This window comes from Diceros bicornis, chromosome 1 (genome assembly GCF_020826845.1).
Source record: "Diceros bicornis minor isolate mBicDic1 chromosome 1, mDicBic1.mat.cur, whole genome shotgun sequence".
In the NCBI taxonomy this organism is placed as follows: domain Eukaryota; kingdom Metazoa; phylum Chordata; class Mammalia; order Perissodactyla; family Rhinocerotidae; genus Diceros; species Diceros bicornis.
In genome coordinates, this window is record NC_080740.1 from 75,276,417 (window position 1) to 75,348,505 (window position 72,089).

Consider the following 72,089-nt stretch of genomic DNA (forward strand, 5'->3'; position numbering starts at 1 on the left):
TAAATTCTGGCATGTCGTATTTTCATTTTCATTTGTCTCCAGGTATTTTTTGATTTCTTCTTTGATTTCTTCATTAACCCAGTCGTTGTTCAGTAGCATTTTGTTTAATCTCCACGTATTTGTGGCTTTTCTGATTTTCTTCCTATAGTTGATTTCTAGTTTCATACCGTTGTGGTCAGAAAAGATGCTTGGTATTATTTCAATCTTCTTAAATTTATGGAGACTTGTTTTGTGGCCTAATATGTGATCAATCCTGGAGAATGTTCCATGTGCATTTGAAAAGAACGTGTATTCTTCGGTTTTTGGATGGAATGCTCTGTATATATCTACTAGGTCCATCTGTTCTAGTGTGTCGTTTAAGGCCAATGTTTCCTTATTGATCTTCTGTTTGGATGATCTATCCATTGGTGTAAGTGGAGTGTTAAAGTCCCCTACTATTATTGTGTTACTGTCTATTTCTGTTTTTATGTCTGTTAATAATTGCTTTATATATTTGGGTGCACCTACGTTGGGTGCGTAGATATTTACAAGTGTTACATCCTCTTGTTGGATTGTTCCCTTGATCATTATGTAATGCCCTTCTTTGTCTCTTTTTACAGTTTTTGTTTTAAAGTCTATTTTGTCTGATATGAGTACTGCTACCCCAGCTTTCTTTTCATTGCCATTTGCGTGGAGTATCTTTTTCCATCCCTTCACTTTCAGTTTGTGAGTGTCTTTAGGTCTGAAGTGTGTCTCTTGTATGCAGCATATATATGGGTCTTGTTTTTTTATCCAGTCAGCCACCCTATGCCTTTTAATTGGAGCATTTAGTCCATTGACGTTTAAAGTAGCTATTGATAGGTATGTACTTACTGCCATTTTTTAACTTTTTTTTTTTCCCCTCAGTGTTGTAGTAGTCCTTCTCTGTTCCTTACTTCTTCTATACAGAATTGATGGTTGCTTTAGTTTGACCTCTGTCTGAAAGCTGTACTCTTTAACTCCCCTCCTCCCTCCTTTTATGTTTTTGATATCATATCTAACCTCTTTTTTGTGCATTTGTATCCATTACATTCTAATCATGGAAATAGATAATTTTTCCTATTTGTGGTCTTCTCTTTTCCCCTTAAATCAGTCCCTTTAACATTTCTTGTAGCACTGGTTTCTTGGTGACAAACTCCTTTAATTTTTGCTTATCTGGGAAAATTTTGATCTCTCCTTCCATTTTTGAATGATAACCTTGCTGGGTAGAGTATTCTTGGCTGTAAGTTTTTTTCTTTTAGCACTTTAAATATATCGTGCCATTCTCTTCTAGCCTGTAAAGTTTCTGCTGAGAAGTCAGCTGATAGCCTTATGGGGTTTCCTTTGTATGTAACTTGATATTCTCTTGCGGCTTTTAGGATTCTCTCTTTATCTTTAATTCTGGACATTTTGGTTATGATGTGTCTTGGTGTGGGCCTCTTTGGGTTTATCTTGTTTGGGGCTCTCTGTGCTTCCCGTACCTGGATGTCTGTTTCCTTCCTTAGGTTAGGGAAGTTTTCATCTATTATTTCTTGAAATAGATTCTCTGCCCCCTTGTCTCGCTCTTCTCCTTCCGGGACACCTATAACACGGATGTTAGCGTGCTTGATGTTGTCCCAGAGGTCCCTTAGACTGTCCTCACTCTTTTTAATTCTTTTCTCTTTTACCTGTTCACCTTGGGTAATTTCTTCTAGTCTTTCTTCCAGCTCACAGATCCGTTCTTCTGTATCCTCTACTCTGCTTTTGAGTCCCTCTAATGAATTTTTCATTTCCAGTATTGTATTCTTCATTTCTGATTGGTTCTTTTTTATATCTTCCATTTCTCTGTTGACATTCTCACTGAGTTCATCTATTCTTCTCCCCAGATCAGTGAGCATCCTTAACACTCTTAGTTTGAACTCTCTGTCGGGTAGGTTGCTCATTTCTGTTTCACTTAGTTCCTTTTCTGGGGTTTTGTCCTGTTCCCTTACTTGGAATGTATTCTTTTGCCTGCTCATTTTGCCTCTTTCCCTGTGCTTGTGTCTACGTATTAGGTAGGTCAGCTACGTCTCCTGCTCTTGGATAGGTGACCTTATGTAAGTGATGCCTTAGGAGGTTTCCAGTGTGCTTCCCTCAGTTCTCAATGTTCCAGGGGTGACCCCTATGTGGGCTACGTGTGTCCTTCTATTGTGACCTGTTAGCTCTCCCTATAGGCGCCCAGGGAGGCTGAGTTATGCTCCTGGCCAGCTGTTGTAATGCTCAGCTGTTTGTAGTTGTTGTGGGCCCTTCAGTCTCTTTATCAGGTGTGGGGAGCCCCAGCACAGTTGGCTGTAAGTTCTAATACCACATTTGTGTTGCAGTATTTCTTTTAACTGAGTAGGCCCCCAGTGTGGCAGGTTGTTAGGCTCAGGGCCTTACAATTGCTGTAAGCCTCTAGCCTATTAGGTCTCTTGTCAGCTCTCTGAGGATTGCAGATGGGTGGGGCTGGCCTCAGGCACGGGAGCACCCAATTGTTTCAGGCTTTGGAAGGTGGGGCAAACCTCCTATGTGGGTCTTTGAGAAGCACAAGTCTTCTGCAGCTGACAAGCCCTGTTGCCCACAGGTCCACACACACAGTCAACACAGTCCTGCCCCGTGTGCATGCCCCGACCTCCCCAAGCGGACCCAGTTTCTCCACGGCGGGAGCCCCACACACTCCGCCACCACCCCACACTCTCCACCCGCTCCTTGCGCACACCCTGCCGCACTCAAGTCGGCTCATTTGCCAGGCTGCAGAGAATCCAGTCACCAATCTATGCAGGCCCACACGTTGCCTGAGGGCTTGTTGTTGGGTGGGGCCAGTCTCTAGGGTGGGCTGCCTGCCCTGGCTGAGCTGGATTAAATCGGTGCTCTAGCGAGTGGAGCAGACCCTGGGCTAGCAGGCCTCAGGGAGAACTCCAATGGCGTCTGTGTCAGCACGCCCACACCAGGCCACAGCAATGGCCGCCGCCAATGTCCCAGTCCCTGGAGAGGTCTCACCCCTCACCCAGATGCACTCAGGGCCTATTAGGTGAGTCTCTTTTCACCACAGCACTGTGCACCTTTCTTTCTGGTGATTTTAGGATGCTTTCTGGAACGGGTGAGTTTGTGCGCGGGCCCTTTAACAGCCAGTTTTAGTTTCTTTGTGAACCGGGTTTTCTGGGGGTGCTCCCCAGTGTTTTAGTAGCAGGCACAGTCAGTTATTATGCCGCTGGTCTCGATTGTGCTGGGTCCACAAAATGCCCACAGCGGGGGCGCTCCCCGGCTCAGGGCCCCGCGCCTCCAGGGAGGCTGTGTACCAGTGAGCTGCTCCTGGCGGCCGTGAAGCTGGCGGCTTGTGAAGGCGGCGTTTTTCCTCTCCGGAAGGGAGTCTCTGCCTCTTCTACCCCAGTTAGGATTGTCCGTTGTTGCAGGAGTTCCTCTCATCCAGTTTTCAGTTCTGTCTCAGGGGTAATTTTTCCACGAGTAGGTGTAAATTGGCTGTGTCCACGGGAGGAGGTGAGTTCCGAGTCTGCCTACGCCGCCATCTTGACTCCGCCTCTCCTAAGTGCAGACTTTAAATTCAGCACATAGAAATTGCAAGCTACTGGAGGCCACAATCCCTTGATTTTGCAAACGAGAAAACTGAGGTTCAGAGAGGTGAAGTGACTTACCCAAGGTCACAGGATTCATGATTTATGGAGGCAGGACCAAAATTTAAATCTCCTGCTCTTGGGTCAGAGCATAAAAAGAATTGATGCTCATAATAGTGCCCCCAAAGCCTGAAAACAACCCAAATCATCCCCAAATGACTGTCCCAGAATGACGTTTAGCCATTCTCCAGGCTTGCTAGGCAAGAAAGAGAACTTGGATGTTCTGGAAAGATGTTGAACAATCCAGGATTGGAACAAAAGGATTTTCTGCCTGACCCTTAATTACTCACAAAACTTCTGAAACAACTCAGTTGTCATAAGCATTTCTAGCTGTTTTACCTTATTTGGACGGCCCTTACATTCTATGTATCCCCCTTTTCCCTATCAAAAAAAGTCTTTGCGAAGTTGGGTTTAAGCCACAAGATTTTCTAAGCTACCCTAGGAGGGTCCTGCATACCTGTAGCTTGTTTTTCATTAGGGTCCTGGGGTCTTGACTTTTGAGACACTGCTATTTGTTAAGTATCATGGGCAGATTAATCAATATTTTGCCATCTCTCTTTCCAGCTCCATGAGGAGGACGTGGTTGTTCAGCTTCCATTCTTCCTTTCTGACAACAACAGCAGACCCTGACTCTTGGTTGACAAAGAAGAAAAATTTGTAAACATCCTGGGATTAATTACTGTTGGGATCTGTCTGCCCATCTATGCTAATAAAGTATGAGACTTCCCTCTATTCATCATCTTTATTTCCTCAGAGACACCAGAAAACAGCCCCCCCGAACACAGTGGAATGAATCTGATTAAGGCAGGGGCCCAGCAGCCTGAATCCTTCATCACAGCATCAGAAATTTTAAAAAGCACGTGGTGAGGGGGCACACAATAGAGAGTGCCTATGTGACCTTTTGTCTCCTGCAGTGTTCGGTCGCCAGCCAGATTAGCATCCGAGGCAGGGAGTGCAAAGGCCTGACATTCAGCCCTGTGTTTTTGCTGAAACTAATTTCCTTTCCAGCATTCAAGGCCCCAGCCGCGAGGCCTTCCTGGCAGGTCTGGCTCTTTTGCCAAGGAAGGAATGTCAGGGTCCTTCTCGTCTCGGAAAGGAATGTGCTGTCTCACTGGCCTGCAACAGGCTCCCAGGGCCGCAAATGCCAGGTTGGAGCCCCATTTGTACTGGCCGTTGACTAGTTGCCACCAAGATTGTCCAGAAGCAATGCCAAGGCCCTTGGCAAGGGCTGCGGACCTTAGGCACATCTCCCCGTTCCTTTGAAAGAAAAGAGGATAGCAGGGTTAGGGGACAGAAGGAGAAAGGCAGGAGTCAACACAAAGAAGTCATAAAATCTGGAAAATGTTAGAACCCCTTGGACCCTCACACGGCCTTCAAGGCCCTGCACGGTTGCCTCTAATTTTCCAGCTTCCTTTCCCTTCACACCGCCCCCCCCACACACACATACACACACCCTGTGCCCTAGACTCACTGGGCTTATTTCAGGGCTAAGTTCCCTCCCTCCACAGAGTCTTTGCACAGGCTGTCCTTGCTCCCGGAATATCCCCCATTGCACCGCTGACACCCCTGTCCCCTTTATCTGGCTAATTCCACTCAACACTCAGCTCTTAGTCCCAAAGTCTCTGACTCAGGCTGCCTTCCATGGACTTTCGGGTTAGGCCAGGCTCAGAACACCTGCTTCCAGTGTAATTTTACACTCACTTGTGGGATCATTTGAATAGTATCTGTTTCTTTCACACAGTGGTAATCTCCATGAAGCTAGCTCCTGCACCTCGTTTCCCTGGCGTCTGCAGGCCCCAGCGCACTTCATGGCATGTAGGCAACATTTGTGGAATGGCTGCGTTCTGGTTAGACTGAGCAGGAGGGATCATGAGCAGCACTTCTACCAATGAGAAAACTAAGCCCCAGAGAGGTTAACATCTCATCCAATGTCACAAGTGAGTTAATGGTAGAACAGAAACTAGAAACTAGGCCACTTAACTTCTAATACAGCAGACTTACCATACTTATAAGTAGGTGGTTCAAAGGACCTGGGTTTTAACCTCGACTTCTCCATTTCCTTGACATGTAACCTTGACCAAGTTATATAACTTCTCTAAGCCTCATTTTCCTCATTTGCAAAATGGTGTTAATAATGTACCCACACCATAAATTGATATAACTAATGTAATAACTATCAACTGTTATTCTAGGAATGCCTCAAAAATCCAGACCTTATTAATTTAGAATTTGTGATAATTCAGGCAAGAACTTGACCTTTTCAAAATCTATGAAAAACTCCAAGCTCTTTGTATAATGTATTTGAGGGGAAGAGGGAAAGAAGAGACGAAAGATTTAGAATGCAAGTAGAAGGTCTTAACAACATTTGGGAGACAGTGTGTTTAAACTGCTTAAGAGGACAAATTGTTTTAAAAATGTCAAATTAGGCGTTTCTAGAAGCATTTATTTACAGATAATCCTGTTATGATAATTACAAATACTTCTTCTCTATTTATCAAAGTAGGTTCCCTAAGGGTTTCTACAGTACAGTTATTTATTAGCCTGCTTCCAATTAGGATTGATGCTTAAAAGTAACAAAACTGCATGTCCCTTAAGATATTTCATAATTGATCTCCTCACTGGTTCCAGCAAGCCCCTGTCTCCTAGCTCCGATGCTGCCGTTCCTTCCATGTCTTGCACACAGCAAGTTCCTCCCTTCCTCCAACCTTCGCACTTGCTGTTCCTTCTGCCAGGAGCACCTTCCCCAGATCTTCTCAGAGAAGTTTCCTCTCATCACTCAGGAGCCAGGACAGGTTACCTCCTCAGGGAGCACTTCTCCAAAAGAGCCCTCTTCCCCTCATTCTGCCTTACTCGGCTTGGTTTAAATTACTTCATTTCCACTCTCCATTGGGAATTACCCTGAGTCCGTGTGGGTTTATTTAATGCCTGTCTGCACCCTCTAGGCTGGAGGCTTCACAAAAGGAGAGGCCTCTCTTGTTTTGTCCCAGCACCTGGAACTGAGGCTGGTACATAGTAGGTGCTCAGGAATTATTCATCGAATGAATGAAATGTGCAGTTTCTAGACCAATTTGGTGACTGGGTTAGGAAAAGCTGATCAGAGAGCTGATCCTGATAGACCCAAACAAATAAACAGAGAGTCCTTAAACCTCTTTCTTTCAGAAATAACGCACAATTTCAGCGTTTTTACAGCAAATCAGCTGCAATATTGCAAACGTGGGGTAGTCAGGGAGATGAGAACTGTTTAAAGAGTGGTTAAGATTGACTGATATTTTAATGAAACAATCGACAGTAAACCTCACCTCTCTCTCTCTCCTCACCCCTCCCACACAGCTCCACCACCCTTTATGAAAGGTTTAACCTAGAAATGCTTGTCACCAAATGCCTTTTTTTGTGAAATTAATACAAGATGGAAGAAGGCAGAAATGGTGTCATTTATAAGGTAGCACAGGCTCTAGGCTCGATAAATATTAACTCCGTCATCCAAGGAAGCTAATATAAACAGTGCATTGTCATTGATTAATTTATTTAAGAATTTACATCTGATTTATTCTCAGAGGAACCCCATGGAAAGTTCATTATTTGATGATGAGCATGTTGATGCAACCTTGTACTAATGAGGAACGTTACTGACCCACAAAGATTACATGCCTTAAACTATGGTTTAAGGAAATCCCGGGTCCAGTTGGGACAGAATGGAAAGGAGAATTTTGACTCCTCCCTCTCCCTCCATCTGTCTACCCTCTCTCTCCCTGGCCCTGGATTATTCCTTTCCCACTTTCAAGTTTTCTCTGCCCTTTCATCCCTACTCCCTTTCTCCACCCTTCTCTACTACTCCTTTCAAAACCATCTCTCACTTATTGCCTTTGCACTCAGGTCTGTATTTTGGGGTAGCCTGATAAGAAGAAGGTGGTTTCACCAACTAGGGCTAAAAATGATAAATACAAACTAAAGCTCCAAAACTCAAGTATCTAAAGAGACTAAGTAGATAATTTAAGTAAATGAACCAGGCTGAATGCCATGCAATAGAGAGTGGTGGGGACTGTGGCAAACTGGAGATGGCATGTGTCCCCAGCTAGAGGGGGTAGCTGCTACCCAGCTGAAGTCCATTTTCACCATGAATAAATGTGAACTTAGCATGACCATATTTTTCAAGCTGGATATCTGGGTTTTTATAGGAAAGTTCCCAAATTTTAAAACCCTGCATGGTCCCCAAATTAGTATTTGGCTGATTCAGCCCATAGGCTGGCTGCTTACAACCTCTGATGTTAAATATCCCTGGCTCAGAGTCCCTATCAATGGCTGAACCCCCTCCACCTCCTGGGTACTCATCTTCCTGTCTTACTCTCACCTCCTCCCATGCCCAGCATCGACTCCTTTTTTTTTTAAGTTCATTTCCTCTCTCTCTCTCTTTTGCACTGTCTGTGCTCTGAGTCTCTTCTCCTTGCCTTTGATTCCAATTTTTGCTGAGTTGTCTTCTGCTATAAGGCAGAGTCAGTGGAGAGAAGAAGAAAGGTGAGGCCAGGAAGATTGGGAACTCATTCACCAGGCTCAGGCTGGAGGTCGTGGGCAAAAGGGGACTGACAGAGCGGGGTGAGGGAACTCAGCTTGGCCATAGCCCCTGGGCACTTGCAAAGGTCCAACTTAGAAGTGTGCGGAGAACAAATACCCAGCAGCCCCCACGCTCTTCTCACACTTTCTTCCCAGCTTTGCCTCACCGGTTCTCTAGTCCAATGATAACAGTGTCTGAAGTTTCTAGAGAGCTTTCCACATGATCTGAGAACAACAAGTATACAATCTAGGAAAAAGAATCTCTAATACTTTCCAAACCATAATTCTGGGCTAAAGTTGTGAGGCCAGAGCGGACACCAGCCCACACTCTGTCTTAGTGGGAGATGGTCTGTCAGCTGGGTTGGGGTCCAAGGTGATGACCATGAGAACTTGACATCAGCCATGGCTCTGTCCCCACATCCCAAGGCACCATTTCACAGCCTGTCTTCCAGGAATGGAGAAACAGGCCACAATAGTACAGGTCACAGTTCCTATGGAAAGACTCTAATGCTTTACATGTATTACCCCATTAATTCTAACAACAACTCTATGAGGTAGGTACTATTAGTTCCATTTTATAGATGGGGAAACCAAGGCGTAGAAAGGTTAAATAATTTATCTAAGGTCACAAACACATCCTTCCCAAGAATATTTTGAAGACCAAATGGCATTCTGCATATGCTACATTAATAAGATGCAAAGTACTGAAGAAGTGCTCGTTTTAATTTTAAACTAATTTGCACAAAGCTATTAGCAGCAGATAATATGTTAATATATTCCCCTTCCCAGGGGACTCATTCACTCAATAAATATTAATTGAGCATCCACTATGGCACCCTAGATATAGGGATGCATATAGGAGGTTCTAGAACCTCCAAGACTTAGTCCAAAGTGGGATCATGACAGACAGATGAGCAAGGCCCCCTCCTCTTACCACGTGGCCCTAGACTAGGTGTACCACTTGGCCTCGTTCTTAAGCTGGGTCATCCTTTCTACAGAAAGCACAGTTCAGTGAGAAAAGCCTGCCCTGTGGGCCCCCACACTTCACAGGACTGCTGAGGCCCTCTGCTGAACTCGCCTTCTGCCCTGCAAGTGGACCATAAATCCTCAAGCCCTTGTCCCACTCAGCACCACATTTGCTGCCTTTGCCTGCTCTGCATCAAGACCCCTTCCCAGCCTCTCCTTCCTCCTCACATTCCTATCCCTGGGTTCCAGAGCCAAGTCCCTGACAAGTCACCTTGACATGACTATAAATGGCAAGTTCTGGGAGAGGCCCTGGATGAACCTGCTTTCCTTCCCTTCTCACAGGACAAACCCTTTTCTCCCACTTTGGGACATTTCAAGGACATTCAGAAAGACCAGTGGTGTGATGGCCCAACAGAGTGTATGGGAGGGTACTGGCATTCAGGCCAGCTCATGCTTGTCAGCTTGGAAAGTGACTTCCCTCGAGGGAGCCCCATTTTCTCCATTAGTGAACTGGGAAGGCTGGTCAAGACGTTCTCTGGGTTTCCTTATTGTTCTCACTATCATATTCAAAGGCTCTTCATAAACACTCAGACAGACTGAAGGGGATGTAGTGTCACACTAGCCAAAGCCGAGCTTTCTCACAAGCAGGATGGACACTCACCTTTATGGTACAGTTCCAGGGGTGGAAAGCCCACCCCCTTGAAGCCACTCCCTTCTCTGATGCCAGGAACTCTCACATATTATCATCACTTTGGAAAACTGAGTCCCTGTTAAAACGCATTGTCATTACACAATCTCAGCTTTGAGTATCCTTAGTTCTGGAGGCGAATGTATCTTGAAATTGCATAAGAAAACTTTCACTATGGTGTGAAGCCAACAGTTGCCCCGGGAAATAAATAAGATAGGACTTTTGGCAACTAGCAGGGAGAAAAGATAGATGAAGTCTCCCAGGAGGAGAAACAGGATTTGTCTTTTCACTGCTATATCCCTGGTGGACCCAAGGTCCTCTTCTTCCTTTAAGCCTGTCTCTATTTGACAGACAAGTGAATGAACAAACCTCAGCTTTGGATGAAGGAAGGAGGAGAGAAGTCCTGGGAAGAAGCTTATGCTTTCTGGAAGAGGGTGAACAGAACCAACCCAAGACAAGCTAGTGAGCACAGACAATCTGGAGTTGTGAAGAGAAGGAGGTCCCATCCACGTGCCTGGAGGACAGAGCCTGCAAGAGGCCAGGAGGGCAGGGCAGTGGAGCCTATCAACAGATGTCAGCTTCTATTCTTTTGGTGTTGTTCATACTGGTGGGGCTCCTGCTAAGAGAAGCTGTCTACTTAGTGGCTATGAGCAAAAGAGATATGAAGGACGTACAGGGGAGAGGCAGAGATTAATTTTGACGGCAATGAGGTGAGAGAGTATATTGAGAAACCTCGAGGAATAGGCAGATTTTAAAGGGTGGATTAACAGGTGGAGGTGGTGAGGGCTGGCATTCCAGGTAGAGGACCCAGTATAAAAAAAGCACGGTGGCGGGGTGGGGTGGGGCAGCAGAGTAGCCGGGGACTGCGTGTTATCCGGTCCAGTGATCAGATGTGACATGAGGTCGTGTGAGAAGTCAAGACTAGAGAACTAAACCAAGTCTTGATGCCAGGCTGAAGCTGTGGGGTTTGATCCTGAAGGCCACGGCTGATGCATGAGAGCAACGTGTGTAAGAGCCCCGGTCTGTCTGGCATCATGCTGCTGCCCTAGCTTTGGGCATCACGCGGGTTACTTAACTTCTCAGATCCACAGTCTCCTTGTCTCTAAAACGTAGGTGGTGCCAGTCCTATTTCACAGCCTCCTCGTGAAGGTTCAATAAAGCAATGCATGCAATTGCTTAGGATGGTGTCGGGCACACACTGAGCAGTTAATAAATGCTTGTTGTTAACCTTACAGGTTTGGGCAAGGGAAGTGATAAGATGGAGGGTTTGTCTGTGTTTTCGGGATGCCAGCTTGTGGCTCAGCAGACAAGCTGCCTGGCTGAGTGAAGGACACTGAGCGAGTGGAGCACAGGCAGCTACATGTTGGCTTAGGAGGGGCTGGTCTAGAAGGCGGGGCTGGTGAGGGGAAGCATGGGGAGAAGTCTGCAGCCGGGGTTGGACCCGGGGCAGCCCTGTGGTGAGAAGTCCTGGGAACTGGCAGCCTGAAAGGAAGCTGAAGTTTGTCGGCAGCCAAAGGAGGAATAGTTGGCTTTAGTTGTCCCCAGGGAAGCAGCTTCTCTTCTCAAGAGAGAGCAGAAAGGACGTCAGAGTGTCCGGAGTATTTCTCGGGAGCTACTTAACGGAAGAGGGCAAGGATAGAGGGAACAGCATGGACGAAGGCCCGGAGGTGGGTCAGAATGCGTGGAATAGCCAAGCAGGGCAGTTGCGCTTGACTTAAATGTGCTGGTACCAGCTCTAAAGGGGCCCGGAAGGTGAGATTGGCACCCGAGGTACTGCATTTGTCTCGTTTATACCAGAGCCTGCGTGCCCTCTCTTCTTCCCAGTGTGTGCAGATTCTCCTTATCCTTCATGGCCCTGTTGAAGGCTCAGGCCCTCTCTGAAACCTTTTCCAACAACTTCAGCCCATGCTGATCTCTCCCGTCTCTGAACCCATTTGTGCTGAGACAGACTCACACTGTTTAGCACTGAGTTGTTCTTTAATCTGCCAAGCAGGAGGGATAACTACTCAGAGGTTTCTCATGTAGATTAAATGCAACAATCCTTATAATGTGCTCAGCACAGTTCCTGGTGCCTAATCAGTGCACGATAAATGTTGGCAGTGCTGCTGCTCCTCGTCCTCCTCCTCCTTCACGTTGATATCATTATCATTGCTTGGGACATCTGGTGGATAGCATCTTTGGGAACAACACACTCCTGGAGACATGGGTGCGTGGGCAATAGCTGGTATGTGAACCCCTTCCCTCCCACTCAGGAAAACATTCTGGAGAACCAAGTGAATGAATATGACATTCTTATTGCGATAACCTTGAATCCACTCTAATTCATGTTTATTTTTTAAATCATCTGCCAACATTGGTACTTTAGCTTCATGAGTCACAAATTCCTTGTGGCATACTTCATAGTACATGGTGACTCACCAGTGCACTGTGGCCTGAAGGTTAGAACTTCAAGTATTAACTCCAAGTATTAACTTAAAATAGTTCTGCCTTCCTGGCTAGACTGTAAACTCCATGAGGACAGGGACCCTGGGTGGCTTCTTCCCTCCTCAGCATGGTACCCAGCATGGTGTTTGGCATGTAGCTGTTGTTAACTAGTTGTGTGCTGATGAACTGATATCTAGCAGTGCTTATCGAAAGATACAGGTTGCTCAAATGCTGGAACTTTCAGAGGTATATCTCCAGTTCTGCCCAATTCCTATGAAAACCTCTATGAAGGGACAAAATCTGTATATTCATCAGGACTTTTTGGCGTGCAAGTGATAGAAACCTAACTCAAACTTCCTTAAATAAAGAAAAAGGGCAAAAATTGGCTCATATAACTGAAAAGTCCAAAGGTGTAGTTAAGTTCAGGTAAGGTTGGATCCAGGTGCTCAAATTTTATCAGCAGGAATGTGTCTTAGTCCCTCAACTCTATTTTTCCTCTAAATTGTCTTTATTTTTAAGCATCTTCTACACAGCTGCTGGCAAAGACAGCTACCAGCAGCTTTAGGCTTATATTCCATCAGCTTAAGAACAGTAGGCAAACCCCTGTCATTTTCTCAATTGTTCTGGCAGAATCTGGACCTGACATTCATGGACTCAGAATGAGTCACATGTCGATACCTACACTGACTCCCGTGACTCAGTTTGACCAGGTATTGATCACATGCTGAACTTGGACAGATTCTATCCAAAATAACTGGTTTGGGTGGGCACAAAGAATGATTTCCCAAAAGATAATCTTCATGCAATTCCCACAGGTAGAAGAAATGGGTGCTGGGCAGGCAAAGATTTTCGACATTTGGCAAGCCTGAGTGAGGGACAATGATTATGTATACAAGCAGCAACAACTGTTTCCATGTCAACTGTTGTCACCATGGTGAGAAAGACACCGATCCATTGCATCATCTGTGGACAGAGGGGGGCCTTTTACAGCAAACTCCACACTCTGACTTCGGTGCCAGTTTTGCAAAGTTGCAGTTACGAGGACCTCACAGACAGAGCCTATTCACACCAGATGAAGAGCTGTTGATGGCATCTGCTGAACTACATAGCGAGGGGCTTTGCATGTAAGTGAGCACAGCTTACATAACCAGCATGGGAGACATACGGGAACAGCTGGTAGTCAGTTAGCAAGAAGGTGAATGCCCTTTGTCCCTGTCTGATTGCTCTGTCTCAGGAATTGCCTTCTCATGTGGCCTCAAAGAAGACAGTAATTCACATCCCCACTTCACCCTTATGCTTGATCTTCTCTTGTCGATTATTTTCCATTCCCCATAAACAAGGATTGCAGCTGCCTACCACCATGAAGAAACATGTTGGTTTGGCAAGGAGCATCTTCATCAAGATAAAGGTCTTCTTGGTCAGTGTGCTCTTGAAGAGAAAGAAAACACAACAACTGAAAGATAGTCTTACTTGCTGTGATAAACACCTTTCTTCTTGGTGGGTTTTCCTGCTGGAGAACTGTACTGAGTGGTCTTAATGGACATTTGTGGCTATTTTATAATAATCCATTAATAGTGAGAGTGCTGGGCAGAACAAAGACCTTGAAATTTTAGAATAACAAAATAAGAAGTGACCTTAGTAGTCATTCCCACTCTCTAAGCTTTGTGAGTTTATCAGCTGAATCTGTCTTGTTCACTGCTATATTCCCAGGGCCTGGCATAGTGCCTAGCCCTTGGGTGTGCCTCTATACCATATTACTGTGTTCATCACTAATCAATCACCTTACTCTTTCCCATCTATCAAGAGTATGGCCTCAGAATCATTCTCAACACAGAATCCCAAGAATCTAATGCCAGCCAATCAATATTGACACATAAACCAAAGTTGATTTGCCATTTCTGACTAGTGTCCTCTCAAAAGTTTGCAGAATCTTAAGGAAATATTTCTTTCAGCTATGCAGTTTTCATTTAGGAGAAACAGAGACCTAAGCAGTTATCTATCAACTAGAATAGTGGCTTCTTTAGGCTTTGAAGTTGCTGCAGAACTCCTCCATTCTACATCCTTTACATCATTCCTCAAAAGAAATTCAAAAATCAGATACCACACATCACAGATTAACTTCTTAGGACTGCATACTGTCACCAATGAGTTTCAATTCCTTAGTAATTTGCAGGCTAATAATAAGCATGTAGACGCCAGTCTACTTCAGTGAAAGGTTAGAGGTTCAGGTGCTCAAAGACGATCCCCAGGAGTTCTTTTCCCTCCATTAGTGCTGGCCATTTAGCATTTCAAGTGGTGGAGAAATGGCTTACAGGATGAACAGCTCACTCAGGCAGCACACTCCTTTCCTTTCAGATTTTAGGCTAAGTGGCATTAGGAAGCAGTCAATTATGGAAAATTTTGGCACCAGCAAATAACTGTAGAAATTAAATTGACTTTGTATATGAGAGGAACATGCCCCTGGAAGACATCTACTCAAATCAACCCATTGTACAGGGCCGTGGATGCAGCCAGAAAGATCCTTATTAACAGGCTAGTCAAATTACTTTGGTAATAGGAGTAAGAAAGGGGCTGGATCACTTGGATAATTGGAGCTGCAGATAATCAAAAACTCTTTTGTTGAATTGGACTAATAGGCTCCCAGATTGGCATCAGTCCCAGTGAACAAGGACTATAGCCACGTTTACCAGCAATAAGATCATGCTTTTAATACCTGACAGTAAAATTCAAGAAAGGGGTAAGGAAATAGTAATTTCAACCCAGTTGACTTGAAGGCTATTATGTAAATTCGAGGAACATATAAACAGAGTCTGCTAGGCCAGAGGCTCCTTAAGCATCATTGGGCTCTAAGGGGCAATCAGCCACCCCCTGCTACCTGCTAGGAAGAGGAAAAGCACCTGACATCAGTCTTTGTTCTTGGGCGTTATCAGAATGACCTAGTAATTGACCATCAGTCAGCAGCAGGGCTCAGTAGCAAGGTTCTGACTCAGATTAGCAGTTGGGAGTTGGGACATCTCTTACCATCAGACAGAACTCATCTTTACATCTGCATCAACAACGGAAGCAATTGTGTTTATGCTAGGAAGGAGCAACTTAGGAGATAGATCCCAGCACTCTCAGAGAGAGGGAATTAACCTCCGAACTCAGCCTCTTAAGTACAAGTGGTCCTCCCCTGCTTATCAGGATGAGGAATGGGTGTGGAGAAATTGTAGAAGAGTGCTAAATAGCTTGGCTTTGGTGTCAGAACTGGGAGCATATTGTATTCTGCTACTTAATAGCTGTCTGGAGATAAACAGTCATTTAACTTGATTGACTCTCAGCTTTTCCTCTTTAAAATGGGGATACAGTGTCATCTATTTCCTCTTCATCAAAATGGGAATGACAGTAAGCATGGCTTACTGTCCCATTAAATTTGAAAAAAGTATTTAAAGTGCTTAACACTATTTGAAACATTTATCAAGATATACCATGTCTGGGACAATGAATCTTAACACATTTAAAAGGATTTAGGTCATGCAAAGTATATTTTCTGAACAAAATGGAATTAAATTAGAGATCAATAACAGACAGCTATCTATAAAATCCCCAAATATTTGGAAATTATATAAAGCACATTTTAATAACCTTTTGGTTAAAGTAGAAATCAAAAGGGAAATAGGAAAATATTTTTAACTAAATGAAAATGAAAACACAGCATATCAGAATTTATGGGATGCTGCTAAAGCAGTGCATAGGGGAAAAATTTATAGCACTAAAATGCCTATGCTGGGCGGAGTCAAGATGGCGGCGTAGGCAGACTCTGAACTCACCTCCTCCCGTGGACACAGCCAATTTACAACTACTCGTGGAAAAATTACCCCTGAGACAGAACTGAAAACTGGATAAGAGGAACTCCTACAACAAACGGACAATCCTAACTGGGGTAGAAGAGGCAGAGACCCCCTTCCGGAGAGGAAAAACGCCGCCTTCACAAGCCGCCAGCTTCACGGCCGCCAGGAGCAGCTCACAGGTACGCACCCTCCCTGGAGGCGCGGGGTCCTGAGCCGGGGAGCGCACCCGCTTTGGGCATTTTGTGGACACAGCACAATCGACACCAGCGGCATAATATCTGACTTTGCCTGCTACTAAAACACTGGGGAGTACCCTCAGAAAACCCGGTTCACAAAGAAACTAAAACTGGCTCTTAAAGGGCCCGCGCACAAACTCACCCATTCCAGAAAGCATCCTAAAATCACCAGAAAGAAAGGTGCACAGTGCTGTGGTGAAAAGAGACTCACCTAATAGGCCCTGAGTGCATCTCGGCGAGGGGTGAGACCTCTCCAGGGACTGGGACATTGGCGGCAGCCATTGTTGTAGCCTGGTGTGAGCGTGCTGACACAGACGCCATTGGAGTTCTCCCTGAGGCCTGCTAGCCCAGGGTCTGCTCCACCCGCTAGAGCACCGATTTAATCTAGCTCAGCCAGGGCAGGCAGCGCACCCTAGAGACTGGCCCCACCCAACAACAAGCCCTTAGGCAACGTGTGGGCCTGCATAGATTGGTGACTGGATTCTCTGCAGCCTGGCAACTGAGCCGACTTGAGTGCGGCAGGGTGTGCACAAGGAGCAGGTGGAGAGTGTGGGGCGGTGGCGGAGTGTGTGGGGCTCCCGCCGTGGAGAAACTGGGTCCGCTTGGGGAGGTCGGGGCATGCACACGGGGCAGGACTGTGTTGACTGTGTGTGTGGACCTGTGGGCAACAGGGCTTGTCAGCTGCAGAAGACTTGTGCTTCTCAAAGACCCACATAGGAGGTTTGCCCCACCTTCCAAAGCCTGAAACAATTGGGTGCTCCCGTGCCTGAGGCCAGCCCCACCCAGCTGCAATCCTCAGAGAGCTGACAAGAGACCTAATAGGCTAGAGGCTTACAGCAATTGTAAGGCCCTGAGCCAAACAACCTGCCACACTGGGGGCCTACTCAGTTAAAAGAAATATTGCAACACAAATGTGGTATTAGAACTTACAGCCAACTGTGCTGGGGCTCCCCACACCTGATAAAGAGACTGAAGGGCCCACAACAACTACAAGCAGCTGAGCATTACAACAGCTGGCCAGGAGCATAACTCAGCCTCCCTGGGCGCCTATAGGGAGAGCTAACAGGCCACAATAGAAGGACACACATAGCCCACATAGGGGTCACCCCTGGAACATTGAGAACTGAGGGAAGCACACTGGAAGCCTCCTAAGGCATCACTTACATAAGGTCACCTATCCAAGAGCAGGAGACGTAGCTGACCTATCTAATAGGTAGACACAAGCACAGGGAAAGAGGCAAAATGAGCAGGCAAAAGAATACATTCCAAGTAAGGGAACAGGACAAAACCCCAGAAAAGGAACTAAGTGAAACAGAAATGAGCAACCTACCCGACAGAGAGTTCAAACTAAGAGTGTTAAGATTGCTCACTGATCTGGGGAGAAGAATAGATGAACTCAGTGAGAATGTCAACAAAGAAATGGAAGATATAAAAAAGAACCAATCAGAAATGAAGAATACAATACTGGAAATGAAAAATTCATTAGAGGGACTCAAAAGCAGAGTAGAGGATACAGAAGAACGGATCTGTGAGCTGGAAGAAAGACTAGAAGAAATTACCCAAGGTGAACAGGTAAAAGAGAAAAGAATTAAAAAGAGTGAGGACAGTCTAAGGGACCTCTGGGACAACATCAAGCACGCTAACATCCGTGTTATAGGTGTCCCGGAAGGAGAAGAGCGAGACAAGGGGGCAGAGAATCTATTTCAAGAAATAATAGATGAAAACTTCCCTAACCTAAGGAAGGAAACAGACATCCAGGTACAGGAAGCACAGAGAGCCCCAAACAAGATAAACCCAAAGAGGCCCACACCAAGACACATCATAATCAAAATGTCCAGAATTAAAGATAAAGAGAGAATCCTAAAAGCCGCAAGAGAATGTCAAGTTACATACAAAGGAAACCCCATAAGGCTATCAGCTGACTTCTCAGCAGAAACCTTACAGGCTAGAAGAGAGTGGCATGATATATTTAAAGTGCTAAAAGGAAAAAACTTACAGCCAAGAATACTCTACCCAGCAAGGTTATCATTCAAAATGGAAGGAGAGATCAAAATTTTCCCAGATAAGCAAAAATTAAAGGAGTTTGTCACCAAGAAACCAGTGCTACAAGAAATGTTAAAGGGACTGATTTAAGGGGAAAAGAGAAGACCACAAATAGGAAAAATTATCTATTTCCATGATTAGAATGTAATGGATACAAATGCACAAAAAAGAGGTTAGATATGATATCAAAAACATAAAAGGAGGGAGGAGGGGAGTTAAAGAGTACAGCTTTCAGACAGAGGTCAAGCTAAAGTGACCATCAGTTCTGTATAGAAGAAGTAAGGAACAGAGAAGGACTACTAAAACACTGAGAAAAAAAAAAAAGTTAAAAAATGGCAGTAAGTACATACTTATCAATAGCTACTTTAAACGTCAATGGACTAAATGCTCCAATTAAAAGGCATAGGGTGGGGGCTGGCCCGGTGGCGCAAGCGGTTAAGTGCGCGCGCTCCGCTGCGGCGGCCCGGGGTTCGCTGGTTCGCACCGACGCACTGCTTGGTAAGCCATGCTGTGGCGGCGTCCCATATAAAGTGGAGGAAGATAGGCACAGATGTTAGCCCAGGGCCGTCTTCCTCAGCAAAAAAAAGAGGAGGATTGGCGGATGTTAGCGCAGGGCTGATCTCCACACACACACAAAAAAAAAGCCATAGGGTGGCTGACTGGATAAAAAAACAAGACCCATATATATGCTGCATACAAGAGACACACTTCAGACCTAAAGACACTCACAAACTGAAAGTGAAGGGATGGAAAAAGATACTCCACGCAAATGGCAATGAAAAGAAAGCTGGGGAAGCAGTACTCATATCAGACAAAATAGACTTTAAAACAAAAACTGTAAAAAGAGACAAAGAAGGGCATTACATAATGATCAAGGGAACAATCCAACAAGAGGATGTAACACTTGTAAATATCTACGCACCCAACGTAGGTGCACCCAAATATATAAAGCAATTATTAACAGACATAAAAACAGAAATAGACAGTAACACAATAATAGTAGGGGACTTTAACACTCCACTTACACCAATGGATAGATCATCCAAACAGAAGATCAATAAGAAAACATTGGCCTTAAACGACACACTAGAACAGATGGACCTAGTAGATATATACAGAGCATTCCATCCAAAAACCGAAGAATACACGTTCTTTTCAAATGCACATGGAACATTCTCCAGGATTGATCACATATTAGGCCACAAAACAAGTCTCCATAAATTTAAGAAGATTGAAATAATACCAAGCATCTTTTCTGACCACAACGGTATGAAACTAGAAATCAACTATAGGAAGAAAATCAGAAAAGCCACAAATACGTGGAGATTAAACAAAATGCTACTGAACAACGACTGGATTAATGAAGAAATCAAAGAAGAAATCAAAAAATACCTGGAGACAAATGAAAATGAAAATACGACATGCCAGAATTTATGGGATACAGCAAAAGCGGTTCTAAGAGGGAAGTTTATAGCGATACAGGCCTATCTCAACAAACAAGAAAAATCTCAAATAAACAATCTAACAATGCACCTAAAGAAACTGGAAAAAGAAGAACAAACAAAGCCCAAAATCAGTAGAAGAAGGGAAATAATAAAAATCAGAGCAGAAATTAATGAAATAGAGACCAAAAAAACAATAGAAAAAATTAATAAAACCAAGAGCTGGTTCTTTGAAAAGATCAACAAAATTGACAAACCTTTAGCTAGACTCACCAAGAAAAAAAGAGAGAAGGCACAAATAAGTAAAATCAGAAATGAAAGAGGAGAGGTTACAACAGACACCTCAGAAATACAAAAGATTATAAGACAATACTATGAAAAGCTATATGCCAACCAATTCAACAATCTGGAAGAAATGGATAAATTCTTAGAATCATACAACCTTCCAAAACTGGATCAAGAAGAAGTAGAGAATTTGAATAGACCAATCACCAGTAAGGAGATCGAAACAGTAATCAAAAACCTCCCCAAAAATAAAAGTCCAGGACCAGACAGCTTCCCTGGGGAATTCTACCAAACATTCAAAGAAGACTTAATACCTATCCTTCTCAAACTCTTCCAAAAAATTGAGGAGGGGGGGAAGCTCCCTAACGCATTCTACGAAGCTGACATTACCCTGATACCAAAACCAGACAAGGACAACACAAAAAAAAAAGAAAATTACAGGCCAGTATCACTGATGAACATCGATGCGAAAATCCTCAACAAAATACTAGCAAATCGCATACAACAATACGTTAAAAAGATTATACACCATGATCAAGTGGGATTTATTCCAGGTATGCAGGGATGGTTTAACATTCGCAAATCAATCAATGTAATACACCACATTAATAAAATGAAGAACAAAAATCACGTGATCATCTCAATAGATGCAGAGAAAGCATTTGACAAGATACAGCATCCATTTATGATAAAAACTCTGAATAAAATGGGTATAGAAGGAAAGTACCTCAACATAATAAAGACCATATATGAGAAACCCACAGCTAATATCCTCCTCGATGGTGAAAAACTGAAAGCTATCCCTCTAAGAACAGGAACCAGACAAGGATGCCCACTGTCACCACTCCTATTTAACATAGTATTGGAAGTCCTAGCCAGTGCAATCAGGCAAGAGAAAGAAATAAAAGGGATCCAAATTGGAAAGGAAGAAGTGAAACTGTCACTATTTGCAGATGACATGATTTTATATATAGAAAACCCTAAAGAATCCACCAGAAAACTTTTAGAAGTAATAAACGAATATGGTAAAGTTGCAGGATACAAAATCAACATACAAAAATCAGTTGCATTTCTGTACACTAACAACGAAGCAGCAGAAAGAGAAATTAAGAATACTATCCCATTTACAATTGCAACAAAAAGAATAAAATACCTAGGAATAAACTTAACCAAAGAGGTGAAAGATCTGTACACCGAAAACTATAAAACATTTCTGAAAGAAATTGAAGAAGACACAAAGAAATGGAAAGATATTCCGTGCTCTTGGATTGGAAGAATTAACATAGTTAAGATGTCCATACTTCCTAAAGCCATCTATAGATTCAATGCAATCCCTATCAAAGTTCCAACAACATTTTTCACAGAAATAGAACAAAGAATCCTAAAATTTATGTGGAATAACAAAAGACCCCGAATAGCTAAAGGAATCCTGAGAAAAAAGAACAAGGCTGGAGGTATCACACTCCCTGATTTCAAAATATACTACAAAGCTATAGTAACCAAAACAGCATGGTACTGGTACAAAAACAGACACACAGATCAATGGAATAGAATCGAAAACCCAGAAATAAACCCACACGTCTCTGGACAGCTAATCTTTGACAAAAAAGCCAAGAACATACAATGGGGAAAAGAAAGTCTCTTCAACAAATGGTGTTGGGAAAACTGGATAGCCACATGCAAAAAAATGAAAGTGGACCCTTACCTTACACCATACACAAAAATTAACTCCAAATGGATTAAAGACTTGAATGTAAGACCTGAAACTATGAAACTTCTAGAAGAAAACATAGGCAGTACGCTCTTCGACATCGGTCTTAGCAACATCTTTTCAAACACCACATCTGACCGGGCAAGAGAAACAATAGAAAAAATAAACAAATGGGACTACATCAAACTAAAAAGCTTCTGCACAGCAAAGGAAACCATCAACAAAACGAAAAGACAACCTAACAATTGGGAGAAGATATTTGCAAACCATACATCTGATAAGGGCTTAATCTCCAAAATATATAAAGAACTCATGCATCTCAACAACAACAAAACTACCAACCCAATTAAAAAATGGGCAAAAGACCTGAACAGACATTTCTCCAAAGAAGATATACAGATGGCCAACAGACACATGAAAAGATGTTCAAAATCACTAACTATCAGGGAAATGCAAATCAAAACTACAATGAGATATCACCTCACGCCCGTCAGAATGGCTATAATTAACAAGACAGGAAACAACATGGGTTGGAGAGGATGTGGAGAGAAGGGAACTCTCATACACTGCTGGTGGGAGTGCAAACTGGTGCAGCCACTATGGAAAACAGTATGGAGATTCCTCAAAAAATCAAGGATAGAACTACCATATGATCCAGCCATCCCACTGCTGGGTATTTATCCAAAGAACTTGAAAACACCAATTTGTAAAGGTACATGCACCCATGTGTTCACTGCAGTGTTATTCACAATAGCCAAGACTTGGAAGCAACCTAAGTGCCCATCAAGGGACGAATGGATAAAGAAGCTGTGGTATATATACGCAATGGAATACTACTCAGCCATAAGAAACGACGAAATCCAGCCATTTGTGACAACATGGATGGACATTGAGGGTATAATGCAAAGTGAAATAAGTCAGAGGGAGAAGGTCAAATACCGTATGATTTCCTTCATTAAGTAGTAGATAATAATAACAATAAACAAACACATAGGGACAGAGATTGGATTGGTGGTTACCAGAGGGGAAGGGGGGAGGGAGGAGGGTGAAAGGGATAATTCGGCACATGTGTGTGGTGATGGGTTGTAATTAGTATTTTGGTGGTGAACATGATGTAATCTATGCAGAAATAGAAGTACAATGATGTACACCTGAAACTTTTACAATGTTATCAACCAATGTTACTGCAATAAACAAAAAATTAAAAAAATAAAAAATAAAAAATAAAAATAAAATAAAATGCCTGTGCTAAAAAGAGGAAATGTCTCAAATCAATGGCCTGATCTCCTACCTTAAGAAACAAGAAAAAGAAGAGTAAGCTAAGGCCAAGGTAACCAGAAGAAAGAAAATAATAAATAAAAATCAGTCAACATGTCAATGAAATAGAAAATAGAAAAACAATGGAGAAAATCATTGAAATCAAAAGCTGGTTCTTTGAGATCAATAAAATTCATAATCCTCTAACCAAATGCAGTAGGAAAAAAGAGAGGAGTCATAAATTAACAAATCTCTGGAATGAGAAAAGTGACAACACTACGGATTCTACAGATATTAAAGCAATAGCAAGAGAATATTATGAACAACTCTATGCCTACAAGATAAATAATGAATGACTATAAATTTGACAACTTAAATGAAATGGACAAATTCCTTGAAAGACACAATCTACCAAAGTTTACTCAAGAAGAAGTAACTTGAATTTGTAATTAACAACTTTCTCAGAAAAGAACAAAACTCAAGGACTAGATAGCTTCCTTGGGGAATTCTATCAAACATTTAAGAAAGAAATAATACACACACTCTTTGAGAAAATTGAAGAGGAAAGAATGTTTATCAACTCATTCTATGAGCCCATCATTACAGATGATGACGTTATAAGATAAGAAAATTACAGATCAATATTCCTCACGAATATGTAACAAAAAATATCAGCTGAAAAGTAAATCAAATAAAAAACATATAAAAAGGATGATATAGAATGACCAAGAAAACGGCATTGTTCTGGAATTTATCCCAGAAATGCAAAGTTGATTGAACATTTGACAAATCAGTGTGATTCACCTTATTAACAGTCTAAAAAAGAAAAAAAAAATCATCATCATAATAGACAGAGAAAAAGCATTTGACAAAATACAATATCCATTTCTGAAAGAAAAAAATATATATCTCAGCAAACTAGGAATAGAAGGAACTTCCTTAACTTGATAAAAGGCATCTGCAAAAGAACCTATGTCATACTTAATGATAAAATAAAATGAAAGATTGAAAGCTTTCCCCTAAGATCAGGAAGAAGAAAAAGACGTCCATTCTCACTACTTCTATTCAAATTTGTATTGATATTATAGCTAAAGCAATAAGGCAAAAAAAAGAAATAAATGGTATAGAGACTAGAAAGGAAGAAATAGGGCCAGCCCCATGGCTTAGTGATTAAGTGCACAGGCTCCGCTACTGGCGGCACGGGGTCCAGATCCTGGGCACGCACCGATGCACCGCTTCTCCGGCCATGCTGAGGCTGCATCCCACATACAGCAACTAGAAGGATGTGCAACTATGACATACAACTATCTACTGGGGCTTTGGGGAGAAAAAGGAGGAGGATTGGCAATAGATGTTATCTCAGAGCCGGTCTTCCTCAGCCAAAAGAGGAGGATTAACACGGATGTTAGCTCAGGGCTGATCTTCCTCACAAAAAAAAAAAAGAAAGGAAGAAATAAACCTGTCTTTACTCACAGATGATATGTCATCTATGTAGAAAATCTACCAGATGTTCTGCTAGAAAAAGACTACTAGAACTTATGAACAAGTTTCTCAAGGTTTTAGGATACAAAATCAACATAAAAGATTATATTTATATATAATAACAATGAATAATCAGAAAGTAAAATTTAAAAAATAATGTCATTTACAGTAGCATCAAAAAATATAAATAGTTAGAGGTTATATACAACAAAATATGTGTAAGACCTGTAGACTGAAAAGTACAAAACACTGCTAAAAGAAACTAAAGAAGATCTAAATAAATGGAGATAGAGACAATGTTCATGGATTAAAAGATTCAACATTGTTAAGATGTTAATTTTCCCCCAAATTATAGTTTTAATACAATCCCAGTCAAAATCTTAGCAGAGTTTACTGTAGAAATTGATAAGCTAATTGTAAAACTGATATGGAAATGCAAAGGACCTAGTATAGCCAAAACAACTTCAAAAAGAGTTAAAAAGTTGGAAGGTTAACACTACCTGATTTCAACCTTATTCTAAACATAAGCAATCATCAGTGTGATGTTAGTGTGAAGATAGATAAATATATAAATGGATTAGAATAGAGAGTCCAGAAATAGACCCACAGATATATGGAAAACTGATTTTCAATAAAGGTGCAAAGGCAGTTCAGTGGAGGAAGGGTAGTCTTTTCAACAAATAGTGCTAGAACAGTTGGATATCTGTATGGGGAGGAGGGTAGGACAGAACTTTAATCCATACCTTGCACCATATACAAAAATTAACTCAAAATGGATCATAGACCTAAATGTAAAATCTAAAAAATATAAAACTCCTAGAAGAAAACATAGGGCAAAATCTTTATGATCCTGAACTGGGCAAAGACTTTTTTAGATATAACACCAAAAGCACAATTCATGAAAGGAAAAATTGATATACTGTACCACATCAAAATTCAGAACTTCTGCTGTATGAATTACACTGTTAATACAATGAAAAGACAAGCCACAAAATGAGAGAAAATATTTGTAAATCATATATCTGAGATGGGAATTGCATTCAGAACATATAAAGAACTCTAAAACCCAACAGTAAGAAAACAAACAACCCAATAAAAATAGTGGATAAAAGATTTGAACATACACTTCACTGAAGAAGATACATGGATGGCAAATAAGCAAATTACAAAGATGCTCAACTTCGTTATCATTAAGGAAATGCAAATAAAACAATGAGACACCACTATGCGCCCATTAGAATAGCTAAAATTAAAAAGACTAACCATACTAAGTATTGCCAAAGACATGGAAGTAGTGAAGCTCTCACACACTGCTGATGAGGATACAAAATTGTACAGCCACTTTGGAAAACAGTTTGGCAGTTTCTTAGAAAGTTAAACATAAAGCTACCATATGGCCCAGCCATCGCAATCTTAGGTATTTTTGCAAGAGAAATGAAGGCACATGCCCGTACAAAGACTTGTACATGAATCTTTATAGAAGTTTTATTTGTAATAGCCAAAAACTGGGAATTTCCATCAAGAGGTGAAAAGATAAACAAATCTGTGGTTTACATTGAAATACTACTCAGCAAGAAAAGCCATGCACTACTGATACACACAATATGGATGAATCTCAAAATGATTACATTGACTGAAAGAAATCAGCCAAAAAGAGTTACTTATTGTATGATTTCATTTATATAAAATTCTGGAAAATGGAAACTAATAACAGCAGGTCAGTGGTTTTCTGGGAATGGGTTGGGGATAGGGAAGGACTACAAAGGGGCACAAGTAGATTTATGGTGGGGATGGATATTTCATAATCTTGATTGTGGTAATAGTTTCACAGGTATATACGTAACTCAGAACTCATCACATTGTACACTTTGAACAGGTACAGATTATTATCAGTCAATTATATCTCAATAAAGCTGTTTTTCAAAGTGTTTAGGCTGGCAGGTGACCACGCATGCCCTGTTGCTGGTTCTGAGATATAGGGGGCTATGCTCATGGACTGGAGAGAGGCCTCTAGAAGCTGGAAAAGGCAAGGAAATAGATTCTCCCCTTGACTTTCCAAAAAAGAAAGCAACCCTGCCGATACCTTGATTTTAGCCCAGTGAGACCTGTGTTGGACTTCAGACCTACAGAACTGTAAGATAATAAAGCTGTGTTGTTTTGGTCCATTAAATTTGTGATAATTTGCTACCACAGCAATAGCAAACTAACCTAAGCAGGAAAGAATACTGTGATCAATGAATAATGTCTACCATGGATACCATATAGGAAAGAAGTACATGTGCTACATATCTGCCATCTTGGCTCTCGTTTTCAAGGTGTGCTGGGGCGGGAGCTGGAGAGGCACCTTCATTTATGGAATCTGCTGTGTGCCAAGCTCTATGCTAGGCTCCTTACATGTGTGCCCTCAGTCATCTTCACGCAAGTCCTATCATAAGGTAAACATCCCTTTTTGAGAGATGGGTATCCGAGAAATTAAGACCCTATCTAAGATCTTAACTCCAAATGCTGGTTTTTTCATTCCTCCCAGCTTCCAAACAAAACACAGAGCCCCAAGAAAACCCAGGTGAACTAAGTTTCAAGTGTTGATGGAAAACAAGAACAAACACAGATGAAGAGCCTTTGTCTTGGAACAATACTTCTGGTTCTGGAAGTGGCGCACGTAACATTATTAGCACAGCTGGAGCACCTAGAAGTGTCTTGGGAGTGAAAAAGGAACAATACATTTCTAAAATTTGGTAATTATCATGAAAACTATTTGCTCCTTGTTTACGCTTAAACTTCAGCACAGAGGAATGCCACTTATTTTCTCTCTCAGCACGATGTGTGTGATGCATCCAGCCAGCTGCCTCGCTCGGTTCCTGGCCCCCTCTGGGAGTGGGGGCTTGTTTATGTCTCGGCTGATGGGGCCGCACAGCCGTGTGTCCTTTCCGCCCTCGCTTGCTCTTCCAAGAATTCTTTAGGCAGCCGTGCTTTGGACAGCACTGCCGGATCCTCTCTCTTGTAGTGAAACTGCAAAATCATCTATTGGGGCAAGGGAGGGAGCAAGACCCCAGATATCTTTCAAAACATGGCTGTGGAACCAGGCCAGGTCACTGTCATTGGCCATTTCACCACCTTTCTTTTGAAGGAAGTTAATGAGTTGGGAAGGCAGAAGGGAAAGGTTGAGAGCCTAGCTTCACCACTGAATAATTCCATGACTTAATCTCTCTGAGAGTTAATTTTTTCACCCATAATATGAGAGTAATAACAGCCACCTCACAGGCATGTAGCAGTGGTTACATCTGATTGAACACGTACCATGAGTTAGGCACTGTATTAAGGGCTTTACCTGCAAACCTCACTTACTCCAACAGACTTTTGAGACATATACTACTATTGCCCCATTTTACAGATGATGATACAGAGGTTCAAAGAGAATTAGTTACTTGCCCAAAGTCACACAGCTAGAAAAGGAAACTAACCAAGCCGCTTGACTCTAAACTCAGAGCATGTAACCACTGTGGTGAAGTACTTAGCACAGTACCTTGAATAGGGTACATGTTCAGTAGACGTGAGCTAGAATTATATTGGTTTTAGTATTAATATTCAGTATTAATTGGGACCTGAGATCCCCTTGATCCCTCTCTCCTTTTATTACCTGTTTATGGTAAAATAAAACACAAATATAGACAACCACACACATCCCAAAAGCCCACCCCTGAACCCCATCCAATCACAGCCACCCACCAAAAGTAACCACAATCTTGACTTTGTAGGAATAGCTCTTAGTCGGTTCAGTCTGCTATAACAAAGTGCATAGATTGGGTGGCTTATAAACAACAAAAATTTATTTCTCACAGTTCTGAAGGCTGGAAGTTTGAATCGGATGCCAGCATGATTGGGTTCTGGTGAGGGCTCTCTTCCAGGTTGCAAACTGCTGACTTCTACTTGTATCCTCCCATGGCAGAAAGAGGGTTTGTTTTTATGTGGAGATTGGGGTAAATTCAAAAATGATTCTATCATCACTCGCATCTTCCAAAATCCCCTAAAACTCTTGAGTCCTCCTTTGATGACAGGACCCTCTCCAGACCTGGCTTCTCCCTTATGCATGGAAGACCACCAAATGTATCCCGCCAGGGCCTGCCTCATGATCCACCCATTCTATTTCTGGTGGTGGAAACAATCGATATGTTCTGCCAAGACAGGTCTATACGTCTTCACAACAGCGTTTACCTCAACAGAAGAGATAATTTTAAAACATTTATCAATAAACAGAGCTGAGAAGAGATCAAAGAATCCTGTAGTGGGAGGAAGTTGGACTGCACATTTAAAATCCCTTCCATCTCTAACGTCTTGAGATCTGACAGTTCAGGAAGAACTCCCCAAAACACTCCTAACTCCTTTTAATTAATCTTAGCTTGAGATAGCAGTAAGAGTCCCTGAGGGTTGGACCTCCACGCCTTTGAATCTGAGATTCCCCGAGGTCACCAGGACAAGATCTGGAATCCTCTCCTGCCATTTTCATCATTATGGGCATGTAAATGCTTTTATAAAAGAAGTTCTATTTTTGCTCAATGGCATTCGACACTGTCCAAAGTGGCAAGCGTTGCTCCTGCTTTCCGTGAACTCACGGTCTACTCAACAGCATGAATTGCCATGATTTTATATTTATTTCATCTCATATTCTTAAGGAACCCCCAAAATAATATTGGGCTCAAGGAGGAAATTTCTCATTTTTTTGGACATCAGCATTAATGGAGAGAAACTTTGCATCTTTATTTTTTTAAAAAAACAAAAGAAAAGTTTGTACAACAGAGAGGTTTTGTTGTTGTTTTTATGAACACCTCTTCCAGCCATATTTTGCAAAAATAATGTCAAACCTTTTTAGAACATTGGTGCTACTGGGGTTGGGGGAGGAGGGACAGAGAAGGTCTTAGCCTTTCTCTCCCAGCCCCCTCCAGGAAAGAAGAGATAGCTGATGGATCCCATTTGAGGATGCTAATTGGGTCCCAATAACAGTGGGCAAGGTCTCTGTGTGTTTACTGCGAAAGCTTTGGTCTTGAACCTAAGCTCCATGTTCCACCCCAGTTCATCAAAGAGTCTGCACAGTGGTGTCAGGCACAAGACTAGCTATTAATCAAATGATATATGAGTTTCCCATTTAACGTAGACCCTGTGTGTAGGAGGGGTGGCATTTCTGAGCCCCTGCTCTGATGCTAACAGCACGTCTAACCACACAGTTACTTCCAACCAGTCAGTTACTTTGCTGTCTGGTTGGCAGGTGAAGAAAGTAACTGCATACATGACTTGGGGCGTATTGACTCTCTCTCCCTGCACATGCCGACTTCCCACCCACTATGTATTTCACATAACCATCAAATTGCAGCCTGAATGATTTTTTTTTTGAAGCACTGATGGTATCATACCCACTTTCTACTTCTAAAAAGCAAACCATAAGCAAACCTGTAATGGCCTCATTGCCTAAGAGGTCAAGTCATGTTATCAGCATGGCATTCACTTATGCTCTCCCTCAGGTCCCCACTACTTTTTCAACCCTGTTTCCTGCCACTCAGCACACCCTCCACCTCCATATACACTGAGCTGTAGCCATTCTGAGCTGCTCACATCCCTCAAGCATGCATGTGGTTTCACAACTCCGTGCCTTTACTCAAGGTCTGCCCTCTGCCAGGAATTCTCCCTTCTGCTTCCGGAAAATCTTTCCAAACATAACTCAGAAGTTACCTTTTCCATGAAGTCTTCCCCTGGGTTCCTGTCGCCAATGCCATCCCTGGAAGGTAGGGAAATGGGGAGCATTTATTTCTCTCCTGGGAGCTCCTGTAATACCTCCTCCTTCTATTAGGGATTCACTCCCATCAATCCCCCCACCAGACTAGTGCCTCCTTAAGCCTAGTGATTATGGGCCATGTTTTGGGTTCCCCAGGGCTTAGCACAATGCCTAGGATATTATAAATGCTCCAGAAAAGTTTGCTAAATGACTGAATTAATGAGTTAAGGATGCAACCAACCTTTAGAAACAGTCAAGAAATATTTATTGACTACCAGCTGTATGCAAAATATCACACTTTCGCTATAAAAAGCTATCCTGGTAGCAAAGAATATTAGCTGATTATTCGTAATTAGTGTCTTATTATCTAAACTAAGGGAGGGAAAAGAGTATTAATACTTGGAGTTTGAGTCTCAGCGCCATCACTTCCTTGCTTTGTGAGTTTTAAGCCTAATCTCAATTTCCTTATCTGTGATATGGGAAGAAAAACCATCACAGCAGCCATACTTGCCCCCAGGGTTGGTGTACTGATCAAATGACACGATGTATGTCAAAGCACTCTGAATTAGCGTCCTTCACCCAGGAAGACCTGGAGGGCATGGGACACAGGGGAGGTAAGTTTGGGTGAAAAAAAAGCAGTAAGCAAGGATCCAGGGTCAGGAGGGCAGATAGATCTAGGAAGGGTAAGGATACTGGGCAGCAGGAGGGTGATATGAGGAGAAGCCTGCTGAGCTAGAGGAACAGACAAACTGGAGTGTATCTGTTACTGAACCAGGTGGGCTCTCCTTCTGGTGAGTTAAATAAGACTCTACACCAGTGGAAGTTGTCTCACAAAGTCAAGTGTATTTGCAGCAAATAGGATAGCATGAGCAATCATTTCCAAAGTCATGGCATCCCCAAACAAAGGGAAGCAGGAACTTTTATTTCAGTTGGGGAATGAATATTCAAAAGGGAGGGACAAGTACACTGCAGATTATGGTAATAAGGTTTAATCTCCTCTTGAAGAGATCTTCACACTAAAAATAACCAAGGTCCTAGGCGCAGCTCTTGTAGGGAGGCTTGGTTAGCTTCAGGGTGGTTGCTAGTTGTGTCTCCTTAATATAAAAAACAACTTAGAAAAACAGTTAAATGCTTCCAAACCAACCCTTGAGTTCCTCAGGGCACTAGTCGGTGACAAATCCATGGAGAGGTGTGGAGAGATCAGGTGGGGCGAAGAAAGAGAAGGGCAAGTTCTAGCCCTCTCATGGGAGAGCAAGGACACACCACCTGCCTCCAGGTCGGGGAGGACAGAATTTAATCACACAGAAAAAGCTTAGAACAGCTCCAGGCTTTCTCGTCTGGTTTCCTGAATCCAATTACTATTGGACATTTTTGAACAATCTCACAGGTTATGAGATTGTTCCCATCCCTAGAGATTCAGTCCTTTTCACCCTGTATTTGATTGGAGGGCAAGGAGCACCCTTTGATTTATAGGGCCTGTGATTTACAGGGTTCCGGGTCAGAACCACACCGGCTAATCACTTGCTCTTGCTGCTAGAAAGCGCCCCCTGGCGGAGGAAAGAATGCGTCATCTTAGGACAGGGCGCGCGAGTTAATGACGTGAGAGAAAGATGGAGGCCGTGGTCGGTGCTTGCACCCCGCCAGCACCCGCACGCCGTCCACTGGGTGATTATGCAGCTGCTCCGGCCTCAATCAGAACAACTAAGTGGGGCTTGTCAATGTATTAATGTTTCTTAGTGATGTTGTTAGTTTCATCCTGGTGCTAAAAGACAAATGTCAGAGGCCTAGAATATTCTCGTAGATTCCTTCTTCTTCCACTCTACCAATAGTTTTTCAACCGCATCCTGAGAAACCTAAGTGATCTAAAGGACCTCTTGAGAGTCCTAAAAATATTCTTCAAATTTAATTTTTAAACAACTTTAAAATCTGTAATAAACATAACCTTACATGTGTTTTATACTAAATTTTAGCCCTTTAAATCTATTATATATATTAAGTTGTACTGTTGGGTTAAACTTTTGTGTGTGAACGTGTGCAGATTTGGAATAAAGCTTCTCCTATTTTTTTAGAAAGAACTTTTTGACATTGTAAGATGAACTGCTTTTAAAACTATTATTACTTGCAACTACTTATCTGTTTGAATCAGATTTCCTTAATACTGGATATATTAGTCAGAAACGTTTTGGTTGCAAGAGACAGAAATGCAAGTCAAACTGGCCTGAAAGACAAAAAGGATATTAGTGCTTTGTGTAACAGAAAAGGTCAGGACTCGGGCTGGATTAGGTTCCAGCTAGATCCAGACACTTCACTGGTGGCGTCACCTCCAGAGGCCCTCTGTCTCTTGGCAGAGCTGGGTTGGCTTCTTTGGCACGCTTGTCTGTGTGGTGGTGCCATAGTCCCCAGCACCTCCAGACGGACACTCTTCTGGCTTCAAGGCAGCAGGCAGAGCTTCCAGTTCTCAGCGCAGCCTGGCCCTGGCTCCCAGACCCACCTCTGTAGCTAGGGGCAGGACCAGCTACTCCAAAGCCACATGACCAGAAATGGGAGATGGGAAATGGGGAATAGGGACTGCGGAGCAAAACAACAGGAGTCTACTCTACTGGGCAAGCTAAAAAACCTGCAGGAGCACGCTGGACTCCAAGATTGCTCTGTCCCGCTTTGATATCACTGCCTGATTTCAAACTCCTAAGTTCCCCAAAATGGCCTCATTCTTCTTATACATTGATTTGATAATAAGTAAATATTGTGCATTTGAACCTAAAAATACGTGTATGCTAATAAAATAGCTCTTTTACCAATTTTTATATATTTATGGCAATTGCTACATAAAATTTGTCCAACAAGGGTGGGTTTGTTGCATTAAAAAGGTCAAAAACTCATCATTATGCATAGATGCAAGTCCCAGGTGAGTCTGGTCTCTACAAAGGCTTTGGGCCACCAGAGCTCGTGGTGGTTCCTGCCCATTTTGTATGTGTTCTCCTTGTTTGGCTCTTGGTCTAGGAGGCCATGGGACAAAGGTGAGGTTTGTCATCAGAAGTTCAGGTCTAGGCTTCTCTCTTTACTCTCTGTAAGATGAGGACAGTGATGCCTACTCCCTATTCACAGAGGATTTGGGGGGAAGGGTCTTTAGAATCAGCAAAATGCTATGTGATTACAAATTATCTTTCATCTTATGTTAATTATATATGTATGTTTATCATGTGTTTATATAAAATTAAATTACCTCTATATGCATCTGTGTGGTCTCCCTGCAGTAGACTAATTGCACTGATGGCCTCATTTCTTTATCCCTGCTTGTATCCGAGACCTCTACCATGTAATGTTGCAGTGCCCTCCCACTCTGACTCTACATTTGACCATGTGACTTGCTGTGGCCAATAGTATGTTAGCAGATGTGGCCCAAACAGAGGCTTGGAAAGCACTTGCACACTCGAGCTTGCTCCCTCTCACTCCTCTACCTTCGCCATGAGAGCATGCCCTGGCTAGCCTGCTGGAGGACAGCCAAGTTGGCCAATCAGTCACCCCAGTTGAGGCCACCCTAGACCACCAATAGTCACTCAATCCCTGGGCATATGAGCCTAAACCAGAAGAACTGCCCAGCTGAGCCCAGACTAAACAGCCAACTGCAGATTTGTGAGCTCAATGCTCACTGTTTTAAGCCACTGAGTTTTCTAATGGTTTGTTCTGCATCATTATTGTGATAATAGATAAGTGTTATGCTCCCTTTGCCCAACCCTCTCAAGGGAAGGGAGGGAAATGGAATTCCAAGATTTTTTTTTTGTTTTTTGGTGAGGAATAGTGGCCCTGAGCTAACATCTGTTGCCAATCTTCCTTTATTTTGTATATGGGATGCTGCCACAGCATGGCTTGATGAGTAGTGTATAGGTAGGTCCTCGCCCGGGATCCAAACCTGCGAACCCTGGGCCGCCGAAGTGGAGTGTGCAAACTTAACCACTATGCCACTGGGGCCAGCCCCTCCAAGATTTTTTAAAGCTTTCTAACGTTCAGGTACTCTGTGAGGCACTTTTTACACAGTACTTCATTTAATCTCCACAATATCCTTGGGAGGTACATGAACATTTTCTCATTTTACTGATGAAAAAACTGAGGGTCAGAGAAGTGAACTAAGCTACCTGAGATCACACAGCAAGAGTGGCAGAGCTGAATTCTTCCTCAGGTAAGCCTGCTCCTCCTGACAGTTCTCAATTTCCACTGCATTTGGCTGCCTTATGCCCATTGCTCTGAAGGTCAGAACCACTCCACTAGGTCTTTTTGTAGATACCATCTTGTTCTCCAATGGTGTCACATTTGTTTATCTTGGATCATAGACCTGTCTTTCTCAGGTTTTTTTCATCCCTCATTACATTGCAAGATGATCTACTTATCAGCGTACTGGTTTGACTCCTTAAAAATCACGAATTGTCTATTTCCTCATATTTGTGTCTAAGAAACTTTGTTCATTATAAATAAACAGGGACAGGGAAGTTGCTTTCCAAAGATCTTAAGAATCTAGCATTTTCTTAGCCCAAATTTGGCCCTCACTCTGTGTTTCTGGCCCCAATATTTGAGTTGCTCTCCTCTCTACACCCAACAGAGGTTATTTTTAAGTTGCAGTTTTATCCAAAGAGCATTTTTCACAGAATGCCTTGGAAGGTCCTGCACTTTCTCTTCAGCTCAAGAACTGTCCCTTGGCCACACCCCCTTGGTCTGGGAATTTATTTTGGTTTAAGCAAGAGTCACATGTTTTCTTTTGATGAGGTCATCAGAGCATTTTGCTTCCATGCCCTTGATCACATTTCCTTGAGGAAGGTTGGTCTCTCCGTGATCTGCCAGGGGCTGAGATATGGGCGCTGTTTGTTGTCAGTTCAGAAGTGGAATCACCATAGACTAAGGCCATGTGCCCCCCAAACCACACCCATGGCTTCGCTCCAGTACCCTCAATCCAAATCCTTCTCTTTCTTCTGAGTCCAACCGATTCCCCTCTCCTCCATGAAGAGTTCCCTGACTCAGGGTTCTGGATATTATCTCTCTTTTCTGAATGACTAGAAAGTCTGAAACATTTGATTATGAAAATATTTAGCACATATTTCCTGAGCATATACATGTGCCAGGCTCTACCCTCAGAGAGCTTACAGTCTACTGGAGATAGTGAAGCCACAAACAAATAATAATGTAATGTAATGTAGTATAATAATTTTTAAAATAGGATAATGGGATAGAACGAATAGAAGGGTGGAAAAGGCTACTTCGGATAGGGTGATGGGAGAAAAGATCTCTAAGAAGGTGACATTCTCCTTGAAAGTATCCAACCCTCTCCTCTGAAGGAAGAGTGGCCTGGGTGAAGGATATCACAAACGCAAAGGCCCTGAGGCAGAAACTAGCCTTGTGAGCAGTGTGGCTAGAACAGGAGATAAGAGGACAGTGGTGTAGGACAGGGTTGGAGAGAAAGGGCTGGCCTATCAACTATGCCAAAGTAAGGTGTTTGGATTTTGCTTTAAATGCATTTGAAGTATTGGAGGGTTTATTTGAATAGAAGCGTAGAAGTGATATCTGATTCATGTTTATTAAAGATCCCTTTGACTGCTGTGTTGAGACCAGATTAACTGGAGAGATGGGAGAGAGTGATGGCTATTCCACTAGAAATAATAGAGATTTGGACAAAGATGGGAGAAAAGTTGCCATGATTTTTTACCAGCTTTTCCTTGCATGCAATAATCTTTTTCCTCTGTTATTAAGTCTATTTATTTTTAAACTTGGATTGAATCTCGTGTTTGGTTCTATTATTTATAAACCCAAATCAGAATAGAACCTGTGGTAGGTACTTAGATACTTGACCAATTAACTCTGTTTGGTTTTAAAGCTAGATGCTTAAATTGGGTATGTGGTCAACCCCTTAAGATCTGCATTAAATTTGGAATGTACCTGTGAAATCCTTAGGTTTAAGCTTAAATTTCAACCTGCCACCTAGTAAAACTTTCCAGGGCAGCCTTCTTCTAGACTGATGCACACCAAAAATTCCTGTGACATTGATACCGCTGTGAAACAGTTGCCTACCTACGTCCAAAAGTATGGCTACCTGGGAAAATACACCCCTGTCTTCCACTAGCCATTGTGATCTGGTCTCTGTACCTTGTAACCACTCACAATCCTAACTGATATAATTGGTCTCTTGAACATTGTTCAGACATGCCTCTACTTGTTTCCACTCTGTGAAACAGTCAGTGACATACGCTGGGTGGTTTCTGGGGCTCTGTCAGACACTGTTTCAAGGCTTTCACACATTTACAAGGCAGCAGGTGACACCCGAGAACACTCCGGGCATTTCCAATGCCTCCTCTTCAACTGTCTCCTCACTTGCTGTCAGATTTCACATCTCACCAACAGAGCTTATTATTCAAGGTGGTTGAACTCCACTAGGTGAAGTGAGAATATCTTGACCTTTCTCTGCAAAGCATCACCCTTTCTGTAAGCTTAAACAGTGTTGCTAATGGATGATGAGATGATCCACCACGCACTTTGGTTCCTAGAGATTCTTAGGTTTATTTGAACAAGTCTTCTCTCTGCCCCTGATAGTTGGCTGGGCCAAGGCGATGTAAACCAAATGAAACCACTGATGAACTTTTAGTTTCCTCTTAAGCCAGAGGATTCTTTTGGGGTAAGGAACTGTTTGATTATTTAGTATAAGGTTTTTTAGAAACAGAGGGTTTTAGAGCCAGAAAGGGTCCTACAAGTCCTCTGGACATTTGGAAGAAGGAAAATGTAGAGGAGAAAGTTTAATTTAGTTTCCTGCGATCGTGGAGCTATGTAATTCAGCACCAAGACAAGGCAATCTCATATGGATAAAGTATCTGATGTGCTAGGCGTTGAAGTCGGTTTTATACACACATTACTCTTATTTCCTCCTCCCAATAATCTCAGGAAACAGATGCTAGTGTTGCCATATTACACGTGGGGAACCCGAAGCCCAGAAGGCTGAAATCGCTTGTCCAGAGCTACAAAATCTTTAGATGATGTGGCAGATTGTATTAGTACTCGTAAATATTCACTTCCCTCTCCTCAAATGGGAGTCTATTTCCCTACTCCACAGATGCTGGGTTTGACCATTTGACTTGCTTTGGCCAATGGAACATAAGCAAACATGGCATAAGTCATCCAAGAAAAAGATTTAAATGTGATTTCTTGGTTCAATTTGGTTTCTTGCTTCTGTGCTCTCTGCCATGGGGAGTCATGCACGCCCATCTAGCTGCTGTCATGCTAACCTGAATCGTGGAATAAGAAGTGAACTTGAACCGTACCATTGCCTGGAGGAGAGCTATAACAACTGACCTGCAGCCATTACCATGTAACATGAGAAAGAAAGACATATTTTTGTAAGCCATTGAGACTTGGGGGCTGTATTTTATTCAGCATGACCTAGTAAAAGCTAACTCATTAAGAACAGACAGAGCCAGGACCCATACCCAGGCCTATCTACCTCCAAATTTGATGCCCTTTTTTCCACCACACATTCTTGTCTATCCCCTCCAATCTGCCTTGGCCTCAGTCAGCAGATACTGATTTTTCAGACCCATGCCTTTCCAGCACTCAAGATATATTCTTTTACCATTTTCCTTAGATTCAAAATCCTGCTCTTGCAAAAGCCCTCCCCTCAGCTCTCACCAGATGATGAACCTTCCTAGAGCACAAAGAACAACAGAGGCTCTCACGCATGAGCTCCCTCAACTTCTCTCCCACATTTCCAGATTTGTTTATACTATGACTCGTCCTTCCTCCTTGCCTCTCAGCTCCATTGAAAAGCTGTTCCATTTCCTGTCCAAGACTGACCTCTAGACTCTTCTCTTCATCCTCCTTCAGAATCCACTCCAGCAATTATCTCCTCTTTCTTGTTTCTTTCATTCCTTACCTCTACATTTTTTTTCTTGTCAGCCTACAAACATGCAACTTCTTTCTCTTTTTCTAAAACAAAACAGAAAACATCTTCCTTGATCTTCTCTTCTTTTCAGGCTACTCTTCTATTTCCCACCTTCCTTTGACACCAAGTCCTCCACAGAATTGACTCCCTCACTAATCTCACGTCGTCACCATCCTCAATTCCTCACCATCTTTGTTTCCTTGTCACCAGCTCACTCATCCACTCACCAATTTCCAGAAACTGCCCGTGGACAGCACATTAATGGCTTCCTAATTGTCAAAGCCAATGATTTCTGGTCATTCTTTGGTCAACTTGTAGAGTTGACTGATAAAGTACAAAATCCCAGTATATGCAATATTTGAGATATATATACATATACTAAAGAAGTTATGATTTATCTGAACCACAAATTTAACTGAGTGTTTCACATCTTTACTTACTAAATCTGACAACTCTAGCAACTTGTCCCTCTTCCAATTTGATCTCAATGGCAGTTCCTTCTTCCTTGAAATCTTCTGTGGTCTCAGGACACAATCATATTTCTCTTCCTACCTCTGTGACTCTTTTTCTATCATCTCCTTGAGGGTTCTTCTGTTTTAATCCACACCACAAAAGTTCATGTTCCCAGGGTTACGTTTTCAGCACTCTTCTCATTCTATTTGAACCTATCCACTCTTGTGGTTTCATCTCATTTATGCTGTCTGCCAAATAGCTACTGCCAATTCCATCTTGTCTTTTAAGCACTAAATTGGCACACCTAACAATTAACTGGACATCTTCACTTGAGTGTCCCATAAAAATCTTAACCTCAATATGCCTTAAACCGTACTAGCTCCTCCCCGGAAGCACAGTCCTCCTACTGTGTTCTCTATCTCAATTAAAAGCATCATCCGGCTGGCCCCGTGGCTTAGCAGTTAAGTGCGCATGCTCCGCTACTGGCGGCCCAGGTTCGGATCCCGAGTGCGCACCGACGCACCACTTCTCCGACCATGCTGAGGCTGCGTCCCACAAACAGCAACTAGAAAGTTGTGCAACTATGACATACATCTATTTACTGGGGCTTTGGGGAAAAAAAAAAAAAGGAGTAGGACTGGCAATAGATGTTAGCTCAGAGCCGGTCATCCTCAGCAAAAAGAGGAGGATTAGCATGGATGTTAGCTCAGGGCTGATCTTCCTCACAAAAAAATAATAAATTAAAAAAAAAAAAAGCATCATCAAGCTCAGAAATCTCAAAGATTTCATTGATTCCCACACGGTCCTTTAGAATCTCATGAACTTGATGTCTGTCTTTATTCTGTTCCCTCCTCCCTACACCATGATCACAGTCCTAGTTCAGATCCTCGTCTTTGCTTACCTGGACAGGTGCAGCAGCTTCTCCCTGCTCATCTCCCTGCCTTCTGGTCTTGCAACCCCTCCTGGTCATATGTAGCCAAGACAATCTGCTAAGTTCCAATCTATCCTCTCTCCTACTTAATAATGTGATTGGCTCCTGTTGTTCATAGAATAAATCCAAACTCCTTAATGTGATATTTAAGGCTCTTTGAAATATGATCTTACTCTATTCTTTCAACTTTACCTCCTGACACATCTGTTCATGAACTCTACATTATAGCCACAATGGATGATTCATTATTCATTAATTATAAACTATACTTCATTTGTCATACTCATGTATTTCCTTTGCAAATATTGCAAAAACTGTTAGCATCCCCTCTACCCCAACAACCTTACCCCTCCTCCCCTACATACATACTTTGTTTCCCTCGAAAAGTTTTACACCTACTGCAAGACCAGTTGAAATGTCATCTCTTCTGTAAAAGCCCCCTTGATTCCCTCCGAAAGGAGTTTCCCTGGATAATGTACCATATGGTAGTTTCTATTTCAGATTTGTCAATGAGTAAGTGAGTTTTCTAAGACAAGCTCACATGAATGAATGTATCTCATCTGACTCTTAAACACAAAGAGAAGGTTGATCAAGTAGTACTTGATCTTGGTACTCAGGATTAGATGGTAATAAAGAGTATATAATTTAATGTCAACTATGAAGGTGCTTTGGCTCTGTCCTCTGTTGCCCCAAGTTCTTGAATTGAATTGACTGCTCTGGCTAACTGAGAAAATGTCCCTTTCATCCCATGTAGCTCCATGTGTGCACCCTGTAAAGCTCTCAACTTGGTCAAAGAGGGCAACCACACAAGGCATGAAACAGGACTTGCAGGATGACAAACAGTTTCCATTCTTGGGCCAACACCTTAATCAATTAGTAATGTCCTTCTAAAGTGCTGTATTGAGACAAATTCTAAAGCCACCTCCAATTTATAGGAAAGAGTGGCATGATTGATTTGTTTTGGCTGCCATGGACCTAGAAAAATGAGTAACCCTTATGTCATAGTTTTGCCATCTTATCAAGAGTATTTGAATAGCTACAATCCCCTTCTATAGTTACCAAATAAGCTTCCATGGTTATGCTTTTACTGTGAAAATAAGTTTGTTTGCCTAAAGTCCTAGTGGTATTTACATTTCCTTTACATGGCATTTTTGTTTATTAGAATTTATAGTTCTGTGAAGAATACTTAATTAGAATATTTAATTTAAAGAAACCAACAGATACTTTCTGAGTATACAGTATTAGGCAAGAAGCATAAAATACAGTCTCTGCCTTCAAGGAAATCAGTATCTGGATGGGAAGACAAGCCATAAACTCATTAGAAGTTTTTTTTAATTATGTGAGTTAAATAACAATACAAATAAAATGCAAACTACATCACAATCACTGCATGATTAATTGCCAAATGAGTGCTTTGAATTAGAGTGATGGAGAGAGCTTGAAGATATTTGTTACAGCCTTGATCACTCATGTCACTAGAAGAAAATGATGGTGAGTTTGGGTCTTTGCTAGAAAATGTAAGATGTGAAAAGCACAACACACATTTGGGAGATGTAAGCACACAACCTCTAAGGAACAGTAAGATAATAAGGAGATTTTAGTTAAAACAGATTACTCTTTGCTGGTAGTAATGACTGATTTAAATTTTTTTCTCTAAAGAATTCCTCACTGGTTAGTCTTCCTGGTGGATATTGGAAGGGCTTTGACCACCCAACATCACTATACTTCCTTTAATTTTCATATGGTGATACATATGGGGCTCCCCACTCCTTCCTACAGGGATAAAACTTGTGTCCCAACACCTAGATCTAAGCCAGTCCATTCCTTGACCACAGTAATTAATTCAGGATAGACACATGACCTACATCAGACTAATCAGGTTCAATTAAAGTTACTTAAGGAACTACACTTGCAAGGCCAAGAAGAAAGAGGCATTCACGCTTTCCCACCAGGCTTGACCTTGACAGGCTGTACTTGCTCCAGCTAACTTGCCATCACGCAAAGCCTAGGAATGAAGGCACTGCACAGAGGAGAGGATTGCTGAGTTCAGGGACAGGGTCCTGGTAACATCTTTTTCTCCTGAATCTAGCTGTACATGACAAGACCCAACCTTGGACTTTGAAACATGTAAACCAATAAAGTCCCTTTTCTTGCTTAATCCATTGTGAATTGCATTTCTGTCATTTGTAACAAGAGTCTTTAGTGTTAAAGTCCTTAGCCTCACTTCAATATAACATCTTATATATAACATCTATCATGCTTCAAATAGAACATCTTATACTACCCCTTTTTACTTGTTCTTTCTAAGCTTACCCATCCATTAACTTATTCAATTCCCACTGCAATTTTCTCAAGTAGAATAGGGAAAGCATTATTGATCCCAGTTGATAGAAGCACTGACTCAACCCAAAGAGGCTGAGTTACTGACGCTCTCAATAGGAGTTCCCAAATTAAAACAAAAATCCTTGGAATAGAGCCCAGGTCTTCTGATTCTTAGCCCAGATCTTCCCCCCAGTTTTCCCCAATTTCATTTCTGCACCTACCAATTTTGTAGCATTGTCCTCAGCTTGATTTTGGCGGAATAGAAACATCTTCCCTGCTGAAAAACCATATAGAGGTTGCTGCCGGATCAAGGAAATTTTGTTGATTAGCACTTCTCCACACAGAAAATTGCTCCTGTTAAGGAATAATTACAAACCTATCTGATGGGGCTTAATCAGTATTGGTGATTGACGATGATGATGATGGTAATGATGATGATACTGGGATAAGAGACACTCCAAATGGACAGCAGGCTCTAAGGAACCAAGATCTACCGATTGACCACACTTGCAACTACCAGTGAGCACCATTGACAACTTTACCCTTAGCAGCTTTCACCCTCGGGAGTCATACTTTGTGCTAAATTAAGATGTTCTCAGGCTGAGTGATGGCATTGCTGGAAATCAGACCCCCAGGTGCTGGAAGTCACTGGAGCCTGGCACATAGGCAGAGCCACTTGGCAGTACAACATCCCCCTCAGGGAGCAAACTGGAAGCAAAATAAGTGAATTTGACAGTGTGTGCTATTGCCAAGCACAAAATTGTTTCCCACAAGCAATCACTTGGAAGACAGTAAGAGAATTCTGTCCTCTAGAGAAGGAGTTCCCCACTGAGAAGGTTAGAACCTCCTGGTGGATCTTGGGGTCTTCCCAAGTAGATCTTAGATGCCAGAGTGTAGCATCCTTCCCCTTACTGACATTGAGAGCTGATTCACTTCTAAGCCAATAGTAACCACCACCCCTCCCATTCTCACCCTTCCTCCAAGCTTTTATGGTCTCCCACAGGGAGGTTAATTCAACTCCCTCTTCTGGGCTTCTTGAGAATCCTAGTTCAGGACCTCTCCATTTCACTCAAGTACTCAGAAGCATCCTCCAGACCACTACCCATCCCAAATCTTCATCGAATAGTCTTTACTATTCCAAAAAAGACTGATATCCTGTAATTTGTAAAGGTGACCTCACTATTTTTAAGTCAATTTAGCACAATCAACTTCAAATTGGCTATGAACACTCATTCATTCATCCCTTTAGCACAAATTTATTCGTCAGCTACTGTGTGTAAAGCACATGTCAGAAACTGAGAGTTGAAACTACGTCAGGTTCACCACCATAGCACAGTACCTAATCCAGGATTTGGCACACAGCAATATTCAATAAACATTTGCTGAATATATTAATAAAAGGGTTAAAAGAAATTTAACATAAAGGCCTGTGCCTCAAGGAGCTTATAGAAAGTGACTTGCTAGGTAAAATTGAAGGAAAGGATTGCTAAGATCCCTCCCCAGTTTAAAATTCTATGAATCCATGGCTCTAAGTCTTGATTAGAAGACATATATATCAAAAGGTTAAATGACAGAGCAGGAAATGTCACAAAGCATTCAATAATAAGGCCCATATAAGAGAGAAGGATTGAAAGTGCTAGAAGTGATCAGTGGAAGGAGAGATCCCTGTGGCCTGGGGAAGACAGTTAGGGAAGGATTTGAGGAGGAGATGGGCCTTGCAGGAGACCTTGAGGAAAAGACATGTTTGGTATGGCCACAGAGCTGGCAAAGCTGGGATTTATTCAATAGAACAGAAGAACTCAGCTTCTATGGGTCCAAATGGTACAGAGCTTTCCAACTAGGAAGAAAAATCCACTAAAAGTGATGCAGCTGTTCTCCATGTGTGAATTACTGTTCTACTTACCTTATCAAATACCTTTGCAAACATTCGACATTATTTATTGAGGACCTAATATATGTCAGGTACTCTCTTTAGATGCTAGGAACACTGTAGTGAACAAAATGGATAAAATCCATCCCTCATGAAACCCCATTCCACTGGGAGAACAAATAATGCACAAAAAAATATTTAGTGGGCCGGATGGTGCTAAGTGCTATGGAGAAAAATAAAGCAAGGATCAGGGTTGAATGTTTGGAATAGAATGGAGGTGATGATCTTAAATGAAGTGGTCAGGAAGGTCTTGCTGAGAACAAGATATTTGAGTGAAGACCTGAGGAAGCGAGGGAGTGAGACTTGCAGGTGCAGAGCATTGCCAACAGAGAGAACAGTGAGTACAAAGGCCCTGAGGTAGAACATGGCTAGTGTGTATGAGCAACAGCAAAGAGGCCAGTTGGCTGGAGATAAGGGAAGGAGCAAGAGACTAATCAGAGAGAAGGTCCTAAAGGTAACCTGAGCCAGATTAAGAGGGACTTGTAGACTATTGTGGTGACCTATGAACCTCAGGTAGACTCTTGAGCTCCCTGTCATCCATTCTCCTTTACAAAGGAGGGGATTGAAGCTCAGAAAGGTGATGTGGCTTGCCCAGGATTATACGGATAACTGGTAGCAGAACCAGGGTTCAAACCCAGGCCTACCTGGTCCTTTCTGCTTCAGCTGACCCCACCCTTCCCTCTCTTAGCATGATCCATTCACGCGCTTGGGTGTGCACACTCACACACACCACATTCACACACACAGCCCCCACCCCACTGCTTTCAGTCCTCTGGCACACATGCTGTTCCCTCTGACAGGAATGCTCTTCCCCCACTCTTGATCTGACCAGTGCATCTTTTGGGCCTCAGTTCAAATGACCTCAGAGAGGCTTTTCCTGACCCTCCAGTGTAAACGGGCTCCAGCCCCCATGCCTTCTCCCTGAAAGCCCCTAGTCCCACCTCCCTCTGTAACCGCATGTTTATCTGCGTGTTAGTTTAACTTCTTCCTCCTCTCAGACTGTGTCTGTACCCAGTGCACAGCCCAGTGCCTGGCACATAGGAGGTGCTCAACAAACATTTATTGAATGAATAAAGAGACCAAAAGGATAAAGAAGACGAAGTAGGAAGAACCCAGAGAGGTTTTCCAGCGTCTCTGGGGAAAAGAAAGCAACGGCTGCAGCTGGAGAGATCTGGGAGTGTCTGTGGACCTGGCTGCTTCCTCCTCGATTCTGGAAGGAGACACTGCAGCTCATCTCTGGCTGTTCCCCAATCGAATAGATTCATTGCATGACTCTCCCCCCCTGCCCCGCCCCCAGCAGCCTCTGGAATGAACGTTATTTGGAGTAATTGGCCAAGCACTTAGAAAATGCTAACGTTTATTTTTAAATGTGATTAGGACCTGTCTTCCATTTCCGGAAAATCACATGGGCTCCTAAGAGATACTAAATACTCACAATCATTAAGCACTCTTAAAACCAATTTTTTTGTCTTGTTAAGTTGGTTTAGGGCAAAGCATAACCACCCCCATGTGACTGATGGAAAAACTGAGACTTAGGGGCAAGTAAATGCACCATCTAAGGTCAAATAGCTTAGAGTCAGGGACTGGTCTCTTTGAACCAGACAGCAGCTGTGTCCACCCTACCACCTTGCCTCCCATGGTAAATTACAAATCTCTCCCTCCAGGCCAATAATGTGGATGGTCCCCCAAACAGAAGAATAATCTAGAAATCTGCCTTCTTTTTTTTTGTGAGGTAGATCAGCCCTGAGCTAACATCCATGCTAATCCTCCTCTTTTTTTTTTGCTGAGGAAGACCGGCTCTGAGCTAACATCTATTGCCAATCCTCCTCCTTATTTTTCCCCCAAAGCCCCAGTAGATAGTTGTACGTCATAGCTGCACATCCTTCTAGTTGCTGTATGTGGGACGCAGCCTCAGCATGGCCGGAGAAGCGGTGCATCGATGCGTGCCCAGGATCCGAACCCGGGCCGCCAGTAGCGGAGCGCGCGCACTTAACTGCTAAGCCATGGGGCCGGCCCCAAAATGTGCCTTCTTGATTTGGTGTTTTATGTGGCGGCAGGGCAACCAATCGTTCTAACTAGGCCACAGGAATCCTGTTTCTCTTTAAGAACCCATTAGCAAGCTGGCAAAATCTCATCCCATTACCATGTAAATAAACAAGGATAAATTTTCCCACCTCAGCCTCTGAGGGCTGAACCAATGCTCTCCCCCTCTGCACATTTTTGATAACCTGCTCATCCTGGAATACCTCGCAATTAAAGATAGCGTGTGCTGGAAGTCAATAATTCATCATGAAGGGGAAAAAGAACAAGATAATTAACATTCTCTGGCTGGCTTTGGCTGGGAAATAGCTTAGTAAGCACAAGGACATTTTTTGGGCTATTTCCATCACAAGGGTAGAATAAACAAAATGGATCCTTTCATGCTCTGAACTTGAAGGATCCGTGTCAGGCCGGTGGGCTCCAGGGGTCAGCTGAATTGAGTTCAGACTCACCACCTTTGTGGAAGGAAGCTGACCAGCAAACACAGCTTGAGGCCTGGGACAGGTTATGGGAGGTGGAGGGGGTTTCCAAGCTGCTCCTCCTTAAGCTTCTAGCCCACACCCCAAGCTTCCACTTTTCAATGAACCGCTCTCTGAGCTCCAATTTTTTTCTTCTCTGATCTCCTTTATCAAGTCGAGTAACCTCACTGAGCCTTCCTTAGTTTGCTCTTCTATGAAATTTCAAAGATAATTTATAGCAGGCAGGGTTACCGAGGACTGACACATCATCATTACCTTCATCGTCATCATCATCATCACCACCACCACTAGTCTTTATGAATCATTTATGATGTGTCAATTTTATGATGTGCTAAATGTACTTCATTTGCATTATTACATTTGATGCCTACTGGGACAAATGGCCACTCCTTGAACCTCAAAGTAAGCTAGAAATAGAATTTTTAAATTCTGGGTCACACAGTGGGAAATAAACTAATGAAACACATATCCCCAAGGGGGATGTGCAGACGGTTGGAGAGGGTTTGGGTATATTTATGCATGACAGAGCCATAAATGGGTGCTGGGATATACCTAACCTTTATGGTTGACGTCAGGGGGGAAACGGTTTCTCTGTCTGCTAACCAAGATCAAGAGCGGGTACAGCATGACTGTGCCTCTGGGTGCCCATCCCATGGGACCTCTGTTGGCAGCAGACCATTGGCCTGCGTGGACCATGGGTCTGTCCCAGTATGGTAATTTCTATATTTTATGGTGTCATGATTCTTAAGATAAAAAATTTTTTCAGCTATGACTCTGGTTTCTATGCTGATCCACTGACCACTAGCCCAGTCTTTTTGTTTCCTCTAAATTCTATTTTCTTGGTCTAAATAGTGAAATTCTGATGGCAATTTACTATAGCAAGTCAGAAAGGAATTCTCCTAAAATGTCCGAACGCTTTAACCAGCACATGGAAAGTTGTCACCCACACCCATCCCTACTTAACGCACTTAAATACCCCCACACCAGTCTTTCCCTCCTTCCTTGATAGAAAGATCATATTCCTCCAGTCTAAGGCTAATCCCCACTGGCACTCTGGATCCTGTGCCCAACACATACCTCCTCAGAGACCTGAGCTCATCTATAAACTCTCTCTCTGTCCTTCATCTTCAACCATCTTCCAGCCCCCTAGCTGGCCCCTCCTTCTCAGAAGCAACCAAACTTGTTCACGTCTCTCTCTCATCTTAAAAAATAAAAAATGTTCTCCCTTGATCCGCCATCCTTTCCTAGCTACTACCATCTCTTTCCCCATCAAAGCCGATTATCTAAGAATGTTGTCTCTCCTTGTGTCTCCAGTTCCTCACCCTCCACCGTTTCTCCCTGCAGTCAGGCTGGTTCAACTCCCGCTCAGCCTCTGATACTGCTCTCACCAAGACTACGCTCTTGATGATCAAATCCAGTAGGCACTTTGAATCATCTTATTGGCTCGCTCTGTGGAGGTTGAGAGGGAGGATTTCCTTCTTGAAACTCTTGAATTTCCCATCACTAGATTTCCTCATATTTCTCCAAGCCTCCTTCTCATTTTCCTTCACAGATTTCCCCTGAATTGAGCTCTTTCCAGGTTGTCCTCCCCTCTCACTCTACACTGCCTTCCTGGGAGATCCAATGCCCTCGTCTGGTCCACTTGCCAACGACTCTCCATCATGTCCGCGTCTGCATCCTGGATATTTTCTCCTCAGCCCCTGTACATTCCTACCTGGATATCCTATAAGCCTCTTGCATTAGTTTCCTATTGCTGGTGTAATAAATTTCCACAAACATAATAGCTTAAAACAACAGAAGTTTATTATCTTACAATTCTGGAAGTCAGAAGCCCAAAATCAGTCTCAGTGGGCTCAAATCAAGGTGTCAGCAGGGCTGTGTCCCTTTTGAAGGCTTCAGGAGAGAATCCATTTTCTTGCCCTTCTCAGCTTCTAGAGCTGCCTGCATTCCTTGGCTCTTGGCCCTGCAACACGTCAACTTCTGCTCCTATGGTCATATCGCCTTCTCGGACTCTGCCTGCATCTTATAAGGACCTTTGTGATTGCCTTGGGTCCACCGAGATGATCCAAGATAATCTCTCCATCTCAAAATCCTTAACTTACATCTGCAAAGTCTCATTTTCATGTAAGTTAACATAGCCACGGGTTCTGGAAATTAGGATGTGGACCTCATTGCATGGACGTTATTCTGCCTACCGCACCTCTCAAACTCAGCATGTCCAAACCTCTTTCACACCAAGATGCCTCTGTTTGGTGATGAACAACCATCCACCTCACTGGGCCAGCCAGAAACATGGCATCATCCTTGCCTCCTTCTTTTCTTTCATCCCTACATCCAATTAATGAGCCAGTCCTATCAATTCTTTCTCTCAGTTAAATTCACTTCTCTCCCAGATACCACTCTTGGTGCCTTGGTTTGAGGCATCACTTCTAATCTGAATTACTACCACAAGTTCTTCACTGCTATTCTTGCCTCCAATTGCTGTCCACAGAGTGTTCTTTGGAAAACACAAATATTAATTGTCTTCAAACTCATAAAATTCTCCTACTACTACCACCACCACCAGGATAAGATCCAGGCTCCTTAATGTAACTAAAAGGCCCCTCATGACCTGGCTCTCTGCTCACCTTTCCAACCTCATCTCCTGCCACCCTCCTCTTGCTCTCTTAGCCTTTAGCCTCATGAAACCACTAGCAATTCCCAGAGAAGGCTTTTGGACATTTGTACATGCTGGTACATCTACCTTGCATTCCTTTTCCATCCCCCCTGCCCCCACCAGTCACCCTTTCACCTGACAATTCATCCCTAAAAACTAGCTCAGTTATCACCCCCTCCAAAAAGCCTTTCTTCTTTGATGTGATATACGGCAAAACTGGCCTGAATTCCTCACCCCTGCATCCTCACCCTTTGCAAGGTGGCTTAACAGCTCCTCCAGTTACAGGATAGGATCTATTTCCCCACATCTTGATTCTGAGTTTGGCCCTGTGGCTTGCTTTGGCCAATGAAGCTTCAACAGTCGTCACACACAGAGAGATTTAAAAAAGCACTTACACTTATTTTTTCTGCTCTGCCTTCACCATAAGGACCTGCCCAGACTAGCCTGCTGCAGGATGAGCTATGTGGAGCAGGGCAGAGGTAGAGCAGAGCAGACCCATGAGCCAAGGTCACCACTGACCAACCAAGAGCCAGAGCCAGTCCATGCCCAAATATGTGAGAGCCCAGCCAAGACCAGCAGAGCCGACTAACTCACCTGCAGCTGACCACAAATATTTGAGTGAGCCTGAGACCAGAAGAACAAACCAGCTAACCCAAAGACTCATGAGCTAAATGAATGCTTAAGCCACTGAGTTTTGGAGTGATTTGTTATGCAGAATTATCTTGGTAATAGATAACCGATACACCTGACCTCCAGACTGGGTTAGGTGCCCCTCCTCACAGCTCAGCAGGTGTCCTACTGTATGTAGCTGTCTAGTTACCATCTGTCTTTCCTACTGGCACACAAGGTCCATGAGATCAGGGTCTGTGTCTAATTCATCCTCAGCCTTGTATCTCAGTGCCTTGTATAGTAGCTGAAACACAGAAGACCCTCAATAAACACCTGATAAATAAATAAATTCTAGCAAAGCAATTATGACTCTATTTTTTTCATCTCACTATGGTTGGGTTGGCAGTTGCAAATTACAAGTACATATGTTTATCATCCAAAATAACTAAGCTCTCCTCCCACCACTTCAATCCCAAAGAGAAAGAGACCAGGTGTTCAATCTAGGTGCAAGGAATAGTTTGCACAACAACAGGGAATGGCACGGACAAAGACATGGAGTTGGGAGTGAGTGTGCCAAATAAATGTGTTTAACTAGAGTAGAGCTTCATGAGGATCAACTGTTACCACAGCTGGGATTCACTCCCAACTCAGCTGCTTATTAGTGGTTTTACCCTGGAGGAACTAAATCACCTTTCCAAGCCTCAGTTTCCTCACCTTTAAAATGGGGGGAGTAGTACCAACCTCGTGGGGCTGTTGTGCAGCGGGACCTCCCATGCTCCTAGCCTGGCAGGGAAACAAAGAGGATGGAAAAAGAGGATATCAGCAGAGTTATGACAATCATTTACCACACGAGCGCCCCTGAGATTCTGACAACCTGGGAGGGATGAGGACCCCAATAACACCTAAGATGGAATTTCCTGTCAGCCCTGGGGTTCCGGGCTCAGAATTAGGTTGATTTATAGAAAGTCAAGGCAGCAGTATTTCTTGCATTCATGAGTTTATAGGTTACTGAAGTTCATGCCTGCTAGACTAGATTCAATCACTTGAAGTCTTAAATCTGGGCACAGGGAGATGATGGATGCCCAGTGTCCTCGAGGTAACCCTCACTTCAATCCTGGCTTCTAGTTCTCTTTCAACATAAACTTTTGAGGTAGCCTTGGGAAACCCCACCTATAGGCCCTCCGTTTCTCTATTGGTAAAATGAGGTTGCTTAACAAGATGAACCCTACAAACTCTTCTAGTAAAATAACCGGTAGCTGGTCCTGTGGACTGGCTCACTCGATGCCCTCTTCACCTCCACTCTAGTGTGCAGAAAGTGGGAAGCTAAAATCTATGTTTTCCAGACTCCTAGTCAGCTGGAGTTCAGATGTGATTTAAGTTCTTCCACTTAGATGTATGTGCACAAGGCTGATTTGGGACTGACTCCAGGAGAGATGGCAGAGTGAGGGACATGCTACCAGTGGATGGTAGCAGAGACAGCACAATTCTAGAGTCAGTGGCCATGGGGGCAGTCTCCTCGTTTTGCAGCTCTGTTGGAGGCCCACTTCTGTCCTGTCATCTGCAGAGCTGTCTTCCTGGAAGCTTGCCCTAAAATCTGTCTATTCAGCCCACCCAACAATTATATGAACTATTTAGTAATAATCCTCTAACAATAATGACAAAAATAGTAATAAACACTGTTGATCTATTTATTAATAAACCCCTTTCTATTTAAACTAACTCGAGTGGATTCAGTTGTGTGAAACTAGGACCTCTGACCAATATGGAGGAGGAGGAAGGGAAGACGCAGAAAGAGAGGGAAGGAGGAAACTAAGCAAAAGAGGAACAGCAACCAAGATGGCAGCTTATTTTCTCTTGACAGATTTCTTAAAAGTATGATAAACCCATGGAAAGATGTCCATGGCAACTACACTTTTAAAAATGTGTATAATATCCAATTTTTGCAAAGAAAAAATAAATACACGTACATCCATATAAATTGTAAACATTTTAAAGAACATAAACCAAATGCTAGCAGCTGTTATTTCTAGATAATAGAATCACAAGAGAGATTTTTTTTTATTATTTTTAATTGTTCTATAATGAGCGTGGAGGATAATAATGGATATGTCTCATTTCCTCTGGATCTCACTCTGATTAACTCTAATAGTGGCCGGTAACAAGTTTATCAGACCCATTAGTCCTTGCAAATGGATGCTAGGCTGAATATGCACATTATCTCTGAAAAGAGTCCCTAATTTTACAGAAAAGAAAACTGAGGCTGGGAGAGATGGCAATAGTGGTGGTAGTGGATCCAGTTGAATTGATAGCTGATCCAGCTGATATTCCTTTTGATGTGTTACCTTTCCCAGGTACTAAATGCCTGTAAAGCGACTAGCAGCACTGGTTTTGTAGTCAGAGTCTGGTTTCTAATCCTGTTGATCATTTAACAGCTGTGTAGCCACAGGAGTTTCTTAATTTCTGTAAGCTTCTGTTTCTTCCACCTAAAAATTGGGTATAATAATAGTACCTACCTCTGGGATTGGTGTAAGGATCCAAAGAGATATTGCATGTGAAAAGCTTAGAACACTGCTTGGCAAATCATGCTCAATAAATATTAGCTACTACCCCTATTATTGTTATTATTATTATCCTACTCTAATAGGATGCTACTACACATATTTCTTTAATTCTGAGTCATAAGGGCAAGGGCTTTTCTCCTGGGGCACATTAAACCCTGATTATTCTGAGTTCTGCAAGAGTGGAGATGCTAGCCTAATCATCCGTGTATTCTCAGCATCAGGCATAGTGGATGCTAATTTGACTGTACGAGTAGGTAGATGGATAGGTGGATGGAAGAATGGACAGACACAAATAGGTGAGAGGAAAATGAGTGCATTACTGATGGATGGATGTGGGCAGGGAGGACCCTAAGTGACTTAGTATGTCAAATGCCTGGATGGGAAGGTAGATGGTTGAGCGGAAGAGCAGAAGGGTGGACGAGTGATGGAATGGATGGTTGGGTAGGTGGAGGGGTGAGTGCGTGGACGGACGGATGGAGGGGTAAATGGATGGGTGGTTGGGTGGCTGGCTGGCTGGCAGGATGAATGGATGGGTGAATAGATGGATGGGTGGGTGGGACTTAGTGTGTGGGGAATGCCTGGATTGATGAGAAGGCTGGTGATGGGGCGAGTGACTGGATGGCTAGATAAGAGAATGACAGAAGCACAGACGGCTGCCTCCTGGTTTTTCTCTCCAGCCCACTCTTCCTCGGTTCCAAGGCCCCGAAGTCACGCAGCCCGACCCTGCCAGGGCGCCCCGAGGGGTGAGCGTCGTTGGCGAACTCCCTAGCGGCCCCGCGGCTCCGAGAACCCGCCGGCGGGCGGTGGCGCTGTCATCAGCGGGGCCGGGGTCGCCTCCCCCGCACGCGGCCCAGCGCCCGGCCTGCGCCCGGCTCGTCGGCATTGACGTCTGCGGCGGCAGCGGCCCGGCTCTCGGGAGCCGCGGTGAGGTATGATGCACGTCCAGCGCGGCTGCTAAAACAAGGGCGGTGACTCACCGCTGGCCGCGGAAACTTCCACCCGCGCGGGCCGCGCAGAGGCGGGGCGGCGGCCGCGCCCGAGGCGCGCGGCTGCGGCCAGGTATGTCTAGAAAGCAAAACGGGGAGGACCGTAGCGCGCGGTCGGGCGAGAGCCTGGGAGTCCCCAGGCCCCGCGGCGACTCCGGCGCCTCAGCCACCAGACCTGGGTTCCACCGCTCCGAGCTCAGACTCAGCCCTTGTCGGGATGAGGAGCTCCGGGTGGCAGGTGGCAAAGAGGCAGGTGAGTCACGCTCTGTGCTCTCCTATACATCCTAAGCGCTCTATGGATCTTCATTCACTTAACCCTCAAAACAACCCTTAAGGGACGTAACAGGATTATCCCCGCTTTGCAGATCGGGATACTAAGGCCAGAGAGGGAAAGGGACTTGCCAGGGGTGACACAGCAGGTACAACCACGTCTTTCTATACATTCAATAAAATTGTAATTTGACAGACACTGTGGACCCTGTGCTGCGGGCTGGTGATGGTGGAGGTGGACGAGAGTGGTCCATGTTGGCAGGGAGCATCACGGCTTGGTGCTCTTTCCAGGCCATCTCAGGAAGTGTTTACCTGGCAGAGCTCACTTCCACCCCACAAAGGTTTCTGAGCCCTACTTTGTGCAGAACGCACGGTGGCAGAGGGGACAGAATGAGAGTTACAAAGGTGACTAACGCAGCCTTCATTCATTCATTTGTTCATCCACCAAGTACTTATTAAGCACCTACTATGTGCCAGGTGAGCAAAGTAACCTGATTGGCTCCAAGACAGGGAAACAGTGGTTAGAAGTGCTGCCTTAGAGTGCTAGAGGGACCCACCACAGAGAGGCAATCAGGGAAGGTTTCCTGATGGAAGCAACCTTGACGCCAAGGCCTGCAGGATAATTAAAAGTTGGGCATATGGAGATGAGGTGGGAAGCGAGTTTCAGTCAGAGAGAACATCATGTGCCTAAGTCCAGAAGTGTGAGAGATCATGGTGGGTTTGAAGAACTGAGAGCATTCAGCACACCTGCAACAATGAGGGCAAAAGAGGAAGAGTGGTGAGAAACAGGAAGTGGGAGTGAGGTCGGGAAGGGAAACTTGATGAGGACTTGGGACTGAGCCAGAGGGCAAATGAGCTACCAAGTCAGCACACACCTAGCTGCGTTCACAAGAAGCAGATTAAAATCAGTTCTATTTATAGCAAAGAAGGTGGAACAAATGCGATGCTGGCGGGAAAGGTACACCAGGGAAGGCTTCTTGGTGGAGGAGGCATTCAGGCTGGGCCATCTTCTGTTAAAAGGGAAAGGGGAGAGAAAGAGGAACAGCCTGGAAGTGGCATGGATGGCATAGAACCTCATCCAGGCTCTTTATGGACCCTCATGAAATGGAGATGTTCACATGACCAGGGCTAATGCAGCATCATTCTTCTAGGGCCTGGAATGTGGATGAAGTGGCCCACAATGAGCACCACGAGAACAGAAGACACAGCCCTGGTCCTTAGGAGGCTGCCATTCTTTGGTGTCAGCAACTGGAAAACAGAATCACTTAATTCTTCAACAATATGTTTTGAACACCTACTATGTGGCAGGTGCTATGAGGAGCACAAGAAGTCCATTGGAGAACAAAAACAGACATGGTGCCCAACCTCATGGAGACTAATTCTGGAAGGGAAAATATTAATGAAAAAAAAAGAAACACCCAAATAAATAAATAAATAAGACCCAGGCACAGGTATGCAGTGCTATGAGAAGGCAGGAGAGGACCACTCTGTTCTGGAGAGCCTGGGCAAGAATCTTCAATGATGGGACAAGGGAGCCAGGATCTAAAGGATGAGAAGTAGGTAACAAGAAATGGGAGGGAAGTGTTCCAGGCAGAGGGACCAGTGTGCGCAAACCCCTCTGAGGTAAAGTCAGAGTGACTGGGATGGAGAATGAGGGGGAACTTGGTGCAAAACGAGACTGGTCAGCAGGTCTTATAAACCACCGTAACGATTGGGGATTGCATCCTAGGAACAACGGAGATTGTCGAAGTGTATATAACCTGGGCAAAATTGTGGGTGACACACTTCCAGTGCTGTGGGTGTGCAGAGAACCAGAGACTCACCATTTACTGACTTCGCTCCTTATTCATTTCACCTCATTTACCTTTGACAATAACTCCACAAGGTTCTAATCTCAACCATTGCGAGGCGAAACCTGAGGTTCAGAGAAGTTAAATGATTTGCCCATGTCACAGCTTGTTAAGTAGAAGAAACCAAGATCCAAACAACGGTTTCCACAATCCCATGATCTTTCTAATGCTGATGATTAACCTCCTAGAAAGTAAGGCCGGAAGCTAATGTAAAGTAGGCTTTGGACAGCCAGAAAGGACGTGAAGAGGCTTTCCCCAGAAGAACAAGAAGTCATCAGCAATCCAGAGATGAGACTAAGCATGGCCTAAGAGAGACGAAATGCAGGAGCTGCCTACATAGACTAGACCGCAGAAAAAAGCCTGGAAGGAAATATACAAAAAGGTTGCTCTCAGAGCCTTATCTCTGAGGGTTATGAGTAATTTTTGTTTTTTAATTTTTGCTTGACTGTGTTTTCTTAATTTTTTGTAATGAATAGCTATTTCTTGTGTAAATTGGGGAAACAGTAGCAGTTATATTTTAAGGGGATCATGTAAGCTTTTCCAGTTCTTGTAGGCAGTATCTACATCTCATTTATTGTTTCATCCTTCTATAGAGCCCAGCACAGTGCCTGGCACATAGTAAGTGCTTCACAAAAATAAGTTCAAGGATGAAGTAGTGGGAGACAAGGGTTAAGGATGGTAGAAGACCAAATCTGGCGTTTTGTTGTAAAACAGAGTTCAGGTCCGCATATCAAATATCAATTAGTCTCCAAACAAACACTTGGAACTGTGAATTCACCTGCAGTCGCCTCATAGCACATAGTGACCACACTCTCACCAACAAATTCACAGCCAACAAATTCCTTGGCAAGTTTTAATTGAGCTCTTTCAATGCGTCCAGCCCCGAGGAGGCACTATGGGGGAACACATACAAGAGCAGTATAAACCAGGGCCCCTTGCCAGAGCAAATATTTTGGTGCTGAATGATTTGGCTGCCTCCAAGCAGGCGAGACCTGAGAACACTCGCTCAGAAGGCTGCCTCTCCTAACCAAATGGCACCGCGTACTATGACGCTATAATATTAGGTTCTTAATCTTGGAAACACTGGCATCTGTTTTGGCGGAAGCTCCAACAGTGGGATGGCACGTCCCACTGTTTTTGTCGTCTGGAACAGTGTGAGGTTTCTTAAATGGCTTTGAGCTTCCAAATCATCCTCCATACAATGGCAGCCTGTTAATTAAGTGGTCCCTTTGTGATTTCACTTGATAAATATGAGATGAGAGGGGTTTATTGAGATGTGAAGGAAAAAGCAAGGCAAAGCAACAGGGAGGAGCCCCTGCGGGCAGAAAGGCCTTGGTGTGGGCGTCATCCAGTGGGCATCAAGGGAATCAGGGGCAGAGAGGAGAAGCTGGGATTCACACACACAAAGCTGCCGCCTCTACCGAGTGGATGCCCAGCCAGACGCGAATGCTGTGTGAAGCTCTTCATGGGGAATGTGCCTTGCCCATTGCTATCCACAGAGGCAGGCAGGGAGGTGGAAGCCTTCCAGTTCTTTCTGAGCTGGGTGACTCGAGCTGCTGGCCGATGCACAGCTGTCAGCCACACTGCCAGGCGCTGTTTTGACTCCAGTCGTCAAGATTCGGCAAGTGCAGCTCCAAAAAGGGTATCCGCTTTGAAAGCAATCTTCTGTGTTCTTGGAGCAGCGGATGACTCATGACAACATATACTTAAATCTAAATGCCTGGGCCCATGAACTTGACTTGGAGAGTTGGTGAAGTATCAGGTCTGACTTGTTAAACTTGGCCTTCTCCAAAGCCCGGGCAACTTTCTCCAAAACCAGCACTCCAGGGACTCAGGCCTCAAGATAAGTGGCATCTTCAGTTGGACATAGACCTCTGTCAGCCACTCTCCTGGCTCCAGGCAGAAATACATCAGCCCCAGGCTAGAGAAAAGGATCTGTGACACCCAGTGACTTCTTTGTCTTCCCCGCTGGTTCAGTCTAGTTCAACCATTTATGTGATGAATATCTACGAGGCGTCTTCTAGGAGGAAGGCACCTATCTGGGGATGTAGCAACCAGGCTGATGTGTTCTGGCCCTGAGGAGCTTACAGCTGAGTGTGCTCAGGATTCCAGGAGCCACTAGGGGCCAGAGGCTTTGGCTTTATCTTTACACTCCCAACACCTAGCACAGTGCCTGCTGCATAGTAAGTGCTCAACAAATGTTTGCTGAATGACTACATGAATGAATGCTCTTTCCCACCTCCTCCTGAGGTTAAAACTGTTCTACGTCTTTTCTAAACTTCCTCCTCCTGCTGTCATTAGTGCTTATTTTTCTGGCTTTAGTAGCTATGGAGAACAGCTGTTTCTCAACTTCTGCACCTAATGCTTCATATACTTGGAAGTTGTTAATAATTCACCTTTTGGCCCTCACTCCTCCAGCTCCCTCCAGTCTTCCCCTGGTGTCAGCATCTGCTCCTGGTCACCTGTAATCAGAAGAATAATTTGTTTTGGCATCTAATGGTCTTTTACAGCTTGCAAAGGTTTTCACTTGTTAAAGTAAAGTATGATTTCAAGGACTGTGGGAAAGCCCCTAACAAACCCCAACATCACTGGGCTGCACCCCCCCCAAACAATACCCCAACCTCAACCCCCCAACCTTAAAGTCCAACAGTAGCAGATGTAAACATTCGTTCTACCACTAAAATAAGATTTAGAGAGCACCTCGCCTAAAACAGGCATCATATTGGCATTCACGCTTTTTCACACTATAGTATAAATTACACCAGCCCCTATGCTGAAGGTGGGTTACAATACAGAGGAAAGAAAGCTGGAAAATCACAGGAAAGTCCAGAAAATTTGACCCAGGCCAGACCTGTCCAGCAATAAATCTTTGACTAGCATCAGAGTTTACCAGTTACTCACATCTTTTTTTATTATTATTACTATTATTATGATTACTACTACCACTACCATTTGTGTGTTTCTGCTATCTAAACATTAGTCCAGCAAATTCCTGCTTCCTTCGTGAAATGTAAGCTTGACTCTTGATTGTTTTTTCACAGCTATCCACAAACCAGGCTGATCCTTTTGTTTTTATTCATTTTAAGTGTTAACAGATGTTCTCTTAAAATATTCACAAGCTATATCGAAGGGAACGGCTTTGATGGCTAATAATTTAAATAGAACTGGGACTAAGAGGAAAGAATTTCTTTCGGGGTAACAAGCACAAGACAGCATTGTGGGCCACTTACTTCCTTGACTGTCTTTTAACCATTTTCTTCTTCCCAGGAATGGCAGATCCTCAGTCAACGGCTGACTTCTGGAGGATGCTGTGAAAACTGGTTAGCTGTTTGTCGCATCCAGTGATGAGCCAGTAGCATCCTTGACTCTGAGCGCTTCCCTCCCACCACAGAGAGGTTACCTCGCTTGTTCTTCACTATCGCAGCCACCACCAGGCCCTAGGGTGGCTGTCTCATTTCACACTGGCTCCCCCTGTAGAAGAAAGTCAATTAGAGGCTTTCTCACTGGTCAGGTGGTCCTGCCTCCTCTCCGTTACCCATTGGCCTGGCTTCTGACCTCCTGCCTTCGGAATTTCGTATACTTCTTGACTCCTTGCCCATGGTCTGTTTGGACTTCTCTCCTCCTGATGCTTCTGCAATATATGCTACCCTTTTGTCTGATTTTCCCCTAGCTTCCTTCCTGGTTTCCATGAGCCATATGATCACGGCCCCCGTAGAACAAATACAGAGGATACAAAGCCTTAACTTCCCGACTTCCCCTTGAGATGACAGAGTGTAGCAGTCTGGCTGCAAATTGCTGGACAAGAAATGGGTCACAACCTGCCACAAACAGGGCCTTGCTCCTCCTGGTTATTCCAGTCTGCAGCCTAAGCACTTCCTCACACGGCCACAGCTACACACTGACCCTACTGTTTGTCCTGACTGGCCTTCCTGGTAAGATGGAAGACACTGAATGGTAAATGGCAAATCCATACAAGAACTGGGGTGTCTAACTTCTCCCCTCAGCCTTGCTCACAAGGAGACATAATTTCTTCCAGAAGCATAAAAGAGAATGTTGTTGTTGTTTTATTAGATTTTATTTTTTAGAGCAGTTTTAGGTTCACAGCAAAATTGAGCAGAAAGTACAGAGAGTTCCTATACACTCCCTGCTCCCACACATTCACAGCCTCCCCTACTATCAACATCTCCCACCAGAGCGGTACATTTGTTACAACCCCTGCACCTACACGGACACATCATTATCACCAAAGTCCATAGTTTACAGTAGGGTTCATTCTTAGTATTGTACCTTCTATGGGTGTTGACAAATATATACTGACATGTATCTACCGTTATAGTATCATACAGAACAGTTTCAGTGCCCTAGAATTCCTCTGTGCTCTGCCTGTTTATCCGTTCCTCTTCCCTCCCTCTTTCCATCAGCTCTGGAAAACACTGATCCTTTCACTGTCTCCATAGTTTTGCCTTTTTCAAAATATTGTGTAGTTGGAATCATACAATATGTAGCCTTTTCAGATTGGCTTCTTTCACTTAGTAATATGCATTTAAAATTCCTCCATGTCTTTTCATGGCTTGATACCTCACTTCTTTCTAGCACTGAATAACATTCTGTTTTGTGGATGTACTACAGTTTATAGATCCATTCACCTATTGAAGGACATCTTGGTCGGTTCCAAGCTTTGGCTGTTATGAACCAAGTTGCTATAGATATCCATGGGGAATGTTGTTTTTAATTATATTTCTTATCAGTGATGATTTCTTGATGAGCAGGGATGAGTTACAACAAGCATATGTGGCTCAGTATATAGGATACATAGCCAACCCAAGACTCCCCAAACAACTGTCCTCAAATTGTTTGTAGATAAATCACTCAAGGAGCTTGTAGAAGACATAGATTTTTGAGCCCACTCCCAAAGACTGATTCAGTAGGCCTTGGAAGTCACCAGGTTTAGGGAACATAGGCTTAACCTCCTAAAGGAGGGAAGCAATGGAAAGTGAAAACCTCCTTGTTCACACCGAGAAGGATCATGCATGACAAGGAGGTTGGAGACTAACATCCAAAACTCATTGGTTGGAGACATTTTGTTCTTCTCTGAGCCTCTTGGGGAAATGACATGGTGGCTGAAAGAATTGTTGATATGTGCTATCCTCTCCCATTAAAAGGAGCTAAAAAAGCCCTGGGCACCAAGACGTGAACTATTTCCTTCAGGGTAGAATGGACCACTAAAAATAGTCTTGGAAAATAAGGAGTTGTCGAGGTTCAACAAGGAAAACATATCAGAAATAAATTTGGCACTGAGAGAAAGGAGGAGAAAGAGACGAACTCTCACAGGCAGTAGGGAGAAAGAGGCTATTAGCTTGGGTACATAAAAGCAGGTACATTTTTCCCACCCACAGAGCTGCTGGCTGGCATTCTTGCAGCGTAAATCAGTCCCTCCAGAGCAAAAGATGAGTCAGAGAATTGGCCAGAATAGGCGAGATTGCGCCAGGGTAACAAACAACCCCTCAAATCTCAGAGGCTTCAAAGCACAAAAATTTGCTTCTCTTCCGTGCTATCTGTCCAGTGTGCGTTTAGTGGGGGCTCTGCTCCTTGTGATCACTAACGGACCCAGGCTGACAATAGCTGTACCTCCCCGTCTGTCCCCTGGATCACCACGGCAGGGGTCAGGGGATGCTGCACTGTCTGGCACTGATAATTAAATGCATCAGCCCATTTCACTGGCCAGTGCGAGTCACATAGCCCTGCTTGTTCAACTGGGATAAGGAAATGAAATCATACCACGTGCCAGGAGGAGGAGAATGAGGACCGGTATAACCAACCCTGCTGGCTGCTGTAGTCAGATAGAGGAGTTGAAGGAGGGCAGGTAGGGGTCGGTGGAGACAAGACTCCTTTGGAACCACCAATTTGCAATTTGAGTTTCATCTCTCTTCTTACCATTCAAGAGAAGCAGGCCCATCCAATGCCCCTGAGGGTGTCCGGGCTTCACTTCCTCCCTGCAGGGGACAGGACAGTGTAGTGGTGAACAGCCTGGGCCCTGGAGTCAGGCCAACCCCTGTTCACGTCTGGAACTCACCAGTTGTGTGACCTTGAGCAAGTTATTAATCCATCTGGACCTCACCTTCCTTAGCTGTTTAAGGTGGATGACAATAGTGCCTACCTCACAGAGCTGTTGTGAGGATTAAATGAGGTCATGCAAGAAAAGAGCTTTAGGCCCCAGCTGCTCAAACTGGGCTGTGCCAGCAAACCACTGTGAACCACTCGGGGAGCTTGTTAATGCGCATTTCTGATTCAGAGGTCTTGGGTGAGGTCTGAGATCCTGCATTTCTAATAAGCTCCCAGGTGAGGCCGAGGTTGCTGGTTCATGGACCCTCCTTTAGTAGCAAGGATTTAGAGCAGACAGTGCCCAGACTTGATAGACTACACGTATTCCTAAAACTGGGTTGAGAGATCCCAAAGGTTCTGCTGGCCCTGCCTTCAATGAATGGAAGTTACAGCTGCTTGTTGATGCAAATGTCCGTGGCTGATGCTTCTAGAAACAAATGTACCGTGGAGGCCCTGTGGCTGATGGACAGGTGCTAGAATCAGGAGGCCTGGGTTTATATCTGGGCTCTGCCACTCAGCAGCCCTGTGGTTTGGGCGAGTCATGGAAACTCTCTGAATTTCTGTATCTACATCTGTAAAATGAGCATAATACAGATCCACCATCCCTCATCTGCAATTGCACAAGCCAAAGAGCTCTGAAAACTGCCAGTTTCTTCACTGTTTGGCATACACTGACCTGGCGGCAAAATTGACCTATATTGACATGAGGCTAGTGATAGCCTTTATTTTATCCCTCTTTTGTGACTATTTCTCTGTTTCATCACAGAAATATGAATTGTGTTTGATAGCAAGATGCTGCTACAGATCCCCCTGAGGGTGTTGGATAACGTATAACAGGCGTACCATGTTACCTTTCTAACAAGTGAAAATTCTGAATTCTGAAACACACCAGGCCTCAAGGGTTTTAGAGAAGAAGCTATGGACCTGAGGTCCCTCTTTTTCTGGTAGTTGAAGATGGTAAGGAAAAAGCGCATGTAAAACGCCTAGCACGGTACCCAGCACACAGTAAGTGCTCAACGAATAGCAGTTATTACTGAAGTTATTGTTCCTCCCCGTTCTTCCCCTGGACAGAGGGGAAGGGAATGTGGGAGGCAGTGCCCACAGGTCCCCTAGAGATGGACAGGATGATATCAAGTTTCTCCCTATACTTTCAGCCCCTTGATTTGTCTTCTGCTTTCTCCTAAGAAAGAAAAAACAAATGGGTGGGAATGAATATATACAGTGAGAGTGCAGACAGGGGACGGAGCAAAAGTTCTCCCTCTGCCCACAGCAGCCACCCAGCAGGAACTCAGCCGCATGGGCAGCCAAGGACAGGTGCTCCCCTTGGGGCCTCTTGAAGACACTGTTGAAGAGTCTCACTTGAGCGAAGGACTCTGAGGGAGGCGATGGGATCTCCATTCCCTACTCTGCCATTCGCCTACTGGGGTAACTCCAGGATTCCTTCCTCTTCACAGGTCTTGGTTTTCTCATGTGAAAGTGGGGCAGTAATGCAGTCCCAGCTCCAAATGCCTGAGTGCAGGGGGATTGTAAAAAGTGGTCACAGACGTGAAGGCATTTTGAAAGAGAAGATCTGTATTCACAGGTAGAGTATAATTATTAATTTGACTACAAGCAGGAGATCAGTGAGAGGGCTGACATCATGCAGGGAGCTCTGGTTAGCAGGTTCTTAATCACACTTCTGTTGTCAACTCTAATGGCATTGTGATTTGCACTTGGCTCCCTCACCTTCGCCAGAGCCATTTGTGCTTGTCAATTAAGGCCAGTGTGATTGCATTTTGACGAGATGCGAATTAACTGAGCCACTCCAGCCCCACCAGCACTTACAGACAACCAGAATCAAGGCTCTTGGATATTGTTTTTTAGGCTAACAAATGACAGTTATGTAAAAGAAAACAAATATAAACAGGACACAGATTTGAGAATTCGTCCTTCTCACTTCTCTCTTTAGCCATGTCTGCACCCAAAAGGGCTTGGCTGTCTCCCTGTCTTCATGTTCCATGTTAAAAGGACTGGCGTTGGGGACAGGCAGACCAGAGTGAGACCCAACCCAGACTTTTCCATTGCCTCTTGCTGTGTGTCCTTTGGCAAATCACTGAACTCTCTGACCTCAGTGTCCTCATCTTTAAAATGGGAATAATTAGAGCTAGCTGGCAGGGATTGTTGTAAGGTCTAGGTGTAAACAGCATGTTAAATTTAAATTTCTACTGTCTCTAAAATTCAATTAAAGCCCCCACATTGAATACGATAAAAGGTAAGTACCCTTATATGCTAAACAGAGGTGCTAATTTCCTTAAGCAGACTTAATGAAAAATAAGATATCAGAATCAGTCCAGCAACAATAACCCCATTAACCAGCAAGGGAAGAGAAGACTGAGGATTCAAGTCTGTTGGAAGAGTCTAGAAAGAGATTTTGTTGCATGTCCCCTCCCCAGCTCAAGGATAAGGAAAGAAGAGTGCCCCTTCACGAGACAAATGTGTTGGAGGGGGGAGTGCAGCCAACAGAGACATTCACAGAGATTGGGAACGCCTGGAAGAAGGTGAGGCTGGCATCTCACACCTGCCCGGGTCTTCACAAAGGTGCAGGATCACAGGATCCAGCACTATACTGGGACTGGGCCAAGAACAGTGGGAAGACTCTTAGGATAGCGTGGCATGCCTTTAGTGGCATCCATGACCACAGAGGCGGGTCATTACAGAAGACAGGAGGTTGAGTGGGGCCACATGCCACATTAGGGCCAGAAAACGGGACTTGGTAGGGAACAGCCTGCCCCTTGGCAAGACAAGAATGCATGAATTTCCCATGGGCCAAGGGGATGCTGCAGAAGCCAGCAGGGCTTAAGCCTTCGCCGTGGACCCCAGCAGCAAGATGCTGTGGAGTGGACAACCAGGGCAGGAGCTAAGAATGTCACGAGAGGTCAGCCTGAGTGTTCAGTCAGGGCCTCTGAGGATCTGCAAGTGCGCCCACAAGAGCACCAAGTGGGCACCTGCCAAAGAGGGCACTGATGGCGGATGGCAGCGGTCCTGTAAAGGGGTCCCTTTTCCCTTAATCCTCACCCCCAACTCTGACTCTGAAGAAGGCAGCCAGCCACAGGGACAAGAAAGAAAGTTAATTACAAGTGAACTAAGAGACGATGCTCCACCCCTCATCCCCACTGCAGATCCCTGTAGCCTGAGTTGGGGGTGCGGGGACTTTGAATGAGATGGAAGATTGAAGTTTTGGTATAGCCTGGCAGGGACCACTTAATATCTGAATCGAGTGTGAATGAACAAAACAGTACTTGCTTTCATAACCTAAACTGATCAGAAAGTGGGAGATGGATCTGTTCAAGATGTCATCAGGGGGCTGGGATGGAGTCTGTTGAGCTTTTGGGACTGCGGCATTTGGAGGGCAAAAGAAATCCATTTCCTGTTTGTAGCCCCCTTGTGTTCAGCCCACTCAGTTAACTGGGTACAAATATATAGTGCTTAACTCAGCACTGGTACATGGTTCAGCTGTCACATGACAGTGATTAGTACTATTATCTTTATCTCAACATTCATTGCAAACTGATTTAGGCCTTTCGGTCAATATATAGAAACACAATAATATATCTAGTAAATGAGAGGATGGAGAGATTTCTTACCCTGTTTTGAGAATTTTTAAAGCTCCTGTCTTCACTGGCAAGTTCAGAACCGTCTCAGAATCAGGCTGCCGTCAAGTCTGTGGATAGATTGTTTTTTTTGTGTCTGTGTGAAGAAGATCAGCCCTGTGCTAACATCTGCCAATCCTCCTCTTTTTTTTTTTTTTTTTGCTGAGGAAGACTGGCCCTGGGCTAACCTCTGTGCCCATCTTCCTCCACTTTATATGGGATGCCGCCACAGTATGTCTTGCCAAGCGGTGCCTCAGTGCGCACCCAGGATCTGAACCGGTGAACCCCAGGCCGCCGCAGAGGAGCGTGTGCACTTAAGCGCTTGCACCACCGGGCCGGCCCCTGTTGATAGATTGTAATTGAGTCCTGCAAACCCCCTTCTTACACCTCGGAACGTCATGATGTTGTGTCTGCCACCGGCTTCAGCCACAGGGAGGGAGCACAGGGTTCCTAGTGTGGCTGGTTATCTTCCTGACGCCTGCTTGAGGCGTACTGAAAGTCGGATGCTGTTGGCCTCGCTTTGGCACAGAGTCCCCAGGATGCTCAGAGCCTTCCTCTCATTGCCCCCATCAAAACTTTCCTGTTCTAGGGCTCATTTCCTCTGGGTCCTGCCCTCTGCTTTCCTAGCATGTCTGATAAACCAAGCCATTTGTTGACATAGCTCCAAGAGGCCAAGGGCCCAAAAGTGAATCCTTGCTCTGCCATTTACTCTCTGGGATCCCTGGGCATTATCTTCCTCTGACCTGGCTTCTGCATTCCCCTCTGTAAAATGGGAATGGTGGTGCCTTCCCTATTTATCTCACAGGGCCACTCTGGGATTCGATTGCAGTTGTGGATATGAAAGTGCTTGGAAAACTTTAAGTACCATGTAAATGATTATCGAGATGCTCAGGAGTGTAATGTCCTTGTTCATTAAGCCCAGATAACACTCTGCATGTGAATAGGTTAGACCCCAAAGGACTCCAGAGGTGGGAATTCTAGCAATATGATATGGTCAATATGAAACACCTTGGTCAAACCTCAATCTGTCCCACTAGCTACTTAAAGATCTAGTCGTGCTTCTGATACTAAAATCCCCCTAGATTCAGTGTTTGATCTGGCCCACTCCAGGATCTGCCCAAAATTTGCTGTTTAAAAAAAAAAATTACTGTCTAAATAGCCTCCTTTGGAACTTTCTCCCTCTCTCACGTAATCATGGCCGAGGCTGAGTACTCGGTGCCTCTAAAGCAGTCAATATTGTGGCTCAGCCCAGCCCTCCTCTTATGTAAGAAATTGCATTTTATCTGATGCCCCAGTGTGAGTCCTCTCCCTTGCTGATCTGGTCAGACTCACCTGTAGAGCGCTCTGCACTGGCCCAGAATCTTCTGAGGAGAAAGGCCTTTGTCCTCAGCGCTGACAAGCAGTACAAACTCTCTCAAGCCAAGAAAAACATTTCCATTGGCCCCCAAGAGGTAACATCCAATTCCAGTGTGGCTCCAGACTGAAACGAGCAATTAAATCCACGTCTGCCCCTGCCCCAAACCTCAAAAATGTTAACATCTTGCACGTGTCAAGAGGGTTATTTATGAAACTATTTGCTTGTCAACCCCAGGAGGACATTCTGTACTTTTTTGCTGAAATACTGTATATTTATGAACCATGGCTCAAAAACTAACTTTGGCAAGAATATTTATCAGAGAAAAATTCTATCAGCCCCTCACACAGCACAGCCTGCGTTCAGTCACCATCACACAGTGGCTGGGCAGGGTCCTGGTAGAGAGCTAGTCCGTGGCTTGCTGCTGCAGGGAATGAATTCCAGATGTGTGCTTCTTCAGGGGAAGGATTTCAATTTCAGATAAGAGGTTTTCTTTCTTTCTCTCTCTTTTTTTTTAACTCTAGCTCCCCATTCCCAATCTCGAATAATTAGCCTTGAACACTTAGAACACGCAGTCTATTTCTTACCTCCTGCACTAGATGCATTAGCAACCCCGCTCCCTGACCTTATAAAGTCTCCCAGTTTGGAGAGCTAGCCTTCCGATCTCCCAGTTTTAGGATCTGGTTATCTGTTCCTAGTGTGTGACACACAGTGAGCCACTTGGTTGAAGAACAGGCAGCTTGGTGTGAAGTGGGACAGTAATATACCTGCAAGGGACTGTTGACACTAGCCTTCCCCAAGGACTGCCCCCGTGGAGCCGGTATACCTCCACATGTCCCCATGGTCATCTCCATTAGCCAACAGGGTCTTCTGCTGGCAAAGATGCAGAGACCATCCATCACCATGCGGATTTCTTGCTCTCTCTTGAGCTTGGGCAATGAACTTATAATTCATTTTTCCACTCTTTTCAGGATTGAAAGACCCAAGAGGGTAGTAGTCTATGAGTGTGTATATATTGTTCAGTGACAGATAAAGGAATTTGTATCCAGGGACCTAGAGAGACCTGGAGGAACAGAGAGATGTGCACACTCAGAGGGCGACGTGTGTGATTGATCCTCAAGCAGTCTCGGCAATGTTTTCCCATGGCTGTAATGCCTCTATTTTTATTCTTAAAAGCCTTTGAACCTTGATTAAGGGCTTATTCCTAAGTCTTGATCGGTGATGACACACCTGGTGCGTATAATTGGCGATAAAGTGAGATCCCTTTGCTAGGTTCCTTACCATGCCACATAACAGTAATACTAAATTATTATCATTATTGCCATTTATCAAATATTTGGCATTTAGCATATTCTATTTCCAATTCTCAGAAACTGCAAAGATTTTATCATCCTTGTTTTACAGGTAAAAAAGCTGGGACATGGAGAGGTTAAGTTGTTTTCCAACAGCCGCACGGCTGATTACAAGTGGAACCAGTATTTGAACCCACAATGTACTGGCTCTGTGATAGGAGAGGAGAGAAAAGAGATAAGAAGTTGAAGGAAGGAGAGAGGGGGAAAGTTGAAGCATAAAACAGAGCCATCAGCTCTGGGGAGTTTGTTGTTGTTTACCCCGAGCTCCCCTTCCAGCCACGGTTGACCTCCTTGAGTGATGCGCACCGCCTGGAGGACACGTCTCTGTGTGGAAGCCTCCAGTGTGTACATCCAAGGGGGCGGGAGGTCTCCGTGGGAGAGGACTCGTGTTATCCTTGGGCTTTTTGGCAATGGAGGCATCAGCAGATCCAGCAGGGGGTTATTCGGGGCCAAGTCAGGAATCTAAAATCCCTGAAAGCATCTGGGGCGGGTCACTGGGACTCAGACTCCCTCGAATGTCTCTTGGCGCCAAGGTCAGGGCACGGAATCAAGCTGTCTCTCCTCGTTCCTCTCCTGCCCCAGCCTTAGCCTACCCCACCCATGGTTGGCACCTTGCCAGCAGGGAGCAATGCCTTCTGGGAGAACTGGGTTGTCAGGGCCTCAGGTCACCGTCCAGGCTCAGGAGGCTGTAGGAGGGCTCCCCAGGGGTATGAGGGCAGCCTGGGCTATAAATCCCAGGCCTGGGCATGGGCACCGAGCCAGCAAACTCACTTAGAGAGCAGGGGACGGGGAGGAAGGACCGCTTGAGGAAAGACCTCAGGCAGCCTCCAGACCTTGGCGGGGAGGGGGCTTGGCCAGGAGGCTTCATCTAAAAGTGGTTCATTTCATGGAATCACCAGCACTGCATTTCTGAGTCTCCACATCCTTGTGAATATGAGTGGAGACCGTGTGATTGTGTCACAAAAGCCCCAACCATAAAGTTAAGCCCTGGGCTGGTTCTTATGCTTATTCTGCTGATGTGTGAATTTAGGCATATCTCTTATAGCCTGAAAAATGGGAAGAACACTTTATAATCTAATAAAGATTAGAAGATAGAAGTTATATATTTGAACTCTTAATTCAGACAGTCTCCTTCACCTCTTGGATATGGGACTTTGGAAGAGTTACTCAATCTCAGTTTCCTAGTCTTTAAAACATGGAAATAATGAAATACCTACTCCAGACAGGTGTTGTGAAAATAAACTAGAACACAAATACAAACAGATTTGGTTCCTGGCACATAAGTGTTCAATAATTGTGAGCTTTTTAACATTATTATTAATTTAACTTCTCAGTGACAAAAGAAAACCATAGGAATGGGAATGTGCTTCAGACAGTGTGTCTTAATGTGAGGAATTATGAGTCTCTCTATACAAGTAGGAAAATTAAGTTCAGAAATGCTACCAGATTTGGCCAAGTTGCATAGCTAGGCATCGCTGGTTTGGGAAATGAATTCGCATCTGAGATTACAAGAAAATTGCCTCCAGGCTGACCTGGGAAAACATATTTGCTGGGGAGGGAGGTGGGCAGGTGGAAGTTCAGGAAAGGGAGGGATGCACTAGACTGGGCATCAGCGACAGTGGTGGTGCTGTTAGACCTTCCTAGGAGGATGAGGCCTCCAGAACGTACCTTAGCCAGTCACCCAATGGCCTGTCCTTGCTCGAGGCCACCGCCCAAGAGAAGAAGGACTGCTACAAGTTGGGAGGGATGAGTTTTCCGAATGTGGACTGCATCGCAGCCAGTGGGGGCTAGTGGGAAGAGCACCTGCCTTGGAGGCAGAGAATCCGAATTTAAATCCACCCTTAGCCACTTCCTCACTGACCTTGGGCAACTTGCTTAACCTCTTTAAACCTCAGTTTCCCCAGGCTCTGAGATGTGGATAATAAATGCCTACATCTCGGGTTTGTTGTGAGGATTAAAAGAAGTAAGTAGTAAGTGCTGAACTTATCGAGTGCCTTACTTCTCCTTCATGCTCACCTCACTGAAATGGGCCATTGGACAAATCCTGTGAAATAAGAGAGCCCTCCACCTTTACTAATGCCCTGATGGCTGAGTACTAGGTGCTTGGAGACACAGGTCAGCTTCTAGTCAAGATGGCAGAGTGAACTGAGGCAAGAAGCCTTGTTCCCTCAAAATTAGAAAGGTCACACTAAATATTATTTTTAATTTTTAACAAAATTTATTGGCTGAAAATCAAGAAAGAAAATCTCCAGGTGCCAGGAATGAAGAGAGGAGACAAAACTCTTTAGATGTCTCTCATCTCACAAGGAGAGGGAAGTCCTAGGCTTGGGTCTGCCTGAGGAGCTGTGGAAGCCCATGGCTGCCCAGAACAATGACCTCAGGACTACGCAAAATCCTCAGTCAGCAAAGAGTCACTATGTCTGCTGTGCTACTCTTAGAGAAGCAGGAAAGTAGATTCAGACACTGGAAAAAGATTCATCTTGAAGTATCCAGAAAATTCCTTTACCCAGAACCCCACACTCTGCTGCTTTCATTTAGTCCAAGTTTTAGAATGTATATCAGGAAATGATTGTGCTGACTTTTCCTTTTATCCATAATCACTCTTAATATTTAGCCATTTTTCTTTTCTGCTTTACTTGGCTCCTTTGGAGGGGAATGGGAGACCTTCTGGGGCAAGGATGAAATGATCTGACTATGGTTTTAAGGGACCATGACCTTCATTCCAGTGCACCGCTAAAGACTATTTGCGGGAGAGGAAATGGAGACAAGGGCTTTTGAGGTGGAGAGCATAAGTGAGAGTCAGAGAAGGAAAGTGGAAGGGGGTCAGATGACAGTTTGGTGCGGAGGGAGGGCTGTTCAAAAGAGGGAAGGGCCAGGGGTTCAAGTGAGCAGAGGAGGACACTGCCAAGGGCTCCATTTGAGCCGCGCTGGACTAGCCGGCCCTCATAGGATCTGAGAACAGAATGATGTGATCTGAGCCCTGAAGGGAAGAGAATTAGAGTTAGCAGAAAGCTCGGCACCTGCCAGGAAATGTGTGATTATTAGGGCCATACAGATTTAAGACATAAAGAGAAACTCACTCCTCAGAATATATTCCTACAAAGGAGAAGACTGCAAATGTTTCCTAATGAGAATGTTGCTTTTAGATTCATGAAAATGGCCCCAACTTAAATCTCCAACAGATAAAGAAATTTCCAACTCATTGATGTTGAGAGTGGAATAATGAAAATGAAATAAAACACGGCTTTGAACCCTAGCTGTGCCATTTACCAGCTGCGTAACACAAGCACAACACTTCTTGTTTCTGAACCTGTTTCTTCACCTATAAAATGGGAGTGACAGTAGTATCCACTTCATGAGGAATATTGTGACAATTAAATGAAATTATGCATTTAAGTGTTTATTAAGTACAATGGTGGTTCATCACAAGCCCTAGATAAATGGCTGTGGTTCAGATTGTGATTATTATTATAAGGCAGGATCAGGGCTCTTTTCCTAAGATGCTCATCAGCTATTTTGTGACCTTAGATGCCTTTACTTTGAAAAGCTGAGTTTGTAGATACACCGGTCCAGTGTATATAAGCCTAGTTGTAGGAAGCTTGGAAATGAATCCCAGGTCTGCCATTTACCAAAGGAATGAGTTGGGACATATTATACAACCTCACTGAGCCTCGTTTTTTTATCTATAAAATGGAGACGATGACAGTACCTACCTCACAGCAAACTCTCAAAAGATGGTTATTATCATTAATATTAAGAAGGTAAGATCTTTCCTATGCTCAGCTTTCCCTCAGTGGCCTCTAAAGAGAACAATCACCACGTTCATGGCAGGGATTTTGTGCTCAGTAGTTCAGAGGCCCACAGGCAGACTACAAACCGTGACAAAAGATGTGGAAGCTCTCATTTGTACAGATTGGATTCGTCACTAATTTTCCAAGTCAAGAATTGCAGATAAAGTATTTCAGCCTTTGCCTGCAGATCATGAAAAATACGGTGGGGGGCCGGCCTGGTGGCTTAGCGGTTAAGTGCGTGCGCTCTGCTACTGGCGGCCTGGGTTCGGATCCCGGGCGCGCACCGACGCACCGCTTCTCTGGCCATGCTGAGGCCACGTCCCACGTGCAGCAACTAGAAGGATGTGCAACTATGACATACAACTATCTACTGGGGCTTTGGGGAGAAAAAGAGGAAAAAAAAAGGAGGAAGATTGGCAATAGATGTTAGCTCAGAGCCGGTCTTCCTCAGCAAAAAGTGGAGGATTAGCACAGATGTTAGCTCAGGGCTGATCTTCCTCACAAAAAAATAAATAAATGAAATAAAAGAAACTTTGAAAAATATGGTGGGGATCCACAGC

At 44.0% G+C, this 72,089-nt stretch overlaps 1 pseudogene; it reads left to right on the forward strand.

Annotated features, from left to right (window-relative positions):
* Positions 1–71,562: 71,562 nt before the first annotated feature.
* The window catches only part of LOC131408380 (large ribosomal subunit protein uL30m-like), an 823-nt pseudogene continuing 296 nt past the window's right edge, over positions 71,563–72,089 (forward strand).